The sequence below is a fragment of the Mercenaria mercenaria genome, chromosome 8 (genome assembly GCF_021730395.1).
Source record: "Mercenaria mercenaria strain notata chromosome 8, MADL_Memer_1, whole genome shotgun sequence".
Taxonomy (NCBI): Eukaryota; Metazoa; Mollusca; class Bivalvia; order Venerida; family Veneridae; genus Mercenaria; species Mercenaria mercenaria.
In genome coordinates, this window is record NC_069368.1 from 51784255 (window position 1) to 51856343 (window position 72089).

The window sequence follows — 72089 nt, forward strand, 5'->3', positions numbered from 1 at the left end:
CCTAATTTAAAAACAAACAGCGTTTTGATGTTCACACTGTTAAATGAGCATTGAAGGCCTCAATACTCGATGCTGAAATGGTGCTATTGGGTAAGGTGTTCCATTCCCTGATGGTGCGTGGGTAGAAAGACTCTTTCCTAATGTTGGTCCGACAGGTTGGAATCTGAAAGGACTGATTGTTATAGTTTTTTGACTGTCTTTGATTTAACAATAATTTGTTAGTGGTGTCAATGTATCGAGTCCATTTACTAGCTTATACATCATATTTAATCGTGCCATTTTTCTTCGTTCTTCTAGTGATTTTCAGTTAAGATTTTCAATCATTTCTGAAACTGATGCAGTGTAATGGTGACTATTACACACATATCTGGCTGCTCTCCTCTGTACCATTTCCAATTTATTTTTATCAGTAACAAAATAGGGGTCCCATGCAGAACAGGCATATTCAAGTGAAGGTCTGACAAGTGACTTGTAGGCATTTATTACTGATGTTCAAATCTCTTTTTAAGAATCCTATAGTGTTATTTGCCTTTTGACAGATGTTGTTTACATGTTGAGTCCACTTCAAATCTGGTGTTATGGTGATACCAAGGTACTTTACTGATGTTACTTGTTCTAGAGTATGATTTCTTAACGTGTAATTATGTTTAATGATTATTTTTGTAATAGACAACACATTACATTTATCCGGGTGGAACTTCATTAACCAGGGGTTTTCCTACAATACAAGTCTATCGAGATCATCCTGAAGTCTTCCACAATCTGAGTTTGATGTTATGGCGAGATATACGATGGTATCGCCCGCAAACAGTCTTAATTTAAATGTCATTTCAAGCGGCATGTCATTTATGTAGAACAAAAATAAACTTGGTCCTAGAACCGACCCCTGTGGAACTCCAGATGCCATTGGCACATTGTCCGATGTTTCACCATCCGCCACTACACGTTCAGATCTACCAGACAAGAAACATTCAACCCATTGATTTGTTTTACCACTAATCCCACAATGACGAAGCTTATGCACTAACAGAGAGTGACTAACCTTGTCGAAGGCTTTTGAAAAGTCCATTACCAAGCAGTTTGTTTGTTTACCTTCGTCTACATTCTTGGTTACATCATCAAACAATTCTATCAGTTGGGCCTCACAAGCTAGTCCCTTTCTGAAACCATGCTGAAGGGGATAAAGTATTTTATATCTGTCTGCAAGTGCCATGATATTACTTGTTACTATGTGTTCCATTATCTTACACGAAATACATGTTAACGACACTGGTCTGTAGTTAATGGCCTCAAAACGTTTACCCTTTTTAAATATCTGACAAATGTTGGCAGTTTTCCAAATGTCTGGAATTTCATCTGTCTGGTACGAGTGGTTAAAGATAACTGTCAGTACTGGTGCAATTTCATTTGCTAGTTCTTTCAGTACACGTGGGGAGATATTGTCTGGTCTTGGAGCTTTACCAATTTTCAGCAACTTTAACACACTTTTTCTGAAATATGTATTTCTGGCATATCTTTATTACTACCTTGCATTATGCAACGATTTAAGAACTCCTGATTTCCAAAAGTTACACTATCTGAAAAAGCTTCTTGAAATTGTTTATTTAATATTTTTGCTTTCTCTTTGGGTTCTGAATAAAACAGTCCTTTCGTTTTCAATGGTGGATTATAATTTCCATCAGATTTTTTAAATAAATGTCCAAAATCTCTTATTTGTACCACTGCTTGCCTCTCCATCTGTTGCCGGAGAAACAATACCATCAATATATTTCCAGTAAGTTTGCCTAAGTTCACGCTGGGTTACTTTCTTCAGTTCCTTGTATTCTGAACAATCTTCAGAATTTCTAGATTTTTTCATACGTTTATACCACCTATCCCTTTTTCTGATAACTTTGCGAATGTTATTAGTGACCTATGGACATTGATCCTTTGTTTTTGCTGTCTTAGTAGGAATATTTCGACTAATACTTCCTTCCAGTATTGACTGAAATTTATTCCAAATATCATTAACTGATAAGTTTAGTGCTTGCATTTGTTTTACTTCACTTAGTGATTCTTTCACATCTTTTCCAATATTATCCCAGTTTGCTTTAGAATATAACGGGAATTTTTCTATGTGTCTGTTTATTTTTGCAAGGCGTTACTCTCATTTCAAGAAAAACAATATCGTGATCTGACAGACCTGATAACTTCTGTCCTTAAAATACTATTTGGCCGATTTGTGAGAACTAGATCAAGTATGTTCACACCTCTTCTTGGTGTGTCTACCACCTGTGTAAGTCCAACATCATCCACTGTATCAAGAAAAAATTGATGGATGGCTGTGTGTTGATATCCCTCCTTAACACAGTTTTGCTTCCATTCTATACCTGGCAAGCTGAAATCACCAGCCGTTAGAATACACGTATTGCTTATACTGGCAACTATTTCTAAACTCTTTCTAAAATGAACAAAACCATCCTTATTTGAAGTTCTTGGATTGTAATAGCTTGACAAATACAAAGTTTTATGACCCACAATGTCTAATTTACACCAAACACTTTCACAGTCTGTATCAAGCTCAGGAGTTGCAGTCGTGGCCAGGTTTTTTTTTACTGCTACAAAGACTCCCCCGCCATTTAATTTCATATCTATACGATACACTATAAATCCTGGTGGTATAATCTGAGGGTCCTTAATCGAGGAGTCAACCCATGTTTCTGTTCCAAAAATGATATCAGGGTTTTAAAACACTAGGTATCTATCAAGTTCTCGATCAAACTCTAGCTGCTTGAACTTGTTTAAACTGTACTTTATAATTGTTTGTGGATTGTTATAACACTTCCTGGGTATTTTTTCGAGATTTTGGATTTTGAATGGGAAAAATAAGTTTTTGACCATAAAAATTGTATTTTTAAAATTAAAGACAAGATCCTCCTACCAACATTGGAGATATGATAAGGAGATCTTTAGAATATTTATTGGTCTATGCTGGTGAAAACCCTTACTAAGGATCAGATGGATCAAATAGTAGCTTACTTTTTAGCACTATTGTTACTGCACATTCGTTTTATGGTTCTAAGTCGCATGAGCCGGGTGATTCATAGCCCAAAAACTCGCGCCGTCTGTCAAATTGACAACGCATGCGCAGTTGAGTTAATGTTTGTTGGTGAATAATCAAATGAAAATATACAACATTTAAAAAGAACAACTTTTTAACTGGACTTGGTAAAGACTGTAAAGTAATAATTATTTAAATACGATTAACTATGCTATGAATATGGTTTTGCAAGTTTTCATTCAGCGGAAGTTTCAATTCGGTGTTCTGTAGTGGAGTGCACCCCACCCACCAATTTATACAACGGTAATTTGATCTGTTTTATGTTGTTTACTGCACTCTGTCATAAAACATGTTTTGACTGTAGAATAATATTTAATTATATAAAATGAACTATTTTAGAACTGGTGGACAAGGCTAATTTCCAAGTATTTGTGTAAATTAAGAAGTATGTTCAGTGTAAGATCCTATAGGCAGTGGCTAGCCTCCGATTCTAGGATAGCCTTGATCCTGTAGGCAGTGTACCGTAATACTAGCCTCCATTTCTAGGATTATGGAGGTTCCTTATTCTTAGACAACCCTATGAGGATGGGCTAGGATAACAGAAGTATTAAGAGGCGTCGGTTACATTTTAAAACAAACGATGTTGTAAACTTAAATTACTAACTTCACTAAAAAAAAAGCGGTTTTTCATGCCTGTCGTATTATTTATTACTGTTGGCGCATGGAAATATCATTGTCATCCTGCTTGATATTATACGTGAGCGTTCAGTTATAGGTGAACAATAGGAGAGATCGCCATGACGTCACGCATAAATACCTGTTTATCTGGTGGTGGGTAAAACAAATGTTTTTACATCGTTTGTGTATGGGATCTGAATTTTTAATTTTTAATAACTTTTTCGCTCATTTATGGATTTTAAAAATTCAAAAAGTTTTGAAATGGTTACGATTTTCATATTTTCCCATTTAAATATCTTTTTAAAATGAATAACCGTTTAAAATGACATAAGATTTTAATAGCGGCGTAGCGATCCTCCAAACTTTTTGAAAAAACACTGTAAGTTAAGCGTTCATAATTAATCCATTTAATTTCGAAATTATAATCAAAAGCAATCAATAAATTGCTTGTTTTATACACATTCCATTGATCAAAAAATTATTGATATTATTTGTGTTTTAAGAAAGTTTAAGCCGTTAGAAAAACATAACTGTTTACAAAAAACATGGACGCTCGGCGTCTGCCCACACGGTCTTTGTCTTATCAGTTCTAAAAATAGAAAATACAATGGATTTGTTTACAAACACGATCTCTCCTATTACATTACAATGTTCTGTCAAGGATCAAAAATGGTGGAGACAAATGTCCCTTGATATGAAAAGTGTGGGGACATTATGATTTTCAAAATCTTGGGGACAACAAATTTTGACCATATATGTCATTGAAATAAATCAGTACCATTACTACAATTGAAGTCTTTATTGTAGTTCAGTCATTGGCAGGGGTGGCAAATTCAATTGTCCGTATTGCCCAGGTTGTCCCAAAGCTTGTATGGAGTACGGACAAGTGAAATTTGACCAGAATTTACTATATAACTATCATACGGACAAGTAAAAAATAGAAAATGACAAAAATGGACAAGCAAGTAAAAATCTGATTTCACCGCCCCTGATTGGTACTCTTTAAATCAATCCTCCAGAAATTTGGAGTCACTTTTCTTTTTGGCTTCATCCGAATTTTCTGCACCCTTTGTGGTTTGATTTTGTGATGTATTTTCAGTTTTGGTGACAATAAGGCAGTCAATGGACTTGCTTTCAATTTCACCTGCAAAGACAGTGGGTGGAGCGGTAAACAACATCGGGGTTTGTGTGGTCTATGGTAGGGCTGGGACGATTTCTAAATTTTGAAATCGGTCAATCATTTGTATGAAATCGAATCGAACCTGTTAATTGGCCGCCATATTTAAAATGCCTGTTTTCTTTCCTGACGACCGTATCAAGGTACTTTCAGCAGCTGACTTAGTTCATCAGGAACTTATGGACTTTATCGTTTGCAAGCAGTGTGATAATTAATAAGTTATATTTAAGTTCATTGTTTCAGATATATCACGACAGGCAAACCTGAGACCATTTTTAATTATGTTCAAGTTGATGTGTTTTAGCAGAAATATACTGCGGGTCTATCATATAGTATGTGATGGTCAAAGAAATGTAAATATAAAGTACAATTAGTGATGTTTATTGTTTGAGAGCGATTAGCGGTTTTGCAAAATTGAAACAGGTTTTACATAGTTATGCTGGAAACTCTTCTATTCGGGTGTGGAAGAAATACGAATGATTCGTACTCAGTTTCAGTCGTCCCACATGCACATTCATCCCCAAAATTTTCGTAACGCGACAATCATAATTTTCAAGATTGTTGTGGTATCGCGGCCTCGGCAGAACACTGCAATTAAATGCGCTGTACATGAATGATTATAAATGATAAAAGTTAAAATCTTCTTAATGAAAATAGTAATGCTTTAATGTTTATATAATTGTCCAACTACATCTGGGCCACACCACGATATTTCCCCGTGCCGCCATTAATATATCTAAGATTATACTAAACCAAAATGGCAGATCACAGTACCAGATCGATAACACGACAGGCATGAAAAATCGCTATTTTAAGTGAAAAAAGTAAGTTTACAACATCATTAACTTTATGCATGTCTTAAGACATATTTGATGCCTCTTAAATACTTCGACAATCCTAGCCTATCCTTATAGGGTTGTCTAGGGATATGGAACTTCCGTACTCCTAGAATCGGAGGCTAGGATTATGGTACCGTAATCCTAGCCACTGCCGATCCTTTATCTATCTTCTGTTACTGGCTAGTACCCTGGTTACCCTCCATCTGACCCTAACAAGGATACTGCGGTTGTCTGTGTTAATTCATTTGGTAATTCAGTTGATCAAAGGTTATTCTGGCTTCCATAACATAACTGATGCTGTTTTTATTTTTTAATGGTCCTGTTGCTTACCCGCCCCCCATTGTTAACAGCCATGGTAGCTTTGTGATAGATAGCTATAACATTTCAGCATCAGAGATTTTTATATATGCTGTTACAGACCTCTTTGAGCTGAAACTAACCCCATGTTGAAACCTAACCAGAAATCGTGCCAGAAATCTGTTGTGCTATTATTTCATTAAATGAAATGACATGGACTCACCTCTTACTTTAAAATATTTTTAATCCATTAATTGTTCTTTTGATCTGACATGAAATATACCAGAGCAACAGATTTATGTTTTTAGTGTAAATTGGGTATTACCTCATCATTTTGATTTGAATTGGGCATACATGTGATAAGTTCAGAATCCCAAAACTGGAGGTTTGCCATTTTTCAGCTGGAGTTGGGGTCTCAAAACTGGAGGTTTTTTATCGACATAAATTAAGTATGCGGACACAAAACTTGGAGACAAAATCCAACATTTTAGGCCAGAAAATAACGCATAAGTCTACACCAGAAGAAACAATTGATCCTCATGAATAACTCTTGATTTGAATTTTGACAGAGTTATGCCACTTTTTAACTTACATTTTTTGGTTATTTAAAGTTTTATATAATGTCCAATATATCTGTTACATTCATTGACTATTATGCCCCTTTTACTGGCAAAGCTTTAACTGCCCCTTTTACTGGCAAAGCTTTAATTCAGAGTCAATCACTGAGAAAAGTCGAGCATGCTGTTTTACAGAAGTTAAACAGATTAAATTTGTTGAAACAAAGTCTCAATTTAGGTCTGGATTGTGGTGAACATGCATTAACATTATTCTACTCGAGGACTGAAGAAAAAAACAAAGCCCTAAATTGGTCTGAACACAACCCATAAATTATGTAAATTCCTTACCCCACCCACTTTCGTATGAAAATACTGATAATGATTTTGACATGAAAAACAGAAAACAGAAATGCATGAACATGTATTTACCCTTACCAAAATAATGTAGATTGAAGTTATCAAATAAATGAGTGTGTGTTTTCATCCAATTTTCAATGAAATAAGTCCGATTTATTAGCAAATTAATTTAGTAAACATAATTGGAAGAAAATGGCGTAACTGCATAAGGGGAAATAACATTCATGTGCTAAAAATAGTACTGGGTTGGTTTTTCCAACAATCATTTATGTGATTTTATTTTCTTTGAATAATCAAAAATTCATTTCAGCTGGGAATGATTTCTTGTGACTTGGAGTTTTTTTGCTTCACATTGGTAAAAAAATGGAGCCTAATTGGCATTGAGAATGGGTCGATTTCGGCCCCATGAGACAGGTGGAAAAGGCCCTGCTTGTCTAATCCCTTATCAAAACAATTAATCATGTTATCAAAATTCACCTGTGAAAAACAACTCTTTCCTCCAGCTATGTGTCAAACATGTATAATACACAACAGTCGGTGACACTTTGATTTACTGTGTAAACATGTTTGGCACTCCTCGGTAATTATCAACCAAGTCATAATATTGATTTTTTTTTGAAAAGCGGGAGAATTATAGTTTTGGTCGGGAGACGGGAGGCAAGGTGAAAAAATCGGGATTTTGACCCTCCCGCGCGGGAGATCACATGTATGGAATTGGGTATTGGCTGAACTGCATTGGGTATTCTAAAACATCTTACCACATGATTTTTGAGTCGGCTAAACACTGTCAAGCGTTTGACGAGTCCTTGCTATCGCCCGATTTCTCATTCTTAAATGGCCTCACAACACAGCGAAGTGATGTAGTTCCATTAGATTGTCTCTAATTTCAAAGAGTTCATTGATCGAATGGAGTTCATTTATGTCAATCCTATTTGCTATGACCAATATACGATGTAATCTGTCATATTTATGACTTGTAATTGTGCAATACTCGAATAAAGCCACGTATTTTCTTCCGCTGTAACTCATTAACAGGGTTTTCCCTCAGGTTTTTTATTTGGGAGTCCATGGACTCCCATGGCTGCTAATTTAAGGGTCCCTAATAATTTTTGGGGGCCCACAAATTATTGATCTTGAAAATGGACATTATTACTATAAAAATTTACCCTAAAACCGAATGAACTTAATTGTATCTTTTTAATTTAGATAGCAGCTGATTCAATATTTCGGAATGGTATCTTTCAAAATGGCATGAGCTTCTCAATTCAGACTGATTACAAAAGGTGTGATAGTCTTTTTGTTATGATCAAATAGCCAGTAATTACCGGCAATTAACGTGTCACCTCGTGTCAGTTATGTTGTTCACAGTTTTATCTTGGTTAAAGATAATACTCGATCCTTAATTAGTATCATAATTTCTGTGATTTAATATTTTTTCATCAAAATACTTTAAATTTATATGAAATTAATTTTGTTTAATAAAAAAATAAACCATTCGATCTTTTACGGAACGTAACGGCAATCTTAGATTTTAGCGGTGACAGTTAGCGCGGAGAAGTAGTTTCCCTTTACCAAAATGGCGAACATCGATAACAAAACTTGTTTTGAAGTTGGAAAATCGTCTACACCTGTGTATAATGAGCACCCATGATTCGGGGATGGTCCCGGCGGTAAAAAACTGCGCATTTTATATGGGTATCTGCGCAAAGGAGGCTTCAGTGCAAAGGAGTTTCGTGACCGATTTTGCGGGTCCAGTGGGACGCAGAGGCACTAAAAAATGCGAGTTCAAAGCGTAAAAGCGCGTCAGGGACGCAGAAAATCTGCGTCCGGGAAAACCCTGCATTAAGCATAAACACGCATAACGATTCTGCGGGATTTGGTAATACATTTGCGCATATGATTATGGTGACGAATTTTATGCCCTTTTGTCACAAAATAGAAAATATGATGTTCACAAATTCAAATAAAAACTGCATATTAACTTATTAGCCAAATTAACCATTTGTTACCCTGTCCGTTTCAAAAAATAATCTTTAAAATCATTGCGCAAATAACAATTTTATTGTGCTGTGCATTTTATGAATCACGCAGGCTTACAAAGCTTGCGTAACATCCAGTGAAAGACAAAATATAGTTCCAGAACATACTGCTAGTATGTTATTGAGTGGGTACCTCTGAAAGCATTGGAATGTCTCTTATCAAAGAGTTTACCACATCGATGAAATTAAATTATGACAGCTTCATTTTAAATGACCTGAATAAGATATGTGCAGTACGTTAATTCTTCTGCGAGACTTCGCGGATGAATCCTAACTACATTCTGGACACTTGTCGGCGAACACGCGTGACGTGTTTATAACAAGGCATCTACGACTTTGCGTGGGTTGAATTTTGCAGTCAGTAAACAGATAAATTATTGGAAGAAGAAGCTCTTACTGGTTTGTTTAGTTACTACTGATATTAAAAATGATTTTATTTCTTATTTTTCGAGAAATAAACAAATCGGCGAAACATTAAATTGTATTTTCTTGTAGTTTTTGAAATCGAAAGTAGATCGTCTATGTTTGGCTGCTTTGACGAAACGAAACAACTTTTTTATGAAAAGATTTAAATAAGAGGTAATTTAACCGTAAACTTCAGTGTCAGATACTGCCAGTTGCTGCTAAATGTCTTTGTATCATCACAATTTGTAAAATATATTGTTGAAACTGGAGAAAAGTGTAATCGTATCCGGATATAATATTTTGGGTAAATATCGAGCTGTGTTACGAAATTTTAACATTCAAGTAACATACATGATAGATATTATTGTAACAGAAATGATTCTAGAATTTATTTTTATTACACCTACATATAATCTATATCAGACTCATATTCTAGTCCTGAGGCATGATCTGAAAGTAAAAAGATGAAGTGACAGTCATACTTTGGATATTGTAATACTAGAAAGAATCTAGGTAATATTTAGAAATTGAAACAGAAGATTTTCAGTAAAAATCGCACCAAAGGCTGTATCAAGGGTCTACATATTCAAAAATCTATTGTGGTAATACCCCAAACCCTACTTGCAGGAGTGGGTATCCTCCCACACCCTTCCCCCATGTTGCTACTTTACAGTTTGATACATTTGCCCTTTTACAACCTTCCACAATGCCCATTTCAAAATCTGACTGCAATTTAAAGCGGAAAGAAACACCCCTCCCCCACCCACCCTGCTACCGATCACGTAAAAATGGCTCAAACATTTTTTCTGCCCAGTCTGGGCCTGTCTGTCTACATGAATCAAAATGGATAAATGAAAGTGGATGGACTTCGGGATAACAGACATTATTTTTAAGGGGTTAACAAGTCTGAAATAGAATAAATGATAGTTTTAACTAAAAAAGAACTGCATTTATTAATATCGGTTACACTATATATTGACACTCAGCAACATTTACATACATGTATCTCTAAACGCAAAAGTAAGTATACTTTAAATTGACATCCCTTATAATATGATTGAACAATACCTAACATATGACAAGGCTATCGCCAGGCCCATTATAATATCTGTAAAATATCAGTTCTTTCGTCCATCCGTTACAAATTGTATGTGGCAATCCGCGCTGTAAAATTCTAATATTATAAATTGTCATATTCAAAAATTATCATGTGCGAATATATACCAGCCGATAATTGCCTCTTTTGGCAATGCAGGAGGCAAATGTTTACTGGAAAAATATATAAAGTCATGGGCAGTATCTTAGTGTCAGCTGTCAAATTGTAGTTTGTACTTTCAACATTTTTATTAGCTCACCTGTCACAAAGTGACAAGGTGAGCTTTTGTGATCGCGCAGCGTCCGTGCGTCAGTGCGTGCGTGCGTAAACTTTTGCTTGTGACCACTCTAGAGGACACATTTTTCATGGGATCTTTATGAAAATTGGTCAGAATGTTCACCTTGATGATACCTAGGACAAGTTCGAAACTGGGTCACGTGCGATCAAAAACTAGGTCAGTAGGTCTGAAAATAGAAAAACCTTGTGACCTCTCTAGAGGCCATATTTTTCACAAGATCTTCATGAAAGTTGGTCTGAATGTTCATTTTGATGATATCTAGTTCAAGTTCCAAACTGGGTCATTAGCCATCTAAAACTAGGTCTGTAGGTCAAATAATAGAAAATCCTTTTGACCTCTCTGGAGGTCATATTTTTTCATGGGATATGCATGAAAATTGGTCAGAATGTTCATCTTGATGATATCTAGGTCAAGTTCGAAACTGGGTTACGTCCGGTCCAAAACTAGGTCAGTAGGTCAAATAATAGAAAAACCTTGTGACCTCTGTAGAGGCCGTATTTTTCATTGGACCTGCATGAAAATTGATCAGAATGTTCATCTTGATGATATCTAGATCAAGTTTGAAACCGGGTCAATTGCGGTCAAAAACTAGGTCAGTAGGTCAAATAATAGAAAATCATTGTGACCTTTCTAGAGGTCATATTTTTCATGGGATCTGTGTGAAAATTGGTCAGAATGTTCATCTTGATGATATTTAGGTCAAGTTCGAAACTGGATCACGTCCGATCCAAAACTAGGTCAGTAGGTCAAATAATAGAAAAACCTTGTGACCACTATAGAGGCCATAGTTTTCATGGGATCTGCATGAAAGTTAGTCTGAATGTTCATCTTGATGATATCTAGGTCAAGTTCGAAACTGGGTCAACTGCGGTCCAAAACTAGGTCAGTAGGTCTAAAAATAGTAAATTCTTGTGACCTCCCTGGAGGTCATATTTTTCATGGGATCTGTATGAAAATTGGTCAGAATGTTCATCTTGATGATATGTTGGTCAAGTTCGAAACTGGGTCACGTGCAGTCAAAAACTAGGTCAGTAAGTCAAATAATAGAAAAACCTTGTGGCCTCTATAGAGGCCATATTTTTCATGGGATCTGCATGAAAATTGGTCAGAATGTTCATCTTGATAATATCTAGGTCAAATTGTAAACTGGGTCGCTTGCGGTCAAAAACTAGGTCAGTAGGTCAAATAATAGAAAAACCTTGTGACCACTCTAGAGGCCATAGTTTACATGGGATCTGCATGAAAGTTGGTCTGAATGTTCATCTTGATAATATCTAGGTCAAGTTTGAAATCGGGTCAACTGCGGTCAAAAACTAGGTCACTAGGTCTCAACATAGAAAGACCTTTTGACCTCTCTAGAGGCCATATTTTTCAATGGATCTTCATGAAAATTGGTCAGAATTTTTATCTTGATGATATCTAGGTCAAGTTCAGAAGTAGGTCACATGAGCTCAAAAACTAGGTCAGTATGTCAAATAATAGAAAAAAACAAGGCCATACTCAGTTCATGTGGGGGCAGGTGAGCGATTCAGGACCATCATGGTCCTCTCGTTTCTGCGAACTACTCTTCAATTTTAGAGAAATATATTGGGTTTAAATACTTGTATAATGTCAATCAAAGTTTTACTAGGCATCAACCGAAAGTTCATTTCATTTATTGTAACAAAATCTCTCTTTAGTTGGGGAAAAAAAAACTAAAAACAAACTGAAACTGGTAGACTATACTGTCAGTACATCAATCATTAGCCGACTCAGGCCCTTCAGGCCTTTGATTACTTAAATTGGGTGACCATGCATTTCAGTGGGAACTTGTAAAAGAAATAAACAAAAAAAGTATAGACGATCACTATGTGTATTCAGTTGAACTATTCACATATACATGCTTTTTGAGTCACTACGTATACTTTCTTTCTTGTCCATTTGACATTTAAAAGTTTTAACATGACATGATAGCCAGAATGCACAAATTTCTTGTCTACGTACATTCTCATTTATTGCAAATTATAAATCGCACAACTCCGTATTAATGTCATTGAAAAAATACTTCTCACAACCTGTTCCCCAACCGAAGCCGACTTATTGATACAGTATTTTTTTCCTTTAAATCTTAATGAATTTTCTTTTTTGCCTCTTTTGAGCATCAATGTAGAGACACTTGATTTTAAGTGCATTACTGATAAATAAATTGGATACTGTCAGACTACATCACAGTTAATTAAAGACTCTGAGCTACAGATGTTAAATTTTGCGGGGACATACATGATGCTACGCATGTAAATTGGTATGAGAATTGGGTATTTTGGTTTTATATATGCGTTTTTATAATGCCTTTTAAATCAGTTTTCTAGACAGTTAACTTTTCAACCATAGGAGGGAATAAGGTGAAACAATGGTAAATTAATTGCAATTTGCAGTAAAAAGAGTGAACTTGAAAAAACTAGTCTGTTAGTGGGGGTATAATGAATCGCATTTAGTGATAAGTGTAGTTCTCTTTGTAGGTGAGATGCAAGCATTAAAAGCAAGATGAACTCGACACAGAAGTTGGAGGCAGTTGAAAAACTAATCGGATATACAGGTCTTTCACACAGCAAGGCAAGGGATTATCTGGAAAGTAAGCAGTGATTTTATATGTAAACATAATTATGTGGGTTTGTAGGTTTTTGGTGTAAACACAGTCATTGTTTATGATTTTCAGCAAACTCATTTTGTGTTATTCATCTTAACAGAATGAAACTTGACAAATGCTCTTCCTAATGGTAATTCCTAGGTTTTTTTTTAGCTCACCTGAACATGAAGTGCTCAAGGTGAGCTATTGTGACTGATCATTGTCTGGGGGCGTCCGTCAATGCCTTGTTAATAGTCTAGAGGCCACAGTTTTGACCAAATCTTTATGAAACTTGGTCAGAATGTTTGTATAGATGATCTCAAGATCAAACTCAACTGTGTCATGTGGGGTCAAAAACTAGGTCAGTAGGCCAAATCGAAGGAAAATCTTGTTAACACTCTAGAGTCTACAGGTTAAGTTTGAAACTCATGAGAATTGGTCAGAATGTTTGTCTTGATGACCTCTGGGTCAAGTTCGAATCTGGGTCATGTGGGGTCGAAAAATAGGTCACTCTGTCAAATCAAAGGAAAAGCTTGTTAACACTCAAGAGGCCACATTTATGACCCTATCTTCATGAAACTTGGTCAGAATGTTTATCTTGATTTTTACAGTTTGTGTGGGGTCAAAAACTAGGTCACTAGGCCAGATCAAAGGAAAATCTTGTTAACACTCTTAAGACCACATTTTAATTTTGAGACACGTGAGAATTGGTCAGAATGTTTGTCTTGATGACCTCTAGGTCAAGTTAGAATCTAAGTCATGTTGGTTCAAAAACTAAGTCACCCAATCAAAAATCAAAGAAAAACCATGTGTATGCAATAGGGGCTGCATTTTTCTCTGGATCTTCATGAAATTTGATCAGAATGTTTGTCTTTATGAAATCTAGGTCAAGTTTGAATATGGGTCATATGGGGTCAAAAACTAGGTCACCTAGTCGAATCAAAGAAAAACCTTGTGTATGCAATAGGGGCTGCATTTTTCTCTGAATATTCATTGAATTTGATCAGAACGTTTGTCTTAATGAAGTCTAGGTTGAGATCGAATATGGGTCATTTAGGGTCAAAAACTATGTTACCTGGTCAAATCAAAGATAAACCTTGTGTATGCAATAGGGGCTGCATTTTTCACTGAAAATTCATGGAATTTGATCAGAATGTTTGGCTTGAAGAAATCTAGGTCAAGCTGGATTATGGGTCATCTAGAGTCAAAAACTAGGTCACCAAGTCAAATCAAAGAAAAACGTTGAGTATGTAATAGCACTGTGGGGAATCACATGATCAAAATAATCTTTAAACCAAAGTTATATTTTGAAGAACATGAATAAATTTCCTATCATGATAAGATATGAAATTTAAACAAGCCTAACATGTGACTAATGAAAATTGTTATATTATTATATGTAGTTGACAATAATAATAGATGTCCTGTAATTACACACACTAAGGAAAATAAGAAGTCTCAGTTTCTTGAAGTGTTCTAGATATTCGGAAGGTGATGGTGATTGAAATCTATGCAGTTTTAGGATACCTTTATGTTGCCATATGATAGGCTATATTTTAGATTTACAGCAAAAGTTGCTTCAATATTATCCCATATTATTCATAAATAAATTTTGGTTTAGAGATTATTTGATCATGTGATTCCCCACAGTGAATAGGGGCTGCATTTTTCACTGGATATTCGTGGAATTTGAACAGATTGTTTGTCTTTATGAAATCTAGACCAAATTTGAATACAGGTCATCTGAGGTCAAAAACTAGGTCACTGTCAAATATAAGAAAAACTTTGTGTTTGCAATAAGGGTGTCATTTTTCATCTAATGTGCATGAAACTTAGTCAGAATGATTGTCTCCATGAAGTCTTGTATGAAATTTTATCTGGGTCATGTGGGGTCAAAAACTAGGTCACCAGGTCAAACCAAAGAAAAAGCTTGTTAACACTCTAGGGGCCACAATTTTGATTCAATCTTCATAAAACTTGGTCAGAATGTTGTCACAAAGTCTTGGATGATTTTGAATTTGGGTCATTGGGGTTCAAAAACTAGGTCACTAGATAAAATCAAAGGAAAAGCTTGTTTACACTCTAGAGGTCACTTTTTTTGCTCTAATCTTAATGAAAATTGGTCAAAATATTTGTCTCCATAAAATGTCAGACGGGCTAAAAATTGGGTCAGGTTGGGTAAAAAACTAGGTCACTAGGCCAAATCGAAGAAAAATCTTGTTTACACTTTAGAGGCCACATTTTTGCTTCAATCTTCATGAAACTTGGTCAAAATGTTTATCTCCTTGAAAACTTGGATGAGTTTAAAGCTGGGTCATGTGGTATCAAAAATTGGGTCTCTAAGTCAAACATGTTTACACTGTTATGGTGTATTACTCGGTTGAGCGGCCTATGGCCATCGTGGCCCTCTTGTACTTCATCAGCAGGAGCTTTTACAAATATCTTTCCATCAGAAAGTTTCTTTCAAATTCTGCATTTCTTCTTTTAAAGTGAGTTTACATCAGGATTTTTGTTTCCTATTGCCCATGCACCTAGCTATTTTTTCCCCAAATAACAGGAACAGATCTAACCCACCCCCCTTTCCTTTGTGGTTTTAACTCTTACAGCATGGTTTATATTGCTTAGTATTTATCCATCTCCAAGATCAAGAGTGATCAAACTGGTCTTAAATTTTGTATGTTATTGTCCATTTACACCTATTGTCTGAGCTGTGTATTTATTACCAGTATTTGGATTATCATAAAGTTGGCCAAATTCTTTAAAAAATGCAGTGTGTATTGCAGCCTTTGTTCATGGTCAAGTTCAGATAATTGAATACTGCATTTTTTAACTTCACTGTACAAAGTATATAGACAGTATCCTATTTACCCTTGTAATCTGTGTCTAGATTTCTGTTCAAAAGTTTTGATGCACTAGAGTATTGTCAGTCGTTAACCTCTCGTTGATATATGTTTACCTGTGTTCCAGTGGGCTTTAACCCAGTCAGTACTAATTGAATTGTGTTTCTTGTGACAGCTGGCCAAGTGTAGCAAGCTACTATAGGTCTCACATGCATTGGAGTATTACTCATACTGTGTATTTGTAAACATTTATTTAAATATGCAGTAAATGAAAGCATTCACATAGTTACAATCTTTTTATGGGAATTGGAACATAATAATAAAATAGTGAGTATTTGAACATTTGATTGTTGGACTATCTTGACTGACAAAAAGTTTATTTCTTAATTGATCATAATTATTATATCTAAAGGAACAAACACTAAGCTCACAGAAACAACTGCCTTCAGAAGTAAGTTGTTATTTATTTTCAGACTTGCAAAATTCATTTATACTTTTGTTAATCTGTGGCTTCTTGTACAGACTTGATAAATGTTTTTTACATTTGTAAGGAATAAATTGTTTATATAATGAAGTGTTTACTATATTAACTTCAATTAAGGGGCAAATACAGAATAATTATGAAAAAAAAAATGTTTCAAGGCAGTTAATAGATAAGTAATTATTTCCTGAATAGTGCTTATATGAAAGGAAACAACCACACCAAGGTTGAACCACATCGAGGTTGGAGTTGCTGCATATTTTTTATCTGATTACAATAATTGTTATTCTAAAGGTTCAGTAAAGATGGATTGTAAAATGAGTGAATACAATTACATTATGCCCTGCGGCTTTTTTTTTCCCCACGGATATAAAATGTATTTTCATCAGCCTAATTAAACATTCTGATTGAAACAACATTCCTTAACCTTCACTTTAGCCTGCTGGCAGCAAGGGATTCTGCCTTTCTAACCAGTGCAGACTGTTACTTTAGCCTGCTGGCAGCAAGTGATTCTGCCTTTCTAACCAGTGCAGACTGTGCAGGCTGATCTTGGTCTGCACTGAGTAATATTTCAGTGAACACTCCTTTGAATAAAAAGTAGTGTTGCCCAAATTGAATGATGAACCAGTCCATTTTAGAAATTTAGCTGGGTAAAAGTTAAAGAAACAACAACATCCAGCAGATTTTATTTGATTGTAAACAGTGAGTGAGAGAATACATTATGCCCTGTAGCTTTAAACCGCAGACTGATATAAAATGTATTTTCATCAGCTTAATTAAACATTCTGATTGAAACAACATTCCTTAAAACAGATGAGCATGGAACATTTAGAGGGATGGTTAATTTTATTTGAATGTCTGCTTTGCTATAAAGGAATAAAGTAGGATTTTAATGAAGTTGGCAAGTTGTTAAACATGTCCAATCTAAATATTTTAATCGAAAAGAGAATTTACCCCTGTTTTAGATTAAAACAATTTTTCAGGAAATTTATGGACAGTGCCAAGTCTATCATTTACTGTGAACCATTGCTGATTGGTCTTTGTTGTATATTCTTGTGTTATGTAAAATGCAGTCAGTTAATGTGAGATAATAAAAAAAACATTGTGTAATCTTCTGTCTTGTTAACTAAGTATTCTGGGATCAAGAGAGGTCTTGTTACTAATTAGAATGTGATTAAGAAGTTATAGCGATAATTGGGAAAAAACCTCATACAGTTACTTTTGCAGTGGTCTTAAAATTGAATATCTTTCAGGGCCCATATTCATAAAGCTCCTAAGGAAAAATTTTCCCTAAGGGACTAACTAATGGAAAAGTTCCGAAGCATTTTGTGGACAATCGTTGAGATATTTGGAATGTCTAACAATATTGTCTCATAGAGTCTGGCATAGTAATGAAGATTATCAATAAAATAACTTATAACTTATAAAGTTTACACTTTTCTTTTGTGCTATGTTGTTTAGGAAATTTTACAAAGTTAAGGATTTTCCTAAGTTTTGTCCTTAGGAGCTTTATGAATACGGGCCCAGGACAGTATTTTGCTATCACAGTATTAAGAGTTTGTTTACAACTTACTGCTGTAATGTTTTCATTTTCTTAAGAAAAATCCTGAACAATACATAAAATCTTTTTAGTATCCTGTACAGTAGAAAGCTATCAACCTGGTTGTCAAGTTTAATGTTATGAATTACTTCTGAATACCTCGCAATAAACACATGACCAACATTGAAATCTACCCTCTGTTTATTACTGTATTAAGGGGACGCATATTGCTACATTCACAGTTCATACAGAAATGCGGAAGGGGTGCATATTCAAGAAATCGATGGTGGGAAAATAAAAAACATATTCCTAAACTGATATAATACTGATGGACACCTGTAATATTCAGTATTTTGTGGATAAGGATGTGGTACTATGAATGTAATAGGAAAACAGAAGTCTTTGTGAAAGTACATTCAACACAAAATATTAAGATTTTTTATAAGGAAAAAACAGGTTTTTTACAATAACAGTGTTCCAAATAATATTGAAGGGATGAGATTTTCTTTCTAATACACCAGGTTTGCTTAAACATGTAAAAATTTAACGCCACATCATTTCAGCTCGGGATGGACGCCATATTTCTCATTGATAAAAATGTAAACAAATAAAATCAGAGTGGGATTAGCATTGCAAGGGCATAACATGACATTCTACACAATGAATACCTTAGAACAGATATCTAAGATGCTACACAGGTCAGGCGGGTTAAATGCATAATGGCGATCACTTGAAATTCATCTTGAAAAGGTGGTTAATTTTAGTTTATTAACATGGTTTTTAGCTCACCTGTCACAAAGTGACAAGGTGAGCTTTTGTGACCGCGCAGTGTCCGTCGTCCGTCCGTGCGTCCGTCCGTGCGTGCGTCCGTAAACTTTTTGCTTGTGACCACTCTAGAGGTCACATTTTTCATGGGATCTTTATGAAAATTGGTCAGAATGTTCATCTTGATGATATCTAGGTCAAGTTCGAAACTGGGTCACGTGCGGTCAAAAACTAGGTCAGTAGGTCTAAAAATAGAAAAACCTTGTGACCACTCTAGAGGTCACATTTTTCATGTGATCTTCATGAAAATTGGTCAGAATGTTCATCTTGATGATATCTAGGTCAAGTTCGAAACTGGGTCACGTGCGGTCAAAAACTAGGTCAGTAGGTCTAAAAATAGAAAAACATTGTGACCACTCTAGAGGTCACATTTTTCATGTGATCTTCATGAAAGTTGGTCAGAATGTTCATCTTGATCATATCTAGGTCAAGTTCGAAACTGGGTCACGTGCCATCAAAAACTAGGTCAGTAGGTCTAAAAATAGAAAAACCTTGTGACCACTCTAGAGGTCACATTTTTCATGGGATCTTCATGAAAGTTGGTCAGATTGTTCATCTTGATGATATCTAGGTCAAGTTCGAAACTGGGTCAAGTGCCTTCAAAAACTAGGTCAGTAGATCTAAAAATAGAAAAACCTTGTGACCACTCTAGAGGTCACATTTTTCATGGGATCTTCATGAAAGTTGGTCAGAATGTTCATCTTGATGATATCTAGGTCAAGTTCGAAACTGGGTCACGTACGGTCAAAAACTAGGTCAGTAGGTCTAAAAATAGAAAAACCTTGTGACCACTCTAGAGGTCACATTTTTCATGGGATCTTCATGAAAGTTGGTCAGAATGTTCATCTTGATGATATCTAGGTCAAGTTCGAAACTGGGTCACGTGCGGTCAAAAACTAGGTCAGTAGGTCAAAAAATAGAAAAACCTTGTGACCACTCTAGAGGTCACATTTTTCATGGGATCTTTATGAAAGTTGGTCAGAATGTTCATCTTGATGATATCTAGGTCAAGTTCGAAACTTGGTCACATGCCTTCAAAAACTAGGTCAGTAGGTCTAAAAATAGAAAAACCTTGTGACCACTCTAGAGGTCACATTTTTCATGGGATCTTCATGAATGTTGGTCAGAATGTTCATCTTGATGATATCTAGGTCAAGTTCGAAACTTGGTCACGTGCGGTCAAAAACTAGGTCAGTAGGTCTAAAAATAGAAAAACCTTGTGACCACTCTAGAGGTCACATTTTTCATGGGATCTTTATGAAAGTTGGTCAGAATGTTCATCTTGATGATATCTAGGTCAAGTTCGAAACTGGGTCACGTGCCTTCAAAAACTAGGTCAGTAGGTCTAAAAATAGAAAAACATTGTGGCCACTCTAGAGATCACATTTTTCATGGGATCTTCATGACAGTTGGTCAAAAACGATGTCATACTCAAAACTGGGTCATGTGGGAAGAGGTGAGCGATTCAGGACCATCATGGTCCTCTTGTTAATTTTCCCACGACTTCTCGGCGATTCACTGCAAATGTATTACTGCGCCGGACGAAAGGTAACTCTAATAAACAACGGGAGACAACTTAGGTGTCAGCACATGTACGATTTTTAAAAAAAACATGTCGATGATTATAATTTTTTATCAAGTAATGAATCCTATTCAGATATTCGTCTTTAATATTAGAAAATTATTAATTTCTGTGGACATTTGTCAAAAAATATTACTTACATTGGACTACTTTGCGCATCAAACTGGTTTCCGCTTCAGAGGCACTTCCGTTATACTTTTTGACAACAATAACATAACACAAAATGAATCAATAAAGTCACTTATAAACCGACTGCTATTTAAATCAGTGTAAGTAAAGTTGTTGTTACAACATTATACATGTTTGTTACGTTATGAGATAAAGTTTATCTTGAACTGCATAATCCGTTAATTACGTTTAGATGATATTGCATTTACAACTTATTTGACCCCATTTTTTTACGTGAATGACAGCATTCTCGTGCAACTCGTGCAAACAGAGTTATGAAAAGTATGGTGGAGAATTCAAGGATAAATTATAAATGACATTAAAGTGAGGATAATTGTATATTCGTCCAGTTTTGATCATTGACATGCCTGCTGTATATTAGTAACTTTTGTGAACAAGATTATAATGTTACTTTTGCACATATACACATTGATTGGACCTCACAACCAAATTTCATACCTTATTTTAGGGATTTTTAAGACAATACATTTTCAAAAGTTTGTTGAATGTGTTTTGATATTTAAATGCATTGTAGTGCATGAATACCAAGTTAAAAATTAATAATGGCAACATTTCTAGGCCCCTATTGTAAGCCACTAGACTTCTGTAACGATAAATGTTTAATGTATTAAGGGGAATATACTCTTTTAGTTTTGGAATGTGGCATTCCTTGACCACCGTATCTTTTCTTATGCACTACTTTGTAAACAAACTAAATAATGTGTTTTAGCTTACATATGCGAAATGAAAAGCAAGACAGTGACCATATTTCACATTCTTTCTTTAAATTAGAATCTGTAGGACATTGATAAATGTTTGGACAAGGTGAAGCACTATTATTTTCGCACCAAAAAGTCTTAATTGTTGACTTTGAATGTACACAGTAAGTCTTATGTAATTCAACAATAACTTTCTGGTTTCAGTTTTCTCATTTTTATTTTAGTGAGCAATCATTTGTGTACTTATAACAGTTGAAACAGTATCAATTTCATGTACCAAAACCTTGTACTTTTTTGCAGGTAAATTTTATCATACCCCACCCACTTTTTTCTAATTTCAAAGTATGCGTCCCCTTAAAGTGGCCTTATGCGCATCTTACTGCACATAGTGTGTTTTTGGTGAATGTTTTATAAAAGCAATTTTCGGTTGCTGTGCATTTAAATGTGTTAAATTAACGATAATGCCGTGCAAGTATTTGAAGTTGATGCTGTAGAAATAAAGAAACTGGACTATAAAATAACAGTTCTTTTCTTCAATCTCTTACACAGTGATCTCCCTTACCTATAGATAGAAATTTCTGAAGTTGAAGGGAAGCAACTCCTGCGTGCAGTTCGACTTTTCTTAAAAAGACTGCCCCAGTCAAAATAATAAAAGCCATATTTGGAAACTTATTATTTCGTACTGGTTACAGGAAGAGTTTAGTATATTGGGTTAAAAACTATAATTTCCTCCACACTTTATACACACACATCTATTTCAGCTGGATTTTTACTTGAAAAATGCACATAATTCCACTTTAAATATGAATTGTGTTTAATTGTAAAAATATAGATTATAAAGGTTATAGGTTTAACTGTAAGGTCATTGTTAGTGTCGTACTGTCGGGAACAGTAGGGTTGTGCCTTTTTGTCCATCCACACTTCTGTGTCTGGTCTGTAATGGGATTTTGATATTATTTGGCACATGTTTCCTTTTTATGAAACAATTTGTCATTCACAACACTCGGATATGGAAATAGTGCTGGTATTGCCCAAAGAATTTGCAATTGGTGTACTATATGTAAAAAGCCAAAATTACACACTAGTTTTGTCGTTTATGATGTGTGCATATCATAATGGTATTCTTGCTAATAATCAATATATTTGTATTTAGAAGCCAACTGGAATGTAGACACGGCTTACCGGATGTACAAAAGTAACCAGATGGCTCAGAGTGGCTTCCAGAAGCCGGCTCCACCGACCAGATACTCTCAACCCCCTATCCAGACCCGCCCAGTGCCCCACCATGGGGTCATGTATGCTCGTCCGATGACCAACTTCCATCAGCCAGATGTGTTTGGATCTGTGATGACAGGGACAGGGCCGGTTATAGGGAGCAATGTCCACCCAGCATTCCAGTCCCCGAAGCCAGTCCCCAAGTTCCCAGTTGAAAAGGAGAGAATCATTCCGATACAAGTAAATAATAAAAAAATGTCATTAACCTTTAGCCTGCTGGCGGCAAATGATTCTGCCTTTGCGACCAATGCAAACCAAGATCAGCCTGCATGTCCATGTTTGCTGTTCTTGGTCTGCACTGTTCGTTATTCAGTCAGTAAATTTTCAGTGAACACCCCTTTGAATAATAAATCTAATAAATAGTACTGTCCAAATTGGAAGATGGACCAGTCCATTTTAGAAATTTAGCAAGGTGAAGGTTAATTACTGTACAAGAAAGGATTACTTTCTCTTTTACTATGTCTACTGTTGTTGTTTCTGATTGTGATTAAAGCTCAAAACATAGACAAAAATACAGATTTTAAGTAAAAAAGTTGTAGAAATTTCCTCAAAACACCTGAATGATTTATAGAAATTTAATAATTTTAGCATCTATTTGGGGTTGATTTGTTATTTTATATAACTTTCAATACATGATTTTTTTTTATATAAATAGATATTAGATGCACTGTACGTAGTATGAAAATTCTTAAATCAATACTTAATACATGATTTTTTATATAAATAGATGTACTGTAGTATGAAAATTCTTAAATCAATACTTTTTATTGCATAGAATATTATGATTCATTGTGATGACCAAATCTCATTTGAATTAGTCATTTCTAAATGTTTTAAAAGAATTTTGCAATAGTTGTTTATTTACATGATTAATTACAGTCATTGTCACTTGGTAAACACATGTCAATGCAATGTAGTCATAAAAATGTACAATTTTTAATGAAAACAAAATGCATACAATCTGATTGTATTTACAACAGATAGAAACAAGACAGCCTGTTGTAAGAAGTGGAAGAATTACTCCACCACCACAGTCAGCAGCATCATGGCTGAACCAACAACAAAATAGTACCCAGTCAATACCTAAATCCCAGACCTACCCTGTTCCTGGTTTTGGAGACATACAAGGGGGGCAACCTCAGCAAGTCAAGGGAGACAACTCTGTACTTGTTAAAGGTATATTTTGTAAGGCCAAACTGAATTAATTCTGTAATGCATTTTCAAATTTTATTGCTGTTACATGTATTATGATCCATATTTTTACATCATATATTTATCAAAGTTAATATGTCATAATTATCTGGTATCAGAATCTTTGATTTTATGAATAGATTTTAAAAATTATAATTTCAAGTTTGTAACTTAAAAACAGTCACAATTTTTAGTTAAATTTATATTTTGGACATAGTTTTACAATTTGAATTGTCTGATATCTAACAAAGTGTTTGCTTAACGACTTTGCCATTAGCATCTTACCGGGTAAGCTTCTTCCATCTCAACAACTAATACTTAAGCAAAGTAGAAATTACCTTGGTAGGAAATCAGCTTATCTTTTTTACTTCAGCATTTATAGAAATAGTCTAGTATCTTAATAAGAAAAATCTTCGTTTTATACAGGAAGTTATCCTAATATTTCCTTCTAAGAAGGAAATATTAGGAAAGCTTCCTGTATAAAAAAAAAAGATTTTTAAGAAACTTGTAACCAGTTCTTCACAAAATAATGTTTACACTTGGTTTGAGAGCCCAATAAAAAACTCAAGTCTCCAGTGTCCAAGTATCATTTAAAACTTGGACATTAGAAGGAGATAAACTGAGCCGCGCCATGAGAAAACCAGCATAGTGCGTTTGCGACCAGCCTGAATCCAGACCAGCCTGTGCATCTGCACAGTCTGGTCAGGATCCATGTTGTTCGCTAACAGTTTCTCTAATTGTAATAGGCTTTGAAAGCAAACACCATGGATCCTGACCAGACTGCATGGATGCGCAGGCTGGTCTGGATCCATGTTGGTGGCAAACGCACTATGTTGGTTTTCTCATGGCACACCTCAACTAGATTTTTAGCCCACCATCATCAGATGGTGGGCTATTCAAATCACTCTGCGTCCGTGGTCCGTCGCCCTTCCACCCGTTAACAATTTCTCGTTATCGCATCTCCTCAGAAACTACTGGGGGGATTTTGACCAAATTTTGAAAATCAGACTGGTTCAACAATTTTTGAGTGAGTTATGGCCCTTTGTTATCCCCCCACCAAAGGTGAAGGGGATATTAGAAATGCTCTCCGTCCGTGTGTCCATGCGTCCGCAACGATATTTGTCTGGAGCATAACTCCAAAAGTACTTGAGGGATTTTCTTCAAACTTCATACACTGATAGAACACATTGGGAGGAAGTGCAGTGTGCAAGAACAATAACTCTCTGCCTATTTTTTGAGTTATTCCCCTTTATCATATTTTCTTAAAACATTTTGTCCGGAGCATAACCCCAAAAGTACTGGAGGGATTTTCTTCAAACTTCATACACTGATAGAACACATTGGGAGGAAGTGCAGTGTGCAAGAACAATAACTCTACCTTGCCTATTTTTTGAGTTATTCCCCTTTATCATATTTTCTTAAAGAAATTTGTCCGGAGCATATCTTCTTCATGCATGGAGGGATTTTGATATATCTTGGCACAAATGTTTACCACCATGATGCGGAGTGTCATACGCAAGAACTAGGTCCCTAGGTCTAAGGTCAAGGTCACACTTAGAGGTCAAAGGATACAAGAATAAAAACCTTGTCCGGAGCATTTCTTCTTCATGCATTGAGGGATTTTGATATAACTTGGCACAAATGTTTACCACCACGAGACGGAGTGTCATGTGCAAGATCCAGGTCACTAGGCCTAAGGTCAAGGTCACACTTAGAGGCCAAAGGTCAGATACAAGAATGACTTTGTCCGAAGCATTTCTTCTTCATGCATGGATAGATTTTGATGTAACTTGGCACAATTATACACCATCATGAGACGAAGTGTCATGCGCAGTTCCCTTCTTTAGAATTACTTCCCTTTGTTGTTACTTTAAATAGCTTTTATTGTAACTTTTTCATTACTAGTCGTAGGGAAAAATCGAGACCACTTTTCTGTAGTACAACAAACATGCTAAATCCAATTTTGAGGTGTATTTTGACCAGTCTCTTCCTGATAAAGATTTTGTGTGGACTTGCAATTTTTTTTTTTTTTTTTTTTTTTTTTTTTTTGAAGATTAACTTCCCTTAGTTGTTACTATAAATAACTTATATTGTAACATTTTTAGCTCGACTATTCGAAGAATAGTCTAGCTATTCTACTCACCCTGGCGTCGGCGTCGGCATCAGGGCTTTTCATCCTTATATAACAGAGGCCTATAAAAGGCCTCTTCCCAATCCAAAAATGTACTATTTTTTCCCAACTGTGGCAGAGATATTTCCCAAAATGCAAGGTAAAATTTCCCCAAATCATGCAACAGATGGTTAAGATTTTGTTTACATTTTAGTATTTCTAGAGGAAGTGTTTGTCTGGTATCGATTTTTTGTCACACAATAGCCTAACAGCCCACAGAACCAGTTGTGACACATTGCCAGTCTAATACATTATGTTCCATGGCCTGGATTTTAGTCCATGTTTCAGGGGAGATAAATTTGCTTCGTCTTTCGATGTTTACTTCCGGTTGATAATTTTTCCCAAAATCGACAATTATTGCGCATAAATTTCCCAATTTGAAAGGCCAAGGCCTCTTCCCAATTTCCTGATGAAAAGCCCTGGGCGTCGGCGTCGGCGTCACACCTTGGTTAAGTTTTTGCATGCAAGTACATACAGCCATCAATGAAAGGCATATAGCTTTGAAACTTATTTCTTCTTTTTCTAGGTCAATTACCAACCTCTCTGGGTCAAGTCCCATAACTCTGGCATGTATTTTGAGCAAATTATGCCCCCTTTTGGACTTTTGGTTAAAGTTTTACATGCAAGTTACTATCTCCAAAACTAATGCAGATATTGATTTGAAACTTCACATGTGTCTTCGGGGTTATAAAACTAGTTGATAGCAGCAAGTCCCATAACTCTGACTTTCATTTTGGCCAAATTATGCCCCCTTTTGGACTTAGAAAATTCTGGTTAAAGTTTTGCGTGCAAGTACATACAACTATTTCTAAAAGGCATATAGATTTGAAACTTATTTTTTCTTTTTCTAGATCAATTACCAACCTCACTGGATCAAGTCCCATAACTCTGGCATGTATTTTGGGCAAATTATGCCCCCTTTTGGACTTTGAAAATTCTGGTTAAAGTTTTACATGCAAGTTTCTATCTCCAGAACTAATGCAGATATTGAATTGAAACTTCTCATGTGCCTTCGGGGTTATAAAACTAGTTGATAGCAGCAAGTCCCATAACTGATACGCATTTTGGTCAAATTATTCCCACTTTTGAACTTAAAACTCTTTTGATATTTAACTTTTTTGGGTAATATTTTCCTGCTTCTGGGTCAATATTTTGAATAGTCGAGCTTGGCTGTCTTACGGACAGCTCTTGTTATAATTTACCCTAGGGAAAAAACAAGACCACTTTTCTGTGGTACAGCATAGATGTTACTCTCCAGTTTTAGGTGTATTTTATTAATTTTATTATATATAAGGTATCTCTACCTAGTAAAATTAGCATTCCATTTGCAAATACAGCTGCTAGAGTAAAGAAATTTGCTTTGACGGGCATATATTGTGACATTCTGGCACTCTTGTTATCCCCCGCCGATGAAATCGGGAGGGGGGTATTGAAATGGCGTTGTCCGTCCGTCAGTCAGTCCGTCCGTCCGTCCGCAGCCATTTCTTAGTAACTACTTGGTAGAATTTCATGAAACTTGAAATAAACATGAACAAACATACTGCGATGATGCCCGTCAAGTTTTTTTTTTGATTGGTCAATTTCCCTCAGAGTTATTGCCCTTGATTTAATAAAAAATGTCCGTCTGCAGCCATTTCTCAGTAACTAACAGGTAGAATTTCATCAAATTTGAAATAGACATGAACCAAGATACTGTGCTGATGCCCGTCAAGTTTTTTTTTTGATTGGTCAATTTCCCTCAGAGTTATTGCCCTTGATTTAATAAAAAATGTCCGTCTGCAGCCATTTCTCAGTAACTAACAGGTAGAATTTCATCAAATTTGAAATAGACATGAACCAAGATACTGTGCTGATGCCCATCAAGTTTTTTTTTGATAGCTCAATTTCTGTCAGAGTTATTGCCCTTGATTTAATGAAAAATGTCCGTCTGCAGCCATTTCTGAGTAACTAGCAGGTAGAATTTCATCAAACTTGAAACAGACATGAACCAAGATACTGCGACGATGCCCTTCAAGTTTTTTTCGATTGGTCAATTTTCCATATAGTTATTGCCCTTTAATTGTTTAAAAATCCACAGATCTGTACATAACAAACCAACCAATTGGAAGAATTTCATTAAACTTCTTTCATTCTTTTCCATGAACATTTATTATAAACATGATATGTTGTGTACCAACACCTGGTCACCACCTTACCTTGGTCCCCCCCCACCCCCATTTTTTTTTTTTTTTCTTTTTTTTCATTTTTCATTTTCTATCAATATTCATAATCAACATGTAAACTGTTGTATCCTCCCCCCCCCCCCCCCCCAGCCCCACCCAAACAAACCATTCATTTTCTTTTAATTTGATTTTGACTAATGAAATTGTTTGCTTCTTGGTAACATTCTTAACTTTTTGCTGGATATATTTTTTTGCCATTCATCAACTCTGACCCTTTCGGCGGGGGATTCCAATTCATCGAATTTGCTTGTTCCCTGTTAGCTTTCCATTCCTTCTTTTTACAGTAGCCATATAGAAAAACATCATAGTTATACTCTTCATAAAAATTAATAAAATTTAGCAGTAAACCACCTCACTACTGACTTATTCTTTCTTCCACATCTTAAAACCCCTGATGCGGACCACATCCTTCAATTATGATATGCCCGGTGGGGGGATTAGCCATGTCTGACATGGCTCTTGTTTATTTTTATAATTTACATAGATTTATATAGGGAGAAAATTTGAAAATCTTGTCCAAAAACACAGGGCCTAGGACTTTGATTTTTGGTATGGAGCATCATCAAGCAGTACTCTACCAAGATTGTCCAAATTATTTCCCTAGGATCAATATGGCCCCGCCTTGGGGGTCACGCCCAGAAGTAAACTTTGACCTTGACATTGACCTAGTGACCTGCTTTCACATTTGATTTGGACCACATGCATAGTTTTTTGTTCTGAAATGAAATTTGACCTTGATTTTGACCTAATGACCTACTTCCACATTTCTTAAGCTACAGCCTTCAAATTTGGACCATGTGTGAAGTTTTGTGTACCGAAATGAACTTTGACCTTGAGATTGACCTAGTGACCTACTTTCACATTTCTGTAGCTACAGCCTTCAAATTTGGACCATATCCATAGGTTTGTGTACAGAAATAAACTTTAACCTTGACATTGACCTAGTGACCTACTTTCACATTTTTGAAGGTACAGGCTTCAAATTTGGACCACATGCATAGTTTTGTGTTCCGAAATAAAATTTGACCTTGATTTTGACATAGTGACCTACTTTCACAATTCTTAAGCTACAGCCTTCAAATTTGGACCACATGCATAGTTTTGTGTACCGAAATAACCTTTGACCTTGAGATTGACCTAGTGACCAACTTTCACATTTCTCAAGCTACAGGCTTCAAATTTGGACCACATGCATAGTTTAGTGTTCTGAATTGAAATTTGACCTTGATTATTACATAGTACCTACTTTCACATTTCTCAGGCTGCAGCCTTCAAATTTAGAGCATGTGCATAGTTTTGTGTACAGAAATGAACTTTGACCTTGAAATTGGTCTAGTAACCTACTTTCACATTTCTCAAGCTACAGCTTCAAATTTGGACCACATGCATGGACCACATGCACATTTTTATGCTCCCACTTTGTGGGGGCCATATAGATTTGCCCTTGTCCGTCCGTCCGTCCGTCCGAGAATGTTGTGTCGCGCCTAGCTCTAAAAGTATTTGACGTAGAGTAGAGTCACAAAACTTTACAGGAATGTTGGTCAGCATGTGTAGTTGTGCACCTGGGGTTTCGCGTCCAGATTCATTCAGTCATGTAGGAGTTATGGCCCCTGACTTTGTAAAAAATTTCCCTATATGTATATAGTGGAAACTTTAAAAATACTGCTGGCCCAATTTTAACATAATTTCACACAAATGGTCCTAGTGTGGCCATCTTCCAAGATTGTTCAGATTATTCTGATTCATCAAAAAACATGGCAGCTAGAGGGCATGGTCATTTTTCCCTATATGTGGAAACTTAAAAAAAATGTCTTTGATGAAACTGTTGGCCCAATTTTAAAATGATTTCGCACAAAATTTAATGATCATTGTGTGACCCTCTACCAAGATTGTTCTGATTATTTTGATCCGTCCAAAAACATGGCAGCAAGGAGGCGTGGTCACTTTTCCTTATACATATGTAGTGGAACCTATAAAAAGTTGTCTTGTATGAAACGACTGGCCCGATTTTAAACTTATTTCACACAAATGTTCCTAGTGTGACCCTCTACCAAGATTGTTCTGATTATTTTGATCCGTCAAAAAACATGGCAGCAAGGAGGCATGGTCACTTTTCCTTATACATATGTAGCGGAACCTATAAAAAGTTGTCTTGTATGAAACGACTGGCCCGATTTTAAACTTATTTCACACAAATGTTCCTTGTCTGACCCTCTACCAAGATTGTTAAAATTATCGAGATTCATCAAAAAACTGCCGGCTGAGGACATGATTACTTTTCCCTGTACTGGTTTCAGACCAGTTTCCGATAAAAACTGAGGGTTTTCATTATATTTATTTTTAAATACAAATTGTTTACAAAAGTAATCTACAAATTGTTAAACCCTAGTCTTTACTCTTTGCAAGGATGTAAACAATACCGGCCTTATCTGCGCATGCGTCCAAAAACAGGGGCTCCAAAAGGGCAGTCTAATTAACGTTAATTGGTTTATCTACAGTACCAGTTTCCGATAAATGGTTTTTTAAGCAGCTTTAGAATTGTTTTGACTGAAAATCTTTTATAATTTTGATTTTAAATTATGTAATTAACCTTTACTACTTTTTCCCATAAATCGTACAGGGTATGGCTACCTTCCGTTCCGTTACGTACGGTACCGTACAGTACCTGTACAATCATATTTTGCAACACTTCAGACAAGCACCTTTCACATCGTGTATTTGTCTAGCTTTGTAAACAGTAGTTTATTTGATTACTGTATACATTGTACCCCCAGTTTATGGGAGTTTTATATTGATTTAAGTCCTTAAGCTGTGTTATATAGATTTTAAAAAAGTAATAAAAAAAGATAAAAGTTTAAGCCGAGTCTGGGATTCGAACCCACGTCCTCTTACACCTGAAGCGAGCGCTCTACCTTGTTACTAAATACACATGCGATGCAAAAGCAGTATAATTTCCTTAATATTTTATGTAAATTATAAAGGGAGAGTAATTCTACAACGGAGTGCAAATCATAAGCTCAGGATTTACCTCCCTGGAATAGGACAAACATGGGTTTATCTTCCGCGCATGCGTGACGTGGAATCCCTCAGATGTAAACAAAACAGAAAGTTGACTGCTTAATAAAGAAGGTAGAATTTCTCTGTAAACACTTGTCATAGATGAACGAAATTTCACTTGATGTTTGCTTGTGAAACAGCCTTCCAAAACATATAGTACTCCCTTTATGAAGGGTAACATGAAAGGAGAAATTACGAGAATTCGGATACTGTTACTGTTCGGGTACTGATCCGATACCAGTATGTATATATTAGAAGCTTTAAAAAGTCTTCCAGTCAGAAACAGCAGATCAAGTTTTAAAAATAATTTTGTATACCGGTAACCATATACAAAACTGTTCAGGCAAGCAGTGTAACTCTGGAGAGCGATAAAGGAACATCATGGCCGTCTTGTATAAATACAGTTTTATGTAAAGATAGTATTGGTAGGGTAGTGCTGATTGAAGTGTAGTTCAATGTGATTTTGTCAGGGACTGATGGAATATTTACAAATTCTGAAGTCTTGGCAGACAGCAGGTATTATATGTTTTCATTATAACTTTCAAACAGCCTTTTAGCTGAGGTGTGAATCACATAAAGTGTTTGATATTTAACAAGTTAGCTGTTTAATTAAATGTTACATTGTATTTTTACATGAGTTGGAAACTTATATTCTTTTGAATTTCAGCAGGATTTGCAGCACCAGAACCATTAACAAACAGGGTAAGTAACCCTTCTCAACAGCTAAATACCAAGGGAAGTAACCATCAACAGAATGCCAAGGGCAGTAACCCTCAGCAGCTGAATACTAGGGCAATTAACCCTCCTCAGCTGAGTACCAAGGGAAGTAACCCTCCAGAGCAACAGACATCGAGAAGTGAAGATGCGAAGTTGTCTCCCCCTGATGTTGAAAAAGCTGTTATAGGAAGTGCATGTGAGTTTTTAGCAGGTCTTCACTTTTTGTACTGCGTCAGGCCTTTTTTTCATCAATTTGGAAATACCACCTACACTGTTGGGATTGGGAAAATGCTCTCAGAAATTGTCTTAATTGAGACAATTTGCAAATTACCAAAATCTACATAAATATGTTTTTGTGTGAAGTATCAATGAATTGCATTTCAGTAATTGTTCAACAGTATTATAATTAACCTAAATATACATACAAATTAGCAAAATTATCTTAAAACAGCAAAACCCTAAAAGGTATAATCATTTGGGAATTTTAAATTCAACTTTGGGAAAAAACCATACTTTTTTGCATTGGGATTACCTCCTTTTACCGGAGGTAGATTTATAGAGGAAAAAGGCCCTGTGTGTTAAGGATTATGGGTACAGTGTAGGAGTAGAATCTGTTTATTTCATACTTAACTGGAGTTCCTGGTGTTTTCACTGATGCTAGAAAACTCCCTGTTACACCAGGTGTAAGATTGGCTTGTGTCCTTTAAACAACATAAAAATGATTAACATGTATGAAAAAGATGTCATTATTGTCTGAATTCTTGTCCTCGAGTCAGATATTCCCATCTGCATCTGCAGCCAGCAAAAGATTTTAGTATCAATATTGATTTTAAGTTTTGTCTTTCTATCCTTGTAGCTAGTTAATCATTGTTGCATAATGTTTTTCAGCATATACACATGTATGTTGATATTGAAAGAAGACATTAAATAAAAGATAATAAAAATTATTGTGCAAAAGCATGTATCTAAATATATATATTTTTCACATTGTATTACACCATTTGTATGTTAAACATGTTAACCTTTGCCGAAGAAAGACTCTAAAACAAACTAGAAAAAAAGTTGGTGCATGTGAGAAGTTAAAAATTATTATGTCTATTAACCAAAGTTTATCTGACTTTAATTTGTAAATTATTTCAGCTCCAAAAATGTTGAAACGTGGAATTTCAAAGATTTCTCAGAATGCAATATTAGTTGACGAAGAACGTAAAAATGTACTTCATGATATCACTGAAGATTGCCATGACAACATGTATGTGCAGACATTTGTTTTACCAGACATTACTGGCTACTCAGATGATTTCAGAGAGTTCTTGGAAAGAGATTTAATTGAACAGTCAACTCTAGTTTCTCTGGAACAAGCAGGTAATTCTATATGTCACTAAAGTTTGTTTGATGTTCCTAGTTGGGAATAGGCTAAGAAGAAGCATTGTTTGTTGTCAGTATTGTAAGTTAAATATCTTTTCCTCCAAAACTGCTGGTCAGAATTATAATAAACTTGGTCTATAGCATCCTGGCAATTTGGTCTTTAGCATAAGTACAGAGTTTATGAATTGGAGCACATGGGCCCTTTAGGGGCCACGAGAACAAAAAATAGAAAAAAACCTGTAAGCAACTTCTTTTCATAAACCGCTTGCTGGATCTCCGATTAACTTGGTCTGTAACATTATGATTTTGTTAATAGGAGGGCACCCACGCCACTTTCAGAAAATGCTGGAACTAAAAAATAGCAATATCTTTTTAATGACTTCTTCCAGTGAACCACTTGAAAGATTGCATTAATCTTGGTCTGTAGCATTATTAAGAGGTCCTCTCTCAATTTTGTACAAATGGAGGCACTAGGTCTCTTTTAACGGATGATAACATTAGGATCTTTTAAATTAAATGACTTCTTCTGATGACCTGGTTAATGGATTTTCATTAGATTTGACCTATATTTATTTTTATCAAGTCAATTGTTAAATTGTAAAATTTCTTCAAATGAGTGCTCTTGGTGAACTTTAAGGAACCATAAAAGATAAAATTAGAAATATCTTTAAAGTACCTTTTCCCTTTAAACTTATGCCGGATTTCATTAAACCTTGTATGTTGTTTATTATCCTCCCTTGAAGGTGGAGGGATATTGTTTTGGCATTGTCCATCTGGATGTTTGTCCATCTGTCCATCCATCTGTGTGTGTGTGTGCGTCCATCCGATATTAAAAATGGCTATAATTCAAAAAATATTTGAAGTAGAATCACCAAATGTCACAGAGTTATTAATCAGCGCATGTCCTTTGCTAACCCTTAGAATTATCCCCCTTGACCAAGTAAAAGCAGAGTTTTTCCCTTGATTTGTTTGGGGGGAAAAATGAAAATGCTTACAGTCCAAAAAATATTTAAAACTAGAATCACCAAATGAAAAAAGGAGAAAATATTTACAATTCAAAAAGTATTTAAACTAGAATTATCAAACCTCACATGATTATTAATTAGGACATGACCTTGGCTCACACTTAGTATTGTCCTCCTTGACACAGTAAAGGCAGTTTTTTCCCCCTTGATGTGTTTGAAAAAATTGAAAAAGTTTATAGTTCAAAAAGTATTTCAGTGAGAATCACCAAACCACATATAATTATTAATTAGCACATGACCTTTGCTAACAGGTAGTGTTATCCCCCTTGACCCAGTTAAAGCTTTTCTGCTTGATTTGGTAAAAAGCTTGAAAATGTAATCCATCGATGGATCTTCATGAAACTTGTAGATTTCTATAGAGAAGAGTTTTTCCCCTTGACTTTGTTAAAAATAGGAACCAATAAATCATTGCTCAGTCCTTTCGTACATAACTTAGATATATGTTGAAATAAAACATCTTTCATTCTTAAAACAACTTACTCGGTGGGGGATATGGATTCACTGAATTTGCTTGTATTTATTGAGTTTAGAGTTATGTGGATAGTTTTAAACCCTAAGTGAGGTTGCAAAACTATATCTGTGCATGGCAACTTGAAGTCAGTGACATTAACCATTCATCCATGTAGGATTACTTTTCTGGATAGCAAAGATTCCAAAGTTGGAAAAGCTTTTGCAGAGCAATATTAGTATTGACAAAATTTTAATATCAAAATTTGTTTGCAGTACATTTAAATGTTTTTCATCTGTATTGACAGGACGACTGAACTGGTGGGCAGAGCTAGGTATATGTCAGAGACTGTTACCCATGGCAACAACTGGGGATGGCAACTGTTTACTGCATGCTGCATCATTAGGTAATGTTTTAATTAAAAAAAATTTTAAGAAATCGGTAGATAAGAGTCAAATACACAGTTGTTATTCTCAAGAATCCATGTGATTTGTTGATTGACCATTAAACATGAAGAATGAAAGACTAGTTGTTTTTCCTGCTTGTACCGTACAGTAAGATCCATAGTTGTCCCATGCTGAAAAATGAACATGAACATATGGAAATATGGAAAAAGAAAATGACATTGTCTTTTATATGCTGTTCTACCACTTCAATCATAGGAACATATTCAGAAGTTCAGTAGTATCAATAGTGTTCCTAGAGCTTTGGACTAAATCTGTTATCTTTTAGATTTTGTAATTTTTCATAGTTTTAACAAGAGATTAATATGAACAAGAAGAAACCTCATTTTTAGCTCATCTGATTTTTTGAAAAAAAATGATGAGTTATTGTCATCACTTGAGCGGTTGTCGGTGTCGGCGTCGGCGTCTGCGTCGGCATTGCCTGGTTAAGTTTTATGTTTAGGTCAGCTTTTCTCCTAAACTATCAAAGCTATTGCTTTGAAACTTGGAATACTTGTTCGCCATCATAAGCTGACCCTGTTTAGCAAGAAACATAACTCCATCTCGCTTTTTGCAAGATTTATGGCCCCTTTTGTACTTAGAAAATATCAGATTTCTTGGTTAAGTTTTATGTTTAGGTCAACTTTTCTCCTAAACTATCAAAGCTATTGCTTTGAAACTTGGAATACTTGTTCACCATCATAAGCTGACCCTGTACATCAAGAAACATAACTCCATCTTGCTTTTTGCAAGATTTATTGCCCCTTTTGGACTTAGAAAATCAGTTTTCTTGGTTAAGTTTTATGTTTAGGTCAGCTTTTATCCTAAACTATCAAAGCTATTGCTTTAAAACTTGCAACACTTGTTCACCATCATAAGTTGACCCTGTACAGCAAGAAACATAACTCCATCCTGCTTTTTGCAAGATTTATGGCCCCTTTTGGACTTAGAAAATATCAGATTTCTTGGTTAAGTTTTATGTTTAGGTCAACTTTTTCTCTTAAACTATCAAAGCTTTTGCTTTGAAACTTGCAACACTTGTTCACCATCATAAGCTGACCCTGTACAGCAAGCAACATAACTCCATCCTGCTTTTTGCAATAATTATTGCCCCTTTTGGACTTAGAAAAGCATTTTCTTGGTTGGGTATTATGTTTAAGTCAACTTTTCTCATAAACTATCAAAGCTATTGCTTTAAAACTTGCAACAGTGTTTCACCATCATAAGTGGACACTGAACATCAAGAACCACTCTATCCTGCTTTTTGCAAGAATGATGGCCCTTTTTAGACTTAGAAAATCATGGGTAGGACAATATTTCTATTACACAAAAAAAATCAGATGAGCGTCAGCACCCGCAAGGCAGTGCTCTTGTTATGAATAGAATTTTTTACATGTACATATGTTTGATATATGATTACAGCAATGTGGGGTATACATGATAGGCAGCTATTATTGAGACGTGCCCTGTATGACACGCTTACCAAGAAGTATTACAGACAGGCTCTCTATAGACGATGGAGGCTGCAGCAGACCCAAGCCAACAAACAGGTACATCTTCATCTGAAGAATTTATGTCGCTGATTGAGTCAATTCTCATGCTCATTTAAACCGTTCATCCTTCACTCATTGAACAACAATCAAATGTCACGTTTATCCAAAGTAAGGCTCTATCCTTTGTAATGAAAATCAGTTTGGCAGTTTGTTACAGATAATAAAAATATCACTGAATGAATACAGTGACCTTGTTCTCTTGATTACTTTGAAATCAGTTAAATTTTCATTGTTTTGACCAATATAGCTGTTTCGTGGGGATATGAAGTTGCAGATATCAAAGTTTGAAGAAAAAAATTAATGGGAAATTTGGGCATTGCGACAATTAAATTTTGTGGATTGATGCAACCATGAAATCCTGAAAAAATTGGTCCCTCACAAATATTTAGGATTTTACAGTATACTCTTAAAAAATACATGACACATTTTTAGCTCACCTGTCACAAAGTGACAAGGTGAGCTTTTGTGATCGCGCAGCGTCCGTCGTCCGTGCGTGCGTTAACTTTTGATTGTGACCACTCTAGAGGTCACATTTTTCATGGGATCTTTATGAAAGTTGGTCAGAATGTTCACCTTGATGATATCTAGGTCAAGTTTGAAACTGGGTCACGTGCGGTCAAAAACTAGGTCAGTAGGTCTAAAAATAGAAAAACCTTGTGACCTCTCTAGAGGCCATATATTTCACAAAATCTTCATGAAAATTGCTCAGAATGTTCACCTTGATGATATCTAGGTCCAGTTCGAAACTGGGTCATGTGCCGTCAAAAACTAGGTCAGTAGGTCAGATAATAGAAAAACCTTGTGACCTCTCTAAAGGCCATATTTTTCATGGGATCTTTATGAAAGTTGGTCAGAATGTTCACCTTGATGATATCTAGGTCAAGTTCGAAACTGGGTCACAAGCGGTCAAAAACAAGGTCAGTAGGTCTAAAAATAGAAAAACCTTGTGACCTCTCTAGAGGCCGTATATTTCACAAGATCTTCATGAAAATTGGTATGAATGTTCATCTTGATGATATCTAGGTCAGGTTTGAAACTGGGTCACGTGCCGTCAAAAACTAGGTCAGTAGGTCAAATAATAGAAAAACCTTGTGACCTCTCTAAAGGCCATGTTTTTCATGGGATCTGTATGAAAGTTGGTCTGAATGTTCATCTTGATGATATCTAGGTCAAGTTCGAAAGTGGGTCACATGTCGTCAAAAAGTAGGTCAGTAGGTCAAGTAATGAAAAAACCTTGTGACCTCTCTAGAGGTCATATTTTTTATGGGATCTGTATGAAAGTTGGTCTGAATGCTTATCTTGATGATATATAGGTCAGGTTTGAAACTGGGTCAGTTGCGATCTAAAAATCGAAAAACCTTGTGACCTCTCTAGAGGCCATACCCTTGAATGGATCTTCATGAAAATTGGTCAGAATGTTCACCTTGATGATATCTAGGTCAAGTTTGAAACTGGGTCACGTGCCGTCAAAAACTAGGTCAATAGGTCAAATAATAAAAAGCCTTGTGACCTCTCTAGAGGCCATACTTTTCATGGGATCTGTATGAAAGTTGGTCTGAATGTTCGTCTTTATGATATCTAGATCAAGTTTGAAACTGGGTCAACTGTGGTCAAAAACTAGGTCATTAGGTCTAAAATTTTAAAAAATCTTTTGACCTCTCTAGAGGCCATAGTTTTCAATGGATCTTCATAAAAATTGATCAGAATTTTTATCTTGATGATATCTAGGTCAAGCTCAAAACTGGGTCACATGAGCTCAAAAACTAGGTCACTTTGTCAAATAATAGAAAAAACGACGTCATACTCAAAACTGGGTCATGCGGGAACAGGTGAGCGATTCAGGACCATCATGGTCCTCTTGTTTTTTGAAGTTCTAAATGTAGTTGTCTTAGAATTAAAATTGTCTTGATGTGTGTCACACATGCAAAATGAATGCAGATATCCTGTAATACATAATGAACAAACATGGTCAGTCTAGCACTGGTAAATATCACGTCTGAGAACTTCAGTTCTGCAGAGAAACTTAAAGAAGTTAATACATTTTAATGGCTGGCTTAATTGGCATTACTAACACATTCCTCACTATTAATGTGTGCTGTGACTTTATAGGCTGGATTAATATTTTCTGAAGAGGAATGGAAGAGTGAATGGGAGAATGTGTTACGTCTTGCCTCGACCACGCCACGAGCATTGCCAGGAAGGGGAACTATGCATAGAAACAGCTGCTGTGATAGTGCTAGAACACAGGCTAATGTCAGGTTAGCAATGTTAATATAACATGTATTTTATACAAAGTATTACAAAGAGAGGCTTCCCTAAAGGACAAGTATGTCACTTGGGATTGTGGCTTGAACAGGCACATTATTGTTGGTAGATTTAGAATTGTTGAAATGCTAGCATTATAAGAGTCATCTTGGTTACTTTGGATAAAATTTTTGTTAAACAAATGCTATTACAAGATAACATTTTAGGCCCATCAAAATCAATTGCCTGAGTTGCCATTTGTTTGCAGAATTAGTAAAGTGTTGTTTACGGTTTTAAATTTCATATGTGGCCCCTATATATATTTTCCTGTACATACACAGTTGTAACTTTAGCAAATTTCATTAAACTTGATGGGGGAATTTCTAGATTTGAATTAAATCAAGTGGCCATATGTCCTATCATTATGTCTTTGTGGCATTAAAGCCAACAGAAAATCAGTATCTTATGATAGAATATTTTATGGAAAGATGAACAAAGTACATCTTTAAAAAGATCCAGGGTCCACGCTTCTAGGCGATGTGAGTGAAGTGGTCGCTTTTTTTCTGATGACTGCGCTCTGTTTGTACAGAAAAGCGAAAAACAAGTCGCCCTAAAATCTGGCGCCCGAGGCAGTTATCATACATGTATATATCACATCTATCAGCTTCTAAACAGCTTGTAAAAACATTACATAATCAATTAGCGAAACTTATCCCGTTACGGGTTGTGAACTTCACCTGTGAACAAAGTATGCTCCGCCTATCACCGAATATCGTCAGGATGATTTTAATTGGTCGAAAACTTTGGAAACACCAATCAAACGAGGCGAAACAAAATTGCCTGTAATTGATTTTGTGCATCATGGATAAAAAGTGTGTGCATCATGTGTGAAAACAACTAAAAACTGTCAAAAGTAGGGTAAATAAAAACAAAAACACAAGTATGTCGGCGCAAGAGTCAGTAGCTGATTATAGGATGATAGCCCATTGCAAATTGACCGATAGGGCCTAAAGAAAAGTTCTGAATAATAACTAGAGTTGTTCGTAATGTATGGTTTTAATTGCGGCTGCCAGACGTAAATATCCGTGTTATACACAAATAAAATTGAAATTCAGACAACAGATATTGAATTTCAATCAATAAAAATCAATCACAATCAATTTTAGATAAGAACACATTAGCTTTTATCTTTTTGTAAAAGTTTTTTGAAAACGAAAGTAGGCTGTCAGAATGTCTGCTCGCGGTGACAACTTGCCGGTATTTCATGAACATTTTTCTTAATTTTCTCCAATAAAAGCTATTGTCATTGTAGACTTTAATATCAGATACTGTCCTGTGCTGTTAAATTGTCTTTGCATCATCACAATTTGCCAAATATATTCTTTAGACTGGAGAATTGGGCAATGCTTATGAGTGTATCAGTATCCGGACATAAAATTTTGGATATCTGGATTTTGACCAGCTGGGGTTTGAAACAGGGGTATGCATGGATAAGAATTGAAAAATTAATTTTCTATTGTTAGTTTTGACTGGTGGAAGGAAGATGAGCCTGGCAAATCGCACTGTGTTATATGTAGACTGGCAAAATTTGATAATGCATATGCAAGGGGTCATGACACATGAGCCGAACAACAAATCACACTACACATGCCTGTTATAATACTGATGGTGATTTAGTATTATTATGTCTCCCCCAGGAGACATATTGTTTTTGCCCTGTCCGTCCGTCCGTCCTTCCGTCCGTCCGTCCGTTCGTCACACTTCATTTCCGAGCAATAACTGGAGAACCATTTGACCTAGAACCTTCAAACTTCATAGGGTTGTAGGGCTGCTGGAGTAGACGACCCCTATTGTTTTTGGGGTCACTCCGTCAAAGGTCAAGGTCACAGGGGCCTGAACATTGAAAACCATTTCCGATCAATAACTAGAGAACCACTTGACCAAGAATGTTGAAACGTCATAGGATGATTGGTCATGAAGAGTAGATGACCCCTATTGATTTTGGGGTCACTCTGTCAAAGGTCAAGGTCACAGGGGCCTGAACATTGAAAACCATTTCCGATCAATAATTAAGAGAACCACTTGACCCAGAATGTTGAAACTTCATAGGATGATTGGTCATGAATAGTAGATGACCCCTATTGATTTTGGGGTCACTCCTTCAAAGGTCAAGGTCACAGGGGCCTGAACATTGAAAACCATTTCCGATCAATAACTAGAGAACCACTTGACCCCGATTGTTGAAACTTCATAGGATGATTGGTCATGAAGAGTAGATGACCCCTATTGATTTTGGGGTCACTCCGTCAAAGGTCAAGGTCACAGGGGCCTGAACATTGAAAACCATTTCCGATCAATAACTAGAGAACCACTTGACCCAGAATGTTGAAACTTCATAGGATGATTGATCATGAAGAGTAGATGACCCCTATTGATTTTGGGGTCACTCCTTCAAAGGTCAAGGTCACAGGGGCCTGAACATTGAAAACCATTTCCGATCAATAACTAGAGAACCACTTGACCCAGAATGTTGAAACTTCATAGGATGATTGGCCATGAAGAGTAGATGACCCCTACTGATTTTGGGGTCACTCCTTCAAAGGTCAAGGTCACAGGGGCCTGAACATTGAAAACCATTTCTGATCAATAACTAGAGAACCACTTGACCCCGATTGTTGAAACCTCATAGGATGATTGGTCATGAAGAGTAGATGACCCCTATTGATTTTAGGGTCACTCCTTCAAAGGTCAAGGTCACAGGGGCCTGAACATTGAAAACCATTTCCGGTCAGTAACTTGAGAACCACTTGACCCAGAATGATGAAACTTCATAGGATGATTGATCATGCAGAGTAGATGACCCCTAACGATTTTAGGTTCACTCTGTTAAAGGTCAAGGCCACAGGGGCCTGAACATGGAAAACAATTTCCAATCAATAACTTGAGAACCTCTCGACCCAGAATGTTGAAACTTCATAGGATGATTGTTCATGCAGAGTAAATGACCGCTAATGGTATTGGGGTCACTCAGTTAAAGGTCAAGGTCACAGGGGCCTGAACATTGATAACCAGTTCCGATCAATAACTTGAGAACCACTTGACCCAGAGTGTTGAAACTTCATAGGATGATTGAACATGCAAAGTAGATGACCCCTATTGATTTTGGGGTCAGTCTATTAAAGGTCAAGGTCACAGTGGCATGTTCATGTAAAATCGTTTTTTGGAAATAACTTGAGAACCACTTGACCTACAATGTTGAAACTTTATAGGATGATTGGACATGCAGAGTAGATGACCCCTATATATTTTGAGGTCACTTGATCAAAGGTCAAGGTCACAGGAGCCTGAACAGTGACTTGAGAACCACTAGGCCAAGAGTGTTGAAATTTAGCGGGATGACTGGACATGCCAAGTAGATGATCCCTATTGCAGCCAACCATCAGTGTCTCTTTGACTTTCGCTCCTGATCCCTATTGACTTCTTGCCTATAGGACTTTGCATTTGGGGAGACATGCGCTTTTTTACAAAAGCATTTTCTAGTTTATGAATGTTTCAAACTACTGCATAAATACATGCTCACTGTGTGTGTTTGTATTTGATACTTGGCATTTCGTACTTATAAGTAAAATATGTGTTGTTTTGAAATGTTATTCCTTTGTGTTGTACCATCAAAACTGTAATATACGGTTTAATTAATGACTGTTTTGACCCGCAGCCTCATTCTCCCTGTATTTTCACTGAAGGGAGAAGTCACTTCTCCCAATTTTTCTGGGCTAGCTTGAACCCTGAAGATCTGTTTTATTTTCCAGGTCTTTCAGTAAGGATAACGTTATTAAGGAAGAAGACAGTGAGTCTCCTGTTGTGTATGAAAGCTTAGAAGAATTCCATGTTTTTGTCCTTGCACATGTTATACAACGTCCAATTATCGTAGTGGCAGACAAAATTTTGCGTGACGCCAACGGTGATGCAATGGCTCCTATACCTTTTGGGTGGTATATATTTACCTGTAGAATGTGAGGCGTCACATTGCTACAGATCCCCTCTACTGCTGACATATGACGCTGCTCATTTCTCTGCACTTGTGCCTATGGAATGCAGCAAGGAGGATGAAAGACATGTTCTTCCAGGTAAGCAGAAATCATCCTAAGTGTCCATCCCTTTTAGCTCATTAGGGAGAGCACAGGAACTCTAATCTACAGGTTCTCCAGCCACATGATGCATGTTCTGTTTGTGTTAAACAGAAAACAGTATATCTGATGTCATGCAGTCTCCATTCTTATTGCTGTACTGAAATTACCAGTTACTGCTTATGACCACTGGTTCTAACCAGGCACCAGCTCATGCCTGAAATATTGTGTTGAGGGCACTTAGGTTCTGCCTCGACTGGGAGAAGCTGGAAAGTTGCCATCCGACCTAAATATTTTGTCTGTGTGACCTGAAATTCAGAAAATATTTTAGTATTGTAAACAATCCATGAACACACAGCAGGTCATTTTACTGTTGTTTTGTAACTAAAATAGTTCTAAATTAGATGGATTAACCCATATAAAAAACACCACACATTTCCAGGCTGCTGTTATTTAAGATGTACATAAACACATGGTTAGTGGTTACAAACTGCTCTTATAGCGAGACTGACTGGATGGTTTGCCAGTAAATAGTCTAAATTATTCGCTGAAGGTCTATCATTGTCAGTTATGGTCATTATTGAATGTTCTTTTCTTTTAAACAGTAAAATGGATAAAATTTGCACACAGTTATTGGTGCATTCAATTCTGGCTTGAACCAGTATTCAGGCTATAATTTGACAAATTCCAACACTACTAAGACCACTGATCACTAAATTGAGAAATAAAGTATATTCAAATATACAGTAGTCAACTCCAAAACAGCTTAGCAGTAAGTTTTTGCAATGCAAAAGTTATTAAAAGTGATCATTAATTTGAATATAATTATCAATCTTGTACTTGTATTTTCAGTTGCAATTCCAATAGTGAGTAGTGAACTAACAACTCTACCTCTCCATTTCTCTATGGATCCTGGTAAAAACTTTAACTGGGAGAAAAAACAATGTTGAATTCTCCATGTCGGAAGAAAGTAAAAATTAATCTGCTGAAACGTTACATGGATCTAGAGAAACTTCCAATATGTAGTGCTTTCTTTGACAATAACAGTGATGATAGAAATTCTACTGGATCTTACGAGTCGGACGATGGACTCGTGGAAAAGGGGAAAAAGAAAGACAATAGAGTGTCACAGCAGTTACAGTCTGTGTCCAAACAGTTCGGGAGTTTTGGGAAAAGTGTTGGGAAAAAGTTGAAAAATCTTGGGAAAGGGAATAAAGAAGATAAAAAGAAAAGTTCGGTTTCACAGAATTCTAAAGTACCATTGACTATATCTAGTTTAGGTGAGTTAGAACAACAGTCCATTTGGTGTTGCAGGATCACAATGAACAAAAGTGAAACTCACCAGAAAATGATCGATAACTATTTAATTGATGCTGGTAAGAGGTACAAGTTGGAAGTAGGATCCCCACGTATACGACGTAAAGAAAATGTATTGACCTAAGGAATGGTAAATCTCATTCAGAGAGTAGTACCTTGTGTGTCCAATGGTTGCAGCCTGTATGGTACTGCTGAGACAAGTTACTTGTGCTCGAAATGTTATGCTGATCAGAAAAAACACATTTCTGATCAGGAAAAAGAAAGTCATCATAAACATAAAAGTAGTCATTTAGATAAAGATGAGACAAAATTTGGAAAATCTAAATTTTATGATATGCCGATGGAGAAGTTGTTTGAGAAAGATCGAAGCATTCAGCCAAAGCTTGTGGTTGACTTAAACTCCAAACCACAGAAAATAGCTTCGAAACCAAGACCGAGAACGCCGTCACCGGATTATGACAATGTGGACTAACGCACTACGAAGAGGCAAAGTAATGGACCTGTTTAAAGGGCCGCCACCTGCGGCACCCAAGTCGTCCAATCCTCCGCAGAAGATATTCACAAATACTGGCATTTCTGGAATGAAATGCCGCAATCCAGATTGTGATTTCTATGGCAGCAAGGACACAGATAATTACTGCTCTGGGTGCTATAAGAATAAACATAAACAGGATTTGCACCATGTTTAAATCTGGTTTTAGTTATAGTGTTCTAGTGGTTAGTTGCAAAGCTTTATATGTATTTAATTACTTCCTGTTTTGTTAAGTTTCTGTCTCAGAAGTTGTTCTGTTTGATATTTATAAAGTGCTATAGACAGTTCAGTCGGCTATACAGGTCTTTGTCTGTAACAATGTATGAGCCTTCTACTAGTGTTTCACTGTTGCTTGGAAACAGTATTGTTAAAGAGTTAGTTATAAAATTCTGTAGTCAGTTTCTTTGTCTTCATTGCATTTGAAGTATTATCTTGTCTTTGGTCATTTAAATTGTTTCAGTAAATTATCACTCGTTATTCCTAACTCCTGTATATTCCCAGATAACTTAGAATTTCATATTGACAAGACAGGAAAGCTGCAATCAATTGTTGAGATTGTCTTGAGACATCAAGATATCCATGTCAGAATTATTACTTTTACCTATACATACTGCTGATGATGTAATGTTTGGTTGACTATTTGAAGAATAGATAGATTGTTTTTTCTTCATTTTTGCTAATTTTCTGAGTCAAAATTCAAAACATATTTTTGTTTTTAAAGATTCTTAAAGACATACCTCTCCTTGACATGTTTAAGTTAATGATTCTAAATGATGAGCTACAAATCCTTGAGTAGATTATATTATTCTATAGGTAATATTGTTTTATTTGGCTACATCCAGTCCTATATTCTATATTATCATATTTGTAGTCTTTTAGTTCTTATGTATTGTTAACTCGGTTTTATTGAACCTGTAACAAATATAGTACTGTGAAATCATTTTTATTCGCATAGGACGAATTTTTGCGTATTTCGCGCTAGGACCGATGCGCGAATTTAAGACCGTGCTATTATTATTTTTGATTATATTTTTCCTTTCTAAAATTGAATATGCGTGAATTTAAGCCCGCGCGAAACACTCCTTCTTCATGTTTGCGCGAAATTTCATGCCAGCGAATTTAAATGATTTCACAGTATACATATATTATAGACATATATCCATGACTACAGTAGGTCAGTGTTGTCTGATGTACTATGTAGCAGGTACCATTCGTCTCAAAGATGCTGGCAGAAAGCTGGTAAACTGATAAGACTTTGCCATTTTCAGGAGAGGTTACCTATTGCAATTGTAAATTTATAACTGGATCTGGTTTTTCCTGGAAATTGGCTGAGAGTATTAAATAATCTCGAAGCTCATTCTATTCAAGTATGCTTTTGATAATTGAATTCACATATTCACCACAGACGTAACAGTTTCCCATTTACTAAAAATTGTGGACCATATACAATAATGCATAACGAGACAATATATAAAACTATAAGAGAGATACCTACTCCTATACAGTATATAGTAAACTTCTACATGAGCCTGTATGTGTGGAACTGAAATGTCAGACTTCAGTTGATTTGTCAGTAGTTCCTCTTTTATCAGAAAAAAGCACTCCTTGTAGTGTTTACTCTGTTTACTCAAAAGAAGAAGCTATTTGCAGTATTAAAATGGTTGTGATGTTTTAATATAATTTGAGTTTAAGCTTTAAACAGGGACAAGAAATTTCATTTTTTTCTTTGTCTTAAATATAAGTAGGAGAAATCACATGAGCTCAAAATTACTGCGTTTTTCAATTTTTAGATTGCAAATTCAACATCAAAGTGTTTCTGCTATGAAAGCTTGGTTTTGCAGGCCTCGACCATAACTTTTTTCAGCAGTTGCCAGCAGGTCCACCAACTGCTAAAATCTAGTAGACCTGCTCTGACTTTAGTGGACCTCCAATTCTATCACATAAATTGTGATGTTGTAGATGTCATTACTTCATTTGACTCGAAGAAACAGGACTTATTTCTAAAATAATCAAAAATGGAAGACTGTAGCAATCTGTTATCCCGAAAAATAATTATTTTGAAAAGTGTCCCAAAATATGGACACAATAATCATCATCCTCTCGACCCGTGTTGAAAGTAAAAAAAAAAAAAAAAAAAAAAAAAAAAAAATCAACAATTGTCTGTAATTATTCTGATGATAAACTAAGTAATTGGCCTTGTTTTCATCATCAGTTAACACCCCCTCAAAGAGCTAAAAGAAGTGTGTCGGTTATTGTGGCATCTGAAGTGGAGATCAAAGCGGTATAGTTTCCCCGAGATTGTCATGGCATTACGTCATGTTTTCGCGCCATGTGACACATCCTTTCTCGATTCCTTTAATTGTTGAGAAGAAATCAGTAAAAAAGTTTTTTCTTTATTTTTAGCTCACCTGTCACAAAGTGACAAGGTGAGCTTTTGTGATCGTGCGGTGTCCGTCGTCCGTCCGTCCGTCCGTCCGTAAACTTTTGCTTGTGACCACTCTAGAGGTCACATTTTTCATGGGATCTTTATGAAAGTTGGTCAGAATGTTCATCTTGATGATATCTAGGTCAAGTTCGAAACTGGGTCACGTGCCATCAAAAACTAGGTCAGTAGGTCTAAAAATAGAAAAACCTTGTGACCTCTCTAGAGGCCATATATTTCACAAGATCTTCATGAAAATTGGTCAGAATGTTCACCTTGATGATATCTAGGTCAAGTTCGAAACTGGGTCACGTTCCATCAAAAACTAGGTCAGTAGGTCTAAAAATAGAAAAACCTTGTGACCTCTCTAGAGGCCATATATTTCACAAGATCTTCATGAAAAATTGGTCAGAATGTTCACCTTGATGATATCTAGGTCAAGTTCGAAACTGGGTCACGTTCCATCAAAAACTAGGTCAGTAGGTCAAATAATAGAAAAACCTTGTGACCTCTCTAAAGGCCATATTTTTCATGGTATCTGTATGAAAGTTGGTCAGAATGTTCATCTTGATGATATCTAGGTCAAGATCGAAACTGGGTCACGTGCGGTCAAAAACTAGGTCAGTAGGGCTAAAAATAGAAAAACCTAGTGACCTCTCTAGAGGCCATATATTTCATGAGATCTTCATGAAAATTGGTCAGAATGTTCATCTTGATGATATCTAGGTCAAGTTTGAAAGTGGGTCACGTGCCATCAAAAACTAGGTCAGTAGGTCAAATAATAGAAAAACCTTGTGACCTCTCTAGAGGCCATATTTTTCATGGGATCTGTATGAAAGTTGGTCAGAATGTTCATCTTGATGATATCTAGGTCAAGTTCGAAAGTGGGTCACGTGCCATCAAAAACTAGGTCAGTAGGTCAAATAATAGAAAAACCTTGTGACCTCTCTAAAGGCCATATTTTTCATGGGATCTGTATGAAAATTGGTCTGAATGTTCATCTTGATGATATCTAGGTCAAGATCGAAACAGGGTCATGTGCGGTCAAAAACTAGGTCAGTAGGTCTAAAAATAGAAAAACCTTGTGACCTCTCTAGAGGCCATACTTGTGAATGGATCTCCATAAAAATTGGTCAGAATGTTCACCTTGATGATATCTAGGTCAGGTTTGAAACTGGGTCATGTGCCTTAAAAAACTAGGTCAGTAGGTCAAATAATAAAAAAACCTTGTGACCTCTCTAGAGGCCATACTTTTCATGGGATCTGTATGAAAGTTGGTCTGAATGTTCATCTTGATGATATCTAGGTCAAGTTTGAAACTGGGTCAACTGCTTTCAAAAACTAGGTCAGTAGGTCTAAAATTATTAAAATCTTTTGACCTCTCTAGAGGCCATATTTTTCAATGGATCTTCATGAAAATTGATCTGAATATTCACCTTGATGATATCTAGGTCAGTTTCGAAACTGGGTCACGTGCGGTCAAAAACTAGGCCAGTAGGTATAAAAATAGAAAAACCTTGTGACCTCTCTAGAGGCCATATTTTTCATGAGATCTTCATGAAAATTAGTGAGAATGTTCACCTTGATGATATCTATGTAAGGTTCAAAACAGGGTCACGTACCTTCGAAAACTAGGTCAATAGGTCAAATAATAGAAAAACCTTGTGACCTCTCTAGAGACCATATTTTTCAATGGATCTTCATGAAAATTGGTTAGAATTTTTATCTTGATAATATCTAGGTCAAGTTCAAAACTGGGTCACATGAGCTCAAAAACTAGGTCACTATGTCTAATAATAGAAAAAACGACGTCATACTCAAAACTGGGTCATGTGGGAAGAGGTGAGCGATTCAGGACCATCATGGTCCTCTTGTTTTAAAAGCGAATGTGCAATATCCTGAATAAACTGACATGTAAATGTGTCAAACCGTGAACGATGATAGTGGATGTCCTACCTCTGTGACCTATTTGCCCTCAAGAAATTTACATTATTGTTTGAGAAGAACATCTAACAAAGTGTTGTGTCAAAAAATACATGTACAAAGAATCATTTAAAACTTAGTAAAAACCGCAACGACATCATACTGCTTTATTTTAAAACCACATTTCTATTTACGTTCATGAGGTCACGTAGCCTATTCTGCTGCGCTAACAGAAATCTGTTTGCCAAAAATCGTTTTACTCCATGTTTTTAAATTGCTGCCGCTTTTTCATTATTTAAGATTTTTTAATTGTGTTTTTTGTACTTTCTGGTCAAAAGTCTGAACTTTATTACCATAGTATGTACCGTTTATTTATTTTAAGAAAGAAATAATCAAGATTGCGCTGTTTGAAATTTTACAAAACATTATATGAACATTTGATCGTTTTTAAAGAATTTTGCCTACATTCCTGTCGATATCTTATTAAAATTGTAATAGAATTCAAACTGTATTAGTTCTCAAGGGGTGTTGAAAATTTGAAGTGATTATATTAAAAAATGAATGCACTACGCGCGTATTTTGTGGCAAAAGTAACCGCGATGTAAATTTGATATTACGATAGGGCACACGTGCTTGTGAAATGGAAAATTACCAGCATGACGGTTTGATATTTTTACGATTTGCGGGTAAATTCCAGTCAATCCAGGTAATTTTGCCTGATGTAATTTCTCAATTTGGTAAAGTTACCACGTAAAAACCACTCGCCCGACCGGTGGAGTAGTCCATTCGTGCTATCTTGACTTTAACTCGCCAATGCTTATAACTGTAGAATGCCGTACTAATTTTCGTTTTGTGAATTCGTCGATATGGGTACGATTTTCCCCCCTATTTTTCACTTTTAAGGGTTTTATTTTATTTGCAGACGGTGACTGAAAATTGGTTGACTGTCGGTCTACCCAACTTTTGATAGTTAGTGGACCTGTCGATATTTTGGTTGCGTCGGTCCGACGGTCCACCGCTAAGGTCGAGGCCTGTTTTGTTCTTTGCTAAGGCAGCATTTACATCTAGGAAAGTCTTCAAAGTAAATTGAACAAGATAAGATTTCGATTTTTTTAACTTAACAGTGGATATTATTGTTGTTATGATCAGAGATTTTACCCAGTGATTTTTTTTTTTGTTGCTCTCACTGATGTAATATATTAATTTTTGGCTTTGAAGTGCCAGAAGCAACAATTCTTGGATTTTAATTTCATATCTGGTGTTCATTTATATGTAACTTTGACATTGCAATTATTCATTTGCAAAAATTGCAGAAATTTTCATGTTGCAGAGTTATCCTCTAATATGTATGCATTGATGGATTTAAAAAAAAAAATGAGAAAAATTACCATATATTTGTTGCGTCAAGTCAGGTTATAGCAAGGCTATTATTTTCATGTGTTCATGTGTATGTGTGCTTTTGATGGCGGAGAGTGAAAAATTGAAATAAATATGAGGTGTTTTTTGTTTCCAAAAAAAGTGGAATCGGTTGCTTTCACTCTTTGTTTAAGCTGCGCCATGAGAAAACCAACATAGTGGTTTTGCGACCAGCATGCTGTTCGCTAAAAGTTTCTCTAATTGCAATAGTCTTTGAAAGGGAACAGCATGGACCCTGACCAGACTGCGCAGATGCACAGGCTGGTCTGATCAATGCTGGTCGCAAACACACTGTTGGTTTTCTCATGACGCGGCTCATTTGTATTGATGATGCTGTATCAGCTTTGATTTTGCCTGTCTGAACTGTTAACTAAATTGCATTGATATGTATTGGTATAAGAATAATAACTGAAGGCTTCATATTTAGCCTCGTATTTTAGAGTTTTTGTTTTGTTTATCCTGTTCATGTATCTGAAATTTCAGTTTTGTAGAAAATAGCACTTCAGGACTTTCTTAGACCCAAAATTTCTGTTTCTTTGTGAATTTATGAGGTATATTCAAGTGTTTTTTTTCTTCAAGAAATAGATCCAGGAAACTTTGCTGTGAAGGTCCATGTAGCATGTCAATTAAAAAAAATCTGACTGTCATAACTCCATCTTACATTGTCCTTAGTAAAAGTGAACAAATTAAAATGACATTTTAAAGCAATGTGGGCAATGTGGATATAAAAAAATGCACACCCACTTTTTAAACTGAAATGTCTAAAATTTGAGAAATTTCATTTTGTAAGACAAAATTATCGGATTTACAGGTCTTTATTCTTTCTGTTTGCTGTTGACAAAGTTTTTAGCTCACCTGAACACAAAGTGCTCATGGTGAGCTATTGTGATCACGCTGTGTCCATTGTGTGTGCGCCCGTCATGTCGTCCATCCGTCATTAACATTTGTGTTTTAAACGACATCTCTTCCAAAACCAATGAATGGATTTTGATGAAACTTTGCGTTGATGTTTCTTGGGTGGTCCTCTACCAAAATTGTTCAGACGGTTCCGCTTTGTTGCACATAGTGGCTGCCAGAGCTAAAAATAGAAAAAACTTCAAACGACATCTCCTAAACCGATAGTCCGATTTTGAAATAATTTCACACAAATGTTCCTTATGTCACTCTCTACCAAGAGTGTTCAAATTATATTGATTTGTAATGTCTGCCATAATTGTTCAAATTACTACCCTAGGTTCAAAAGTGTGTGTGTGACATGAATATAATATAGGCTAACATAGAAGAAACCTAACTCTGTACTTATAAAAACACACTTGAAGCCTTGTACACAGGTGAGCGCTTTAGGGTCAATGACCCTCTTGTTTTGTTGTTATTTTAGTAGTTACAAGCAGTAAGTTATTTTGAGAATTCGAGATGAACAAGTTTATAGTTGCTTTGACAGTTTTCATGACAGTGATGGGATTCTGATACCTTTGTTTCAATTTGGCAACACTTTTGTGTCCCCCCCCCCCACCAAACCCCTACCCTCCCCCCCACCCACACCTACACACACAAATAGATTTGCCTTTGTATGCCCATCTGTCCCACTATCTGAATCAATATTGTGCATATCTCAAAAACCATTTGACATAGAGTCATCAAACCTCACAAGATTGTTATTCAGCATTTTAAATTGCTCACCTGGTGTTTTATTTGGGATTTCACATACATGTAGCCAGACCAGAGTTACGACCCTTGACTTTTGTCAAAAATATGCATTTTTATAAAATTTAGATTTTTGTTGCACTAAATATGAAAAGCAGTACTCACTTAAATATTTCTGGACAAAAAAGTTATTGTACATACTTAAGTTTAAGGTTAGAATATATCTAGCCCACTAGTGTTACAATGATAAAACAACATTCCACATTTTTCCAAACTTCATTTTGGCATTACGAAGCAGCTGTACTTTTTTCAGACAGTGCTACAAGGTTTCAGATGAAGTTAAACTGTGTTAACATGGCAAAAATACATATTTTTGTTAATTAAAGGTTTAAAGACTGAAGAGGAAGTTATTAATAACAACCTTGAAATTTTATGAAAAATTAAAATTAACACAATTTTATTACATAGAGTGTAAAGATGTTATTGTGTAAAGGTAGTAGGAGCTCACATACTTGTGTTTAGATTCAGGAAAACTTGTAAAATGTTTACTTAATAGTTTCTTTAATTGGTCATGCTGTATTCTCAAACAAAAAACTTAGTAAATTATATGATGCAGATCGAATAGACCAATAAGACTGCTCAGTTTCATCTTGCCAAAGCTGGAAGTCGTAATTGACATAATGAGACATGCCAACCTTTTGACATTGCTTTGCAGGAGATTTGTCTTCGAAATGCAGGAGATTTTAACGAACCTTGTGATAATGAGTATCTGCATATGATGCAGCTTTTTTGGACATTTTAAACCGAAGTGTTGATTGTTTGTACCAGACTTGAGATCCGCAAGTTAATATTCCCACGGAATAACCGTTTTTGCCAAATCCGCAAAATTTCATGCCCATGAATTAAAATGACTTCACAGTTATATTTGACTTTTGTGTCATGCCTGATGTTTTACTGTTGATTTATTATACTGGATTCAACAACAACTTTTGCCTTTGCATATCTATACCCAGAAACATTTTGCAAGTTGTGTAACTTGAAAACAGGGCACACACTGGAAACCTAATATCTTACTTTGATTATAGGGAGTTGTGAAAAGAACATTGAATTTTCTCTTTGTAACTCTTGATGAAATATTTGTGAATTTCTAAATTTGAGTTTTGCTTTACATTTTCGCATTTGAATAGAAGTTCTAGACAAACATACTAGGTGAAAGGAATAAAAAAGACCCATATCAGTGCTTGTATTATACATTTGTGCTTTATTTATGATTTTAAATTCCAAAGTTATGTGATGTTTATAGGAAAGCAATGTATTTATTTTTACATAATCATTATTTTGTGTCTGTAACTGTTAAATGCATGCATCTTTATTAAAGCTGATTGAAAGTTACAGTGTTATTTCTTAGTTTTCTTTTAATCAAGAATGAACCATTGGTAAATTTAAAAATGTATATTGTGACCACACTGAGTCCGGCAGTGTTGTTCCTAGTCAGCAGTTTTACTATAACCTTTACCCTGCTAAATTTCTAAAATGGACTGGTCCATCATTCAGTTTTGGCAATACCATTTATTATTCGAAGGGAAGTTTACTGAAAATTTACTGACTGAATAGCGAACAGTGCAGACCATGATCAGACTGCACGGATGTGCAGGCTGATCTTGGGTCTGCACCGGTCGCAAAGGCAGAATCACTTGCCGCTAGCAGGCTAAAGGTTAAACACTAGAGGTCAGTTATTTTGACCATTACTTGGAACTTTGTCAAGTTTGAAACAGTGTTATCTTGTGTCCCCGTGGCCAAGTGGTTATGGCTGCTGCCTTGGAATCACTTGCCCCTTGCCAGTGTTGGCTGGAAACCTCTCTGGGGTGTAGAATTGTTCACGCGAGCGAGCCATCTAGCTGACTCTGGGGCATTCGGGGTATTCCTCCACCATGAAAAGCTAGAAAAGTTGCCATATGACCATATTTAGTGCGATTGTTTTAATGCAGGAAAGTTTGATTAACACTTCCTACCAGAATTATTCCCCATAGAATACATGTATTTCTTACCTGATATACATGATACGCAGTCGGAATGTTTTAAATGAATTGTAGTTCAAAGCTGTGTTATTTTGGATTAAATAAAAGAAAAACTAGACCACTAGGTTTTATAGAAAACCCAATGTAAATACTCTAGATGCTGCATTTTCTGCCTTATGTACATGAAATCAGGGACATAAATAGATACATTACAACAAAATCTAGTCAGTATGGTTGTATTTATGAAACTGGGTCAAGTTAGAGTCTTCAGGTTATCTGCAAAAAGGGTCATCATGTTCATAGTAAAAACCTTGTAAATACTGCAGATTTCATAGACATAATAGGCTGGAACTGGCTCATCTGGGGTTAAAATCTTGGTCATTGAACCAAAGAAGTATTTTTATAGCTCTGATTGAACCAAATGATGGAAAACCCTTGTTAAAAATGCAGAGGCCTCATTTTACCCGATTGATAGAATATTTTCCGCTTTGAAGAAAAAACAAAACATTTAGTGGAAATAATATGGCATTCCCTGGTTCACCAACTGTATAGAAGTGTTTACAATTACGGCATAGAGTGCTTGTGGCTGGAAGAGAACATAATTTAGGCTTCTTACTCACTTGCTGTTTCTAGTTAAAAGCGAAAACACGTATAACTCGTTAGAACTTATCAATGGCAGCGAAACTACCGCCATCAAGCCATATTTATCAACCTTTTCTGTCCTTCAGTGGAGCCTGTGGCCGTTGTGTGCCAACTTAAATTGCGGAAGAAAACCACTGTTACCCCTCTGGACATTATTAGCTCACCTGGGCAATGCTCAGGTGAGTTATTGTGATCGCTTGATGTCCGGCGTCCGTCTGTCGTCTGTCAACATTTAGCTTGTGTATGCGATAGAGGCTGTATTTTTCAATTGATCTTCATGAAATTTGGTCAAAATGATTGCCTTGATAAAATCTAGGTCAAGTTCGAATATAGGTCATCTGGGGTCAAAAACTAGGCCAAATAAAAGAAACAACCTTGTGTATGTGATATAGGCTGTATTTTTCAATTGATCTTCATGAAATTTGGTCAGAATGATTGCCTTGATGAAATCTATTTTTTTTTTAGGGCATATATTTTATTCCACAAATCACACAAATATAATAACATACAAGCTCTATGGCTTTTGAAAAGACTACATTAACAATGTTTGTTATGGAACTACTAAAATATCATAACCTTACATACTACCTTTTATTAATTTTTTTTTTATATAAAGACAGCTAAATTTCTATATGGACGTCATTCTCCAATCTTGGGCGGAGTACCATATTAATAAGTATTCTAATGGGTATTTAACCAAAAAAGGTACTGGCTGAATAGAGATCAATGCAAACACCCATCAGACTGCACCAAATTCTAAGGGGTATTTACCAAAAAAGGTACTGGCTGAATAGAGATCAATGCAAATAACCATCAGACTGCACCATATTCTAAGGGGTATTTACCTAAAAAGGTACTGGCTGAATAGAGATCAACGCAAATAACCATCAGACTGCACCATATTCTAAGGGGTATTTACCAAAAAAGTACTAGCTGAATAGAGATCAATGCAAATAACCATCAGACTGCACCATATTCTAAGGGGTATTTACCAAAAAAGGTACTGGCTGAATAGAGATCAATGCAAATTTTTTATATAAAGACAGCTAAATTTCTATATGGACGTCATTCTCCAATCTTGGGCGGAGTACCATATCAATAAGTACTCTAATGGGTACTTAACCAAAAAAGGTACTGGCTGAATAGAGATCAATGCAAATAACCATCAGACTGCACCATATTCTAAGGGGTATTTACCAAAAAAGGTACTGGCTGAATAGACATCAATGCAAATAACCATCAGACTGCACCATATTCTAAGGGGTATTTACCAAAAAAAAAGGTACTGGCTGAATAGAGATCAATGCAAACGCCCATCAGATTGCACCATGCTGGACGCTGTTGGCTCCACTCCCGCAACCAGTGTAGATCACAATCAGCCTGCACATCCATGCAGTCCGACAATGCTCTACACAGCCAGCAAAGGTAAAACCAACCGCGCCAAGCTAGGCAATGGTTAAGATGTAAACCAAAAATATGTATTTTCAAGCAACCAGTAAGGGAGATACTAAATTATAAAATAAGTTCTTTACTATTAGACATTAATTTGTTAAAAATGGTGAAAGGAGAATGATAAACATTAAAGTTGCTTTTATCTAAGAGATAATAGTTAAGCATTTCAAACTAGGCAATTTCCATGTTACTTTTGACAGATCTTAATGTTAATTTTTTATGAATAAATGTCTACCCAATTTTTACACAAAAAAGAACGGACAACATACATACACACATAAACAAGACAGTACACTACAACAGTAAAAGGATACCACTACTTCTGTCAATTTATGATATAGGAAGACATATTAGGGCGAAAAAAAAACACATAAAAAAACATGTTATAAAGGAGACAAGATCAGTGGGAGTCTGTTGCAAGACTCATTTACAAAGTAAAATGGAGCCTTGAACAAGGTGGAAAACAAAAAGCAAACTATAAGTACTGGAGGTGAAAAAAGGGAGAAAAAAAAATAGATGAACGGAAAAAGTTTATTGCAGCGCTGGAAAAAGATAATATGTAATTAATCTCTATTCAAAAGCAAAGAAGCATATTCACTCCATACTTCTCTGAATGTATTTAATTTATTATCTTTTTTGGCATTAAACATTTCTGTCTTCAATAGAAATTCCACTTCGGTTCTGTACATCAGTGCTATATTTGGAAATATATTATTCATTCTACATTCATAACTTGCATACCAAAAGGTGATAAAGATAAACGATATATAAAGAATTGGCGGCCCATTTCCTTGCTAAATGTATCTTATAAAATTGCTTCAGGCAGCATTGCCCAACGTTTGAAAACAGTATTAGGTAAACTCATAAGCGAAGATCAAACTGGCTTTTTATCAGGAAGGTATATGGGTGATAATATAAGGTTAGTGTATGATGTTATGCAATATACAGAAGAACACCAGTTACCAGGAATGCTCTTGCTAATTGACTACTCAACGGCTTTTGACTCTATTTCTTTGACATTTATGTACGAGGTCCTAAGATTTTTCAATTTTGGAGAAAATATTATGAAATGGATTAAATTATTTTATACTGATATTGTATCAAGTGTAACCATTAATGGGCATTTATCAGATTGGTTCAGGGTCCAACGTGGCTGCCGTCAGGGAGATCCCCTTTCCCCTTATATTTTTATACTTTGTGCTGAGATATTAGCAATTTTAATTAAACAGAATGAAAATATTAAAGGAATCAGATTAAACAACATCGAATTTCTACTCTCCCAATATGCTGATGACACTACTATAATGTTAGATGGAACTGAAAAGTCTTTGAAAAATACCATGCAAACTTTAAATGTTTATGCTAAACTTTCAGGTCTTAAAATCAATGTAGAAAAAACTAAAGCTATATGGATTGGTTCAATGAAAAAAAGCAACTTAAGCATTTGTCCTGAACTCAATTTACAGTAGGAATCAGAATCTTTTAAGTTACTTGGAGTTATTTTCACTGTTGACCTGAACAACATTATTGAAACTAATTATTTGTTGAAAATTGAAGAAATTAAGAGATTATTTATTCAGTGGTCAAAAAGAAAAAACACTCCAATTTGCAAAAATGTGGTGATTAAGACTTTAGCATTACCAAAAATAAACCACCTCATTATGAGTCTACCAAACCCTAGTGATGAAATTGTCAAGACAATTCAAAATATGTTTTTCAAATATTTGTGGTCTGGGGGCCCAGACAAAATAAAACGTAATATCATAACTCAGTCATATGAATATGGAGGACTCCGAATGGTAAATCTGGAGGTTTTCATGTCAGCTTTGAAGATAACATGGCTTAGAAGATACCTTAATTACAATACTAAATATTTTAATCTAGTGAAAGATATATACCCTTTCCTGGAAGATTTGACAAAATATGGAAATGATTTTTTGAAAAATAAAATAACTACTGCCTTGACAAAATCTAGGTCAGGTTCGAATATTGGTGATCTGGGGTCAAAAACTAGGTCACTAGGTCATATAAAAAACATTGTGTATGTGATAGAAGCTGTATTTTTCAATTGATCTTCATAAAATCTAGGTCGAGTTAAATATGGGTCATCTAGGGTCAAAAACTAGGTCACTAGATCAAATAAAAAGAATACCTTGTGTATGCGATATAGGCTGTATTTTTCAATTGATCTTCATGAAAGTTGGTCAGAATGATTGTCTTGATGAAATCTAGGTCAAGTTTGAATATGGGTCATCTGGGGCCTAAAACTAGGTCACTAGGTCATATCAAAGAAAATACTTGTTTAAACTCAAGAGACCACATTTTTGGTCCAATCCTGATGAAAATTGGCCAGAATATTTGTTTCCATTAATTCACTAGGTCAAACATGTTTACACTGTTACGGTGTTTCTCAGGTGAGCGACCTAGGAATCTTGGCCCTCTTGTTGTCATTAGTGTCGAATTTCCAGGGTAGGATCACCGAACGTCGCACTTCCGGTCGGAAGTGGTTGATGCCTCAACTAAGTTCAGTTATAATAATTTGTATGGTATGACGGATCTACACGTATGATTTACACGGAAAATTGTATGAAAATGCATCTAGGAAATATGATTATTTTCGGGCAAGTATTAACCCACGTCAGGAGTACAACTACCCCTGCCATCAGGCAAATCACGTGACGTGGGATTCGATCAGGCAAATCACGTGACGTGGGATGTTCGTCTACCGCGATTGATTTGAAATCAGTTCACGGTAGACCAATAATCATGATTTATTCCTCCTTAAGACTTTGGAAGAGTTGTGCTTTTTTCGTATACTGTTCGCAGCATTTTCTCTTGACGGGTAATATCTGTAAGGTCAAAGTATGTATTGAATAGGTTATTTTTGATTCACGCACAATACGATTCTCATGCTTAGTACAGATATCTATACTTCGGATGTACACATTGCTGTTCAAGGGTACGAAGATTTTTCAGTACGTGTGGTTACAAAATTTATTTATTAAAATAGATATAAACAAATATGATTCATTTTTATAAAACGTTAAATTGCTTTAACTTCGAACCTACTGAAAATAATTCAGAGCAATTAAAAATGTATCGGACGTATCTGTTGCTTAGATTTCTGCTGCTAAATAAGAATATTCACCAACAGGTCACCAACAGGTCAAAAGGAACTCTGTATTCACAAAACTGAAAATTTTAGCCAAGTTTGATCACTAAAGTGAAAACGTTGTCTCCATGACAGATTTACCAGAATTTTGTATTACCTTAAACCAAGCATAACGGCATAAAAAAATTGCGACATTTGATTAGCAAGATCGATCGTCGTCTTAAATTTATGTTAAAAATTTCTATGTATTTTCTTGATTTCTGTACTCCTTTTAGAAAAGCTACTTTGTGGGCAGTTATTGGCAGGGGTTTGCTGGGTAATCATGGTCATTAGTTTGTTTTAAGAATAATGAAGAATAATTGCAGCAACGTAATTGGGTATGATTAAGGTATAATTGGTTTTAACTGTTCTTAAAATATGGTCGCTCAAAAGCTCTACAGAGATTATGTTCTTTTGTTAATTGTTTCACAAAGCGACGGTAAATATATGTAAAAGCTTGCTAACATTAATAATTCAACGCTCTGAATGAGGCTCGAACCTACATCGGTGTATTGCAAGTGATTCGAAGTCAGGCATATCATTTTGCGCAGTCTTGAAAAGATGACGTTAGTGGTCTTGTTGGAAAATATCAGGGACATAAATAGATACACTTTTCCTGAAGATGTCCAGCAGAGATATTGAGAATAAAAACACCCTTGGAACTACCTGTTAAAATTTTATAACAGTCCGTTAAAAATGTGGAGTGGCGCATTCTACCATAAACGAAAAAACTATAATACCCTTATTACACATATATTTGTTTTCGATTTTATGTTATTTGTTAAGACAGTAACTAGGCATCAGTGACTGATTCTTGCAACTTAGTGTCACATACGTAGGGGTTTTATGACTATGGACTATGAATACTTTAAGTAATTTTCGTGTGAATGTGTTACATCGTTGGCAAGGCGGGAGAAATTCGTCGGATGATTTTTTTTTCGTGACAAATAAAATGTGAAATAGATAACTATAAATGCAAGTGGTCATTCTGAACAGAAATAAAGAGACTATATCTAAAAGCCATATATGTACATTCTATAAATGAATTAAAACCGTAGATTATACACATTTGTAAAGTTAAACGTCCTAATCATGAGATAAAATATTTCGAACCTGGCATTAGGACGCATAAAGACAAGATTTTTCAACGTAAAAGAATAAATCTCTATATGTTACAGAAATATCACTTATAAATATCTTGTAATGATAGGAAAAGGTGCTCCTGTATGGAAGTCTCGATGTGCCTACACTCGCCCACCTAACGAAAATCATTGTGTTAAACTTTCGTTAACAGTTTCCTGTCCGACCGCTCACCGTGACCAGGTGGTTAAGGCGTCCACCTCGGGAACGGGGGGTCTAAGGTTCGAGCCCCATGGGGACCGTTCGTCCGAGGGATGTTTGTCATGGGACTCGTTCCAAAAAAGCCGGTTCGTGAGCCGCGAGCTAGTTAAATGGATGGTTACCGACTTCTATCCGCCTGGCGCCTGGCATAGTGGTAGGAGTTGGGAGGTAATGGGTACGCAGTATATAGGTGTCTCATAAGCCAAATTGGCTGGCCCTTTCAATATGGGTGACACTATAATAAACAAGACCTTTACCTTTTTACCTTTTTATAGATGAGCTCGCCTACCTCGGCAAAATTGTCAGTTTGAGCCCGGACTCGGCCATGTGAAATTATTTTTAAAGAAGCTATCCAGCAAGTCTGCGATAGTTTCTGCAGGTTCTTTCCAGTGTGTTTCTCTACTACAAACAGATGGTCTCCGACGTTTTACTTAATTTTAGCTAACCGTTAAAAAATGACCCCATTAGTGATCAAAATTTAACGACTTATCTGGTCTCAACGACTTTTTGATCAAAATTTAATGTTGAAATGTTGACAGGATCAACTCTCAACGTTGAAAAATGACCCAAGGGAAAATGACCCATGGGGTCAATTTTCAACGGGGTCAAAATTTAATGTTACACCGGCACAGGTCAAAGGTATCGTCATATGAGATACAGCAAATGAGTCCGAAGCGCAACTAATGGTCAAAGTCTATCAGTCATGGGATTTAATCGGCATTTGTGTGAACTTAAACCAAAAAATAATGTCACATGCAAAAATCTCAACTTGATCTCACTTCGGAATGTTTATCATATATTGCTACACAGAACAGTAGTCCGGCGCAATGACCCGGCAACTTAAATGAACTCGTACAAAACATGTTTGACACAGTCTTACACAATTCACTCAACCTTTGTGATTTAATCAACGCGTTATTCCCGAGGCACTGTTTATGCTCAGTTCACTTAGCACGTGACTTTCGTGACAACATATTGCTATTGTTATAGCAAGTCCGGGTTTTCAGAGAGGCGAGTCAACAAAATGGTATGTAATTTTTTTTATTCCAGAGGCTCTGTTTTCTTTTCTATTTTCTTTCTATCGCTGTCGTTATTTCTTTTCTCATTTCTTCCGTTAAACTTGTAAATGATTCATTTTGTGCCCATCTTTACCTGTGATTATCATTCAAATTCCTGTAAACGCAAGTAACTACTTCTAGAGAAATATCTAATACAATAGTTTCTTTTCTTTACACTGATTATAAAGATTGATTCCAAAGAATATTCATTAGCTTTAATGTATTTTAAATACTGGGGGTGAAAAGCCAGTCGTTCTCGAGATTTTTTCAGCACGCATTCATTCCGTATAGGGACCGATGCCATTATTATGCACAAACTAGATAGGTATGATGGAATTTTCGCCTGTACTTTTTGCTATTGCCTGAAGTGAACGGTTGCTATGAAAACAATCAAATTATGTATTGTCCATTGTGCACGTAGTTTTTACTGGGAACATGATTTAAGTCTTATTTATTTGACTGTGACAACAACTTGGCATCCATGAAAAATTGTGCAAAAAGGGACGCACGGCGTGGCTTACAACAGACTTCCGCTCTACCATTTAAATTGAAAATTAATTTGAAAATATTGATTTAAAATAAAGTTATATACTGTTCTATTACACCATATGTTGTCAAACCATTATAGATAAATATTTAAATCGTTAATTGGTTTATTTTAGGACCAACTTTTAACGTTAATCATATCCTGAAATACAGATTCCGGGTCTTTCTATCGATTGCAAAGTATTATACAAGTATAAAAAATATTTCAAAATTGCTTTCATAGCGAGACATTTACGATTAACAAATCATGTTTTATTTTTTGCAGTTTTCCAGGTTGCTATGGTGGCATTATTGCATAGATGAGAGACCATCCATGATTCATACACAACATCGACTGACGTGGTTTCAGATTTGGAGCAGAAAGGGTGTGTATTTTTTCCTTTTTGTTTGAAGTTTTTAGCTCGTCGGATTTTTGAGAAAAAGTCTACGCGGTATTGTCGTCACTTGATCGTCGGCGTCGGCGTTTAAATTTTTTGTTTAGGTCCGCCTTTTCTGGTAAACCATATACAGCTTTGAAACTTTGCGCACTTGTTTGTCATCATTAGGTGACTGTGTAGGCCAAGAACCACAGCTGTGATATGCATTTTGTCAAAATTATGGCCCTTTTTGTACTTAGAAAATTTGAATTTCTTGGTTAAATTTTTTGTTTAGGTCCCCCTTTTCTTAAAACAGTACGAACTACAGCTTTGAATCTTTGCACACTTGTTTATCATCATTGGGTGACTGTGTGTAGGCCAATAATCATAACATAACTCTGATATGCATTTTGTCAGAATTATGGTTCTTTTTGTACTTCGAAAATTTGAGTTTCTTGGTTAAAACTTTTGTTTAGGTCCACCTTTTCTTAAAACTATACGAGCTACAGCTTTGAATCTTTGCACATTTGTTTATCATCATTAGGTGACCGTGTGTACATACATATCCACAAGCACGGGTCCAGTGTACATTTTTTGTTTAATATAATTTTTTTTTCAAACAAATATACTTTATATATGTTAGTCAAATGAAAAAAAAGTCGATGGCAAAGAATCCGGTAATAGTGTCATATACATTGAATGTATATGATTTTTTGCCATCGACTTCTTTTTCATTTGACTAACATATATAAAGTATATTTGTTTGAAAAAAAATATATTACGCAAAAAATGTACACTGGACCCGTGCCTGTGTACAGATCATGGACTAAGGTATGGTCAGATCTGGAGCATAAATGGTGTGTATGTTTTCATATTTTCTTTGTCTGGAATGTCTAATGTACCCCTTGAATTAATATAGGTTTCTGTTTTACACATATCTTTCTGTTGTTTTCCTAAATACTAAAATGGGTAGCTATGGAAACATACGTCTAGGCAATGAAATAAATAGATGGCAGCAGTTCAGATGTACAATGTTATACAGCAGATTTTGGAAAATACAGGGAGTGTACATGTATGTTTACTTTTTCTTTATTGTGGCAACACTTTGATATATTTGTTCTTGTTTTACACATGCCTTTCTGCATCTATACACACAACTACAACAGGGGCTCCATGGAAACGTTTCTCAACGTCTAGGCATTGGTATAATGGATGGCCGACGTTCAAAGTTTGGAACATATAGGGTGTGTATGTTTACTTTTTAGCTCACCTGAGCCAAAGGCCCAGGGTGAGCTATTGTGATCACTCACCGTACGGCGTCCGTCGTCCGTAAACTTTTACTTTAAACGACATCTCCTCATAAACCGCTAAGCCAATTTCATCCAAACTTCACAGGAATGTTCCTTGGACGAAGCTCTACAAAAATTGTTCAAAGAATTGAATTCCATGCAGAACTCTGATTTCCATGGCAACCGAAAGGAAAAACTTTAAAAATCTTCTTCTCAAAAACCAGAAGACCTAGAGCTTAGATATTTGAAGTGAAGCATTGCCTAGTAGACCTCTACCAAATTTATTCAAATCATGACCACGGGGTCAAAATTGACCCCGCCCGAGGGGGTCACATGATTTTACATAGGACAATCTTAAAAAGTCTTCTTCTCAAAAACCAGAAGGCCTAGAGCTTAGATATTTGACATGTAGCATTGCCTAGGAGACCTCTACTAAATTTGTTCAAATCATGACCCTGGGTTCAAAATTGGCCCCGCCCCAGGGGTCACTTGATTTTACATAGATTTCTATAGGAAAATCTTCAAAATTTAAAAAAAAAATAAACCAGAAGGCCTAGAGCTTAGATATTTGACATGTAGCATTGCCTAGTGGACCTCTACAAAACCGGTTCAAATCGTGACCCCCGGGGTCAAAATTGACCCCGCCTCAGGGGTCGCTTGATTTTACATTGGAAAATCTTCAAAAAATTTTAAGAAATAAACCAGAAGGCCTAGATCTTAGATATTTGACATGTAGCATTGCCTAGTAGACTTCTACAAAATTATACAAATCAAGAGCCCCGGGGTCAAATTGACCCCGCCCCATGGGGTTACTTGATTGTACATAGGGAAATCTTCAAAATTTTCTAAAAATAAACCAGACGGCCTATAGCTTAGATATTTGACACGTAGCATTGCCTAGTGGACCTCTACAAAACTTGTTCAAATTTTGACCCCCCCCCCCCTCCACGGCTCAAATTGACCCAGCCCCAGGGGTTACTTGATTGTACATAGGGAAATCTTCATAAATTTTCTAAAAATAGACCAGAAGGCCTAGATCTTAGATATTTGATATGTAACATTGCATAGTAGACTTCTACAAACTTTCTTCAAATCATGACCCACGGGTTGAAATTGACCCCGCCCCAGCGGTAACTTAATTGTACATCGGAAAATCTTCAAAAAAATTCTAAAAATAAACCAGAAGGCCTAGAGCTTAGATATTTGACATGTAGCATTGCCTAGAGGACATCTACATTTTTTTTCAAACCATGACCCCGGCGTTGTTTATCTTTTTACACATGCCTCTCTGTATGTATACACGCGACAGGGTCACCATGGGAACGTACCGTGTAATTAAAATTTCAGGTTAAAGTGTCGATGCACCTTCACTTTTTCTCTGTTTAATATTACATGATGGATTTGCTTCAAACTTAAAATAGTTGTTCATCATCATCACCCACATCATATGGCATAATAGTCATAACTTTGGCACCAATATTTCATGAAACATCCTCCCTTTATACTTAGAATTTCAGGTTAATTTGGTGCACTTTCTCTAAATGGATTTGATTCAGACTTAAAATAGTTGTTCTAGTCCTTACCACCCACATCATATGACACTAGGTGCATAAATCTAGACCAATTTTTTATGAATTATGCCCCCTTTTTACTTAAAATCCTATGTTAATTTTGATGCATTTTCACTTGATCTCAGTTATTAGGAAACGGATTAAATTCAGACTTGAAATAGTTGCTCCACGCCATCGTCCACATCATATGACACAAGGTGCATAGCTCTTGCGTAAATATTATATGAATTATGCCCCCTTTCTGCTTAGAATTATACTTACATGGTATTTTGATACACTTTATCTTTGCCTCTCTTATTACTTAATATTTTTGACACAGACTCAAGCTATTGTGCAATATATTCATCCACTATTGGAGTCATTAAACACTCTAGTGACAGCTCAGATGTGCCCATCTATTCCTGTCATGAATAGATTGAATAAACGGATTGAATAACTGAGATAAAGTGAAAATGCATCATATTCATGACAGCTCTTGTTTCGTTGGTTATATGCACCTGCCTTGCATTACTTAACTAAGCTAAAAGTAGGATCCTGTACATATTTGACAAATTTATCATAATGTCTTAACAGAAAATATACAGACATATCAACCATAACAACCATCCTCAACCGATAAGTTTAACATCGGGATAGGAAAGTAAACTGTTGAAAGAAATGGAACTATAAGACCAATCTCTCTTAAGAATCTTAATGATGATATCACGTCCTCTCTTTGTTAGGAAAATGCAACCGAGCAAAGTGATAGCAAACTCCGTTTATTCAATCTATTCATGACAGGAAATAGTTAGCACAACACCCTTCAAGGCCCCTAGCTTTAGCTAAAATGGAATTCTATAAAACATAATCTTAGAATGAAATCAGAATTTTATTTAATATCAAACCCCACAAACCTGTGCTTATATTAAAGAACTTATGCGCTAAAATTGGAAATATGTGTGCGCGCGCGCGTGTTTGTGTGTGTTCGGGTTTAACGTGTTTTTCAACAATTTTTCAGTCATATAAACCACAGTGTCTACATGTACTTGTAGCAGTGAGCACAATGCCCAGCTTTATATAGTGCTGCCTCACTGGAATATCACGCCGTAGACACGTGACATGATACCCCACCCAGTCACATTATACTGACACCGTGCTGACCAGTCCTAGCACTGCCCTCTTAATGCTGAGCGCCAAGCGAAGAAGCTACTAGTACCTTTTTTACGTCTTTGGTATGACGCGGCCGGGAAAGTTGAAAATAGTAGATATCAATTTATGCTATTAAAAAAGACAAAAAGTCGAAACACATAACAGACATCATTTTTTAGCTCGACTGTTCAAAGAATAGTAGAGCTATTGGACTCACTCATGCGTCGGCGTCGGCGTCCCGATTTGGTTAAGGTTTTGTATGTAAGCTGGTATCTCAGTAACTACTTGTTGGAATAGATTGAAACTTTACACACTTATTCACTGTGATAAACTGACCTACATTGCTCAGGTTCTATAACTCTAATTTGCCTTTTTACAAAATTATGCCCCTTTTTCGACTTAGAAATTTTTGGTTAAGGTTTTGTATGTAAGCTGGTATCTCAGTAACCACTTGAGGGAATGGATTTAAACTTCACACACTTGTTCACTGTGATAAACTGACCTACATTGCACAGGTTCCATAACTCTATTTTGCTTTTTTACAAAATTATGCCCCTTTTTCTACTTAGAAATTCTTGGTTAAGGTTTTGTATGTAAGCTGGTATCTCAGTACCCACTAATGGGAATGGATTGAAACTTCACACACTTGTTCACTGTGATAAACTGACCTACATTGCACAGGTTCCATAACTCTATTTTGCTTTTTTACAAAATTATGCCCCTTTTTCGACTTAGAAATTCTTGGTTAAGGTTTTGTATGTATGCTGGTATCTCAGTACCCACTAATGGGAATGGATTGAAACTTCACACACTTGTTTACTGTCATGATCTGACATGCACTGTGTAGGTCCCATACCTCTACTTTGCATTTTTTTTCAAAATTATGCCCCGTTTTTCGACTTAGCAGTTTTTGGTTAAGTTTTTGTATGTAAGCTGGTATTTCAGTATCCACTTACGGGAAAGGATTGAAACTTCACGCGCTTGTTCACTTTATGAGCTGATAAGCACTATGAAGGTTCCATAATCCTTTCTCCCATTTTTACAAAATTATGCCCCTTTTTCGACTTTTGTATTCATTCAGTTGACAAGGCTGTTGAATAGTCGAGCGTTGCTGTCCTCCGACAGCTCTTGTTTTATGATTTATATATAAACACAATGCCTATATATATATGTATTTCGGAAACGAATCATACAGTGGCGAGGTAAACAAAACTGAAATTCGAACATGACTCCAAATATTCCTGGTGACATTATGTATTCTTACTTTCAGTAAAGTATTCTTAACACATCCTGTACCCGACAAAGGTAGACCTTTATGTGTATGATAAAACATGACCCAATAATCGAAGCTCATAATAGATATATCATTATTATGGCTATCGGCATAGAAATGAAGTGACCAATATATGCACATTTTAGTCATTTTTTTCTTAATGTTCTATCGGGTTTTATAATACTTCACCGGTAATAAAGACGATAAACACGGTTACAGTTCACTTATTTAACGATCATATTATACTGGTCAAAAGGTTGACACGCAAAGATATATATCAATAAAGAAATTGGCATAGAAAATAATCAATCAATTAATTCAGATTTTGAGAAACTATTGCTTCAAGATCTAAGATGAATATTTAAAGACATGTATACAATTCTAAACGAATATCAGAATAAAATAATAACTGATGCGGACATAAATTGAAGTATATGATTATGAAGCGATGAAAGTCGGGAGCGACGAAACTCGGGATCGATCCCTCTACGGTAACATGCGATATACCGAATGAGATATATACTATTAAAGTTAAAAAAATGTACACTTCCGGCACGTGCACAGAGCGTCTGACTTCTGATGTTTTGGAAGAATACGCTTTTTCCTTGTGCCCAAAAGCGTCCACATAACTTTTCCGAACCGCAACGCCATGCACATCAGTACAAATATGGATATATGGTATATATACACGTAAATAAAATCATCAGTAAGCAAATATAAATAAATATACCTCTCCGGAGCCGGCGCGTAGCTACCTATCGCCAGTACGCCCGTGAATCCACATAAGTTTGCCTTTTTTTTTTTTACATCTTTATCGTATCTGGACTGGATGTGTTCCAAATCGTAATTAGTGTACTATATATGATAAAAGGGCCCTTAATTAAAAGCCCGGGTGTTAGTCTTAGAATATATCTGGTTATTGGTGGTGGTATGATTGTTTTGTTTTTGTAAGTTCCAAACTTTAAGCAGATGTTTAAAAATGTTTTATTAATGTTTACTGCAAGTTATTAATTTACGAAGGATACCCACGGTTTCCCACAAAACATCCAATGGGACAACTGCCATGGCCATTGACTGTCTATATCTTCTTTTTATTACAGTAACTAACAAGAGCGCCGCCAAGCGGGGCAATATACGCCCGAAGGGTTACATCAGAGGATGGGAGCAAAATTTAAAAAACTTGACTGTTGAAGCCCAAAGGACAGGAACAACAAAAAAGAAGAAATTCCAAAAAAAAAAATTCTAAGTCCACAAAAGAATTCTTACCAGTTAAAGTTATGTCAAAATACATCTAAAAATTGGATGTACCATCCATGTTGTACCACAGAAAAGTGGTCTCGGTTTTTCCCTACGGCCAATAATAAAAAAGTTTCAAAATAAGCTGTTTATAGTAACAAAAAGGGAAGTAATTCAAAAACAAAAATTATTGTAAGAGAACAAACAAGAGGACCATGATGGTCCTGAATCGCTCACCTATCCCCACATGACTCAGTGTTGAACTGAGTATGACGTCGTTATTTCTATTATTTGACAAAGTGACCTGGTTTTTGAGCACATGACCTAGATATCATCAAGATAAAAAATTCTGACCAATTTTCATGAAAATCCATTGAAAAATATGGCCTCTAGAGAGGTCACAAGGTTTTTCTATTATTTGACCTAATGACCTAGTTTTTGAAGGCACGTGACCGACTTTTAAACTTGACCTAGATATCATCAAGATGCACATTCTTACAAATTTTCATGAAGATCTTGTAAAAAATATGGCCTCTAGAGAGGTCACAAGGTTTTTCTATTTTTCGATCTACTGCCCTACTTTTTGACCGCACATGACCCAGTTACGAACCTGACCTAGATATCATCAAACTGAACATTCTCAACAATTTTCATGAAGATCCATTGAGAAATATGGCCTCTAGAGAGGTCACAAGGTTTTTCTATTTTTTTACCTACTGACCTAGTTTTTGACCCCACGTGACCCAGTTTCGAACCTGACCTAGATATCATCAAGGTGAACATTCTGACCAACATTCATGAAGATCTCATGAAAAATATGGCCTCTAGAGAGGTCACAAGGTTTTTCTATTTTTAGATCTACTGGCCTAGTTTTTAACCCCACGTGACCCAGTTTCAAAATTAACCTAGATATCATCAAGGTAAACATTCTGACCAATTTTCATGAAGATCCATTGAAAAATATGATCTCTAGAGAGGTCACAAGGTTTTTCTATTTTTAGATCTACTGACCTAGTTTTTGACTGCACGTGACCCAGTTTCGAACTTGACCTAGATATCATCAAGGTGAACATTCTGACCAATTTTCATGAAGATCCATTGAGAAATATGGCCTCTAGAGAGGTCACAAGGTTTTTCTATTTTTAGACCTACTGACCTAGTTTTTAATCCCTTATGACCCAGTTTCAAAACTTGACCTAGATATCATCAAGGTGAACATTCTGACCAATATTCATGAAGATCTCATGAAAAATATGACCTCTAGAGAGGACACAAGGTTTTTCTATTTTTAGACCTACTGACCTAGTTTTTAACCCCACGTGACCCAGTTTCGAACTTGACCTAGATATCATCAAGGTGAACATTCTGACCAATATTCATGAAGATCTCATGAAAAATATGGCCTCTAGAGAGGTCACAAAGTTTTTCTATTTTTAGATCTACTGACCTAGTTTTTAACCCCACGTAACCCAGTTTCGAACTTGACCTAGATATCATCGAGGTGAACATTCTGAACAATTTTCATGAAGATCCATTGAGAAATATGGCCTCTAGAGAGGTCACAAGGTTTTACTATTTTTAGACCTAATGACCTAGTTTTTGACCCCATGTGACCCAGTTTCGAACTTGACCTAGATATCATCAAGGTGAACATTCTGACCAATATTCATGAAGATCTCATGAAAAATTTGGCCTCTAGAGAGGTCACAAGGTTTTTCTATTTTTAGACCTACTGACCTAGTTTTTGACCCCACGTGACCCAGTTTCGAACTTGACCTAGATATCATCAAGATGAACATTCTGACCAATTTTCATGAAGATCTTGTGATATATGAAAAATGTGACCTCTAGAGTGGTCACAAGCAAAAGTTTACGGACGGACGCACGCACGCACGCACGGACGCACACACGGACGACGGACGACGGACACCGCGCGATCACAAAAGCTCACCTTGTCACTTTGTGACAGGTGAGCTAAAAAGGATCTGCAAAAAAAAAACGAGCACTGCAATGCAGAGCAATATACACAAAGCAAAGTCATATATGATCTTTGACCCCTAAGTGTGACCTTGACCTTGAAGCGAGTCAACCAAAACATGCGATCTGCACGTCGCCTCAGTGTGGTGAACATTTGTGTCAAGTTTCTTTGAAATCATTCAAGCAGTTCGAAAGTTACAGAGCGGACACGAAACACACTCATATGACCTTTCACTCCTAAGTGTGACCTTGAACTTGAAGCTAGTCATCCGAAACAAGCGCTCTGCACGTCGTCTCAGTGTGGTGACATTTGTGCCAAGTTTCTTTGAAATCCTTTGAGCAGTTCAAGAGTTACAGAGCGGACACGAAACGCACTCATATAATCTTTGACCCCTAAGTGTGACCTTGACCTTG

General features: G+C 36.0%; 1 protein-coding gene across 1 annotated transcript; it reads left to right on the forward strand.

The window, feature by feature from the left end:
* Positions 1–3125: 3125 nt before the first annotated feature.
* LOC128559042 (OTU domain-containing protein 7B-like) lies at positions 3126–44835 on the forward strand. Its single transcript, XM_053549980.1, is given in 13 exon segments — positions 3126–3343; positions 13282–13394; positions 22697–22998; positions 23799–23994; positions 32126–32371; positions 33316–33540; positions 35324–35422; positions 36882–37009; positions 39122–39270; positions 43066–43243; positions 43245–43383; positions 44236–44315; positions 44318–44835. Coding segments are annotated over 12 exon segments (2337 nt in total). The 5' UTR covers positions 3126–3343; positions 13282–13306; the 3' UTR covers positions 44825–44835.
* The last annotated feature ends 27254 nt before the right edge of the window (positions 44836–72089 follow it).